Raw genomic sequence first — 57,332 nt, forward strand, 5'->3', positions numbered from 1 at the left:
AATGTTCTTTGGCATAATTAAACAAACACCTGTTTCGGCATTATAAAAAATTCTACCCCTGGAGGGGTGAAAGGGGGTTGCAACGATTGTATGGGACATATTTTTGTTGTTGTCGGATTTGCTTCATACTTGGTCTTAATACTCTTTGATATAATTAATCAAACACCTATTTCGACATTTTAAAAAAATTTAACCTCTGAAGGGGTGAAAAGGGGCTGCAACGTTTGTATGGGACATATTTTGTTCGTGGTCGGATTTACCTGATACTTGGTCTGAATGCTCATTGATACACTTATTTCGCATTAAAGTTGCCTTATTTCCGTAAATGGATCTAGAAACTTCAAATTTAACATGTAAGTACGTAATTATTATCTTATCACTAAACCGTTGCAATGGTGTAAATACGCCTAAATATCGGTATGGGTGTCGTTATGAAGGTTTTTTTGGGACGTTAATTATGAAAATGGTATCAATTTTGAAATGTAAGATGGCGATATGACATAAAATTAAAACTCTATAGAGGTGAATGGGGGCTTAAAAGGTTTTATGGAGAAACAATATCCATTTTCGAGGGAACTAAACGGTTTCCTGTGCGAGAAAAGCCGCGGGCAAAAGCTAGTAGTACTATGTAATGCGTTTAAGACATATTTGTAATCGTAATTATAACGTGAACAAAAGATTGAAGGATAAGTGTGTTTACATATTTACATTCAATTGTAGAAAATCATTGATAATGTGTTACGAAAGAAACTCGTTTACTTAATAATTTGTTATAGATTTTTAAGTACAAGGTTGTCTAGAGATCATTGTATTGTAAGTCGTTGAATTCATTTTTCATCAGCTATAAGAGTTGGGCAAATTCTTTTCTCAAATAATGAATAGAAATGAGAATTAGACTCACTTGTAAACTAGATTTTGCTCACGTCTTTGCTTGTTTGAATATTGATTTGAAAAAGTTCGTTAATGGATCCTAATTTATAAATAAATTTATGGACGAAGTGTACATAGAAGTTAGTTTATGAATTAATCTGTATTCATTATTCGCGAATAAAATTTTCTGTCAAAAAAGTCAAACACTGAGGGTCGACAGAACTAAAAAAAACAATATAGGTAAAGACCACGATCAGTTGAAGAAAAGAAACTACAGATATCGGACAGAGCAGGGTTAAATATGTAGGTGGTTGTAGGAAAGGGGAAAAAGAAGAAGGGATGTGAGTACAAAAGTGCTCTTCTTAGTCGCGGATTCAGCAACTTCCGACGAGGGTTTCTCTCGATCTTTCGAGTGAACGTTCTCCCTCGTTACGTCAGAATCGCTCTTTAAGTTCTTCCGGTGTCCATTTTACAAAATGACTATAGAAATTAATAGTTTTGAAATTTGTTGTATTCTCATATTTCTTCGAGTAACAATATCTAAATCAACGTTTAAAAAAATTGTTTCACTTTTTTGAACTTGTTTTTGAGACATTTCCATAAATTGTTTCTTAAAAATTGCAATTCATATAAATATAAAGTGAATCACCCAACTTTAATTATTTTAATAATAAACAAAGTTTTGATTCGTCCATTAGTTACAAAAATAATTGAGTTGGCCAAGTTAGGTGGTCCACCCTGTATATAAATCAAGACCAATTTCTGTGATGCGAAAGATTGAAAAGTTTATGCTTCGATACTACTAAATATTTGTTAAAATAGAACTTTAATCAACAAGGCGAGTCAAAGCGACGAAAAAAAAGTAACGATTGCTTTTTTCGCTGCTATTACGTGTATACGTTTAATGGAAACTCATAGCTCTTTAATTTCAGCTTTTCATTAACGACCTGTTTAAATACTGCCCATATTTGTAAAGCTGGCTAAATAATCGACACAGAATCCCGGTCACTGGCAGAGCTTTCACAATACATATATTCTTCGATTCGGCTTCACTTGCCAAAAATGTTTTTTACAGAAGAACTGTAATCGTAACAAAATGTGAATTACACGGCGATTATATTTGTTTTCCAATATTAAAACGAAACAAATAATTAATAATAAAAAATAGTACACAGCCTTAATAATTAAAACCTTGAATCTTGTACGACGTTCATAAATTTTCAAGCCGCTTTTCTTACTAACTTTCCTATTTATTTAACGTGTCAACAATATATTGAAATATACAATTAATTTTAATTGAAAAAGAAAAATATTCTTAAATCGTAAAAACTGAATCAAAGTTATTGAATTTTCCACTAATTTTGAAAAAATTATCCATCAATTTTCCGTCAACACTGATTAATTCTGAACTCGAAGTACATACTTTGCTAGAAATTTCATTATTATTCACGCGTATTTAAAAGTATGTATAAATTCGTATCAAAACAAAAAATTTACTTACGTAAGCATTGCGTTCAATTTTTTTGAAAGATACTTCTTGTCGACACACTAATAACTTATATCGAAAAATTGAATAAGCTTCGACCGAGTACCGGCACTTGCGAGGAAGATCTACACGCGATTCTTGTTACAGATCCTCGTGAATCTCCCACCTGGGAGCTAATCTTTTTATTGCGCAAACTCCAATAATCCTACATTCTACAACGTTCACGAAATTTTCGCATCGTTTATTCGTTTCTCTTTCCTTACTTTTCATATTAAATTCAACAATACGATTAATACTTTATTCTATGATTTATTTATTTACAATCTACACAAAATACTATTAATTTGCTATTTTCAAATAAATAAATGAGTTAAATAATCAAATAAAATTTAATTATATTATTTTTCTTCTAAGAAATTCAGGTTTTAAATTCAATCGTTTATCGAAGTAAAATTAGAGTTCATTCGGTCAGTAGCTGCATCTTTTGTATCCCTGTAGTCAACGATTGTCGTTAGTTCGTTGTTTGTTCTTGTTCGATCTAATTTTGTAATAGTTTTCGTCTCCTCAATTTGGTAGCTATCGTTAATGAATATACAGATTATAATTGGCGTGATATTCTTTGTCAATTTTAATTTAGTATTAGTTTAGTTTAATTTTTTTTTTACACACCCCGAACGAGACAAACGCAGTGCGTGTATGCTCGTGTGTGGGTGATTTTTGAGGATAAAATTGCCTATTGGAAGTGGCACTCACCCTCTCTGTTTGAAAATATCACTTCTGGATTTTCACAAGACAGATTAAATGTCATTCAATGCAATGTGTTTGCATTTCCATAAATTGAGGCAAAAACGCACTGCTATTGAGCACGTCGATAAGTACGTTCTCTACATGGTAAATTTATCGTGTATCCGCCGTCTTTGGATGCGCCACAGAAAGACCTGCTTTACACGCGCAGTTGTTCGCAAATTTCTTATTTTGGTTTGTAGAATCCCCTCAAATGAATGGCTATGAAATAATGATGAAACTATGTACAGCTAATATTTGAATATTTATAAAACATTAGATTTAAAAAGTATTAAATAAACAAAAAATACTTTCATTAATCACTGTATTTTCACGAGACCACTTCCTTCGATGTTCCTGAAAATAAAAGAATTTATTCCGAGGGTAGAATCGATGGGGGTAGGAAGTTTGTAAGGTTAACGACTCTCGATACCGGTGTGTATTTTGCAGCAACATACAAAGGGTGGCTCTAGTTCGATTTCGACATCGAAATCGAGAGACGGGGTAGTCAACTCTGTGTCACTAGGTCGTCGAAAAGCAGGGTTGCGCATGTGTGGTTCATTTTGCGCTAACCTTCGGTCCGTCTCGGAAGCCAAGGAATGGCAAGTGCAGAGAGATGCAGGCTAGTGTTATCAGTGTCCAAACAGAAGGTAAAGATAAGCAGGTGAGGGGTTAGATAGACAATGAAAAAGAGGGAGAGTTAAGAGTGCGAATGTGAAAGGGTAAGGGATGAAAAATAAGTGAAAAGGAGGGCATGACACGGGCAAATAAAGAAGAAACATTAAGTGACTAAGTGGCGAGGAATGAGTACCGAAGGAAGGAAGTGCAAGAACGATAGAACGAATCCAAGGGTTAGAGTGAAACAGAAGGGAAAAAGGTAGGAGAGTAGAGCATAAAAAGGGGAAGATAAAAGGCGAATAGAAAAGTTGTTCGCGAGGAACAGTGAGAGACGAGGAAAGATAATAGTTTCCAGGAGGAAGGATAAAACGTAACCTAAGAGTTAAAAGGAGGTTAGTAGAGAATGGCAGCCACGGATGGTGTATAGAAAGGGGAAAAGGGGTGAGTAGAGAGGGTGAGTACCGCGCAGCATCCAAAGCATCAGAAAATATCCTCGACAACGGCGTCAATGTGGGATAGTGCTCGCGAATCAACCTGTCCGTTCAGTGGTGAAAAACTGCGCCCTATTTTCACATTATTTTTATCAAAAGCTAAAATTTTGTCCTTTTCCTGCCGACTTAAATAACTTTCACGCGGCATTAGTAACCAAATTAATGATATCACGCTTCCAACACACCAGACGAAACAAAACCGATGAAATATCGACAGAAAACAATATTCGAACGGTTGGATCTATAACTATGAAACAATAGCAGAAATTAAATTTTCCTCTTTTGTTTTTGAAGTCTTAGAAATTTTTATTTTCACATTGCTTTCGCATTGTCTGTGGTTTGGCTTCCTTAGTTTTAAACTCCATCAATGAATTGTTTATTTGTAGAATTTTCCTTTCCTTCTTCGGACGTTCTTCTTTTCTATTTTTTAATGCATCCATTTTTTAAGATTGTTCTTTTCCCTTCGCTACATATATTTTGTAGTATTCTGCAGTAATAGGTACATTTACTTTAATACTGACTCGGTCCCAGAAGTTAGAACGCACACTACTGCTTTGCGCAAAAGTGACTTTGCAACATCATTATCATGTGACACATATTTCGATCTCTACCCAATATTGTTAGAGAATTATATTGTTGAGAATACAGTCAAGAGATATTAGACTGCCGTGTCAGAAAGGGAGTGCATTAACACCCGGTGACATTATCCTTGACGATGTCCGCAGATCCTGTCGACGGCCTTTCCGTCGACATCGCTCCAATCGCTGAACGCATCGAGTACATCCACCTTTAAAGCAACCCTTTACATCGAAGAATGTTCTTCGATTTTCTTTTATCTTTTATCAATGGTTTTTCTTCGTTTTCATAATGGACAAAAGAAAATACTGAAATATGAAAATAAGATCGAAGTATGCGATGTTTTGTACGCGTAGGTACGTCAGTAAGAGTATGTTTCTTTTTATTGTAATTTTAGTCAGCTATATGGTCAGTACAGATCTGAATACAGAATTGGTATTTCATAAATATTGTGGAAATTTTATTTCAAAACGTGCTTGTTATCGCTCTTCTATCGTTCTAGAATATAAATGCTCTTAGTTATAATTCAAACAAAAAATTATCTCTTTATCTCGTTTCTATCGAAAATTCTATGATTTTTACACTAATTTGGTTGCACAGACAATAGCATGCCGGACAAAAATCATTTTAAACAAATGTCTTCATTAACACTTCTGTTCGGCTATTAAATGAAATTAGTTTCTTCAATATTTATTGATTTATAATACGACTACATGTATTTAAATTAGTCATCTTCTAAATTATTGAAAACTAAAACAGAGCTGGGCAAATTTTATTCCCAAATAACAAACAAATATTTTAAACACTCAGATCGATTTTACTTACAGTTTCTGACAGCCTGATGTTGAGGTACAAGAACCTAACAAGATGACGTCTTCTTTTATTTGCTGATGTAATTGTTGGGGATGCTTCGCAGAATGAGGCTGCAGCAGATTTCCCTTCTGTTGCAGATGATCTACCTAGTAGCCTGGTAATAATTAATTAATTTTATCAGATTCAAAAGCAAGTTACATATGTAGTAGGCATTTAATATTAAATGGATCTATAACTTAATATCTCTACTATATTCTATGTGCAGACCACCAAATTTTCACCATAATTTTTTTTTATAGAGACTTTGTTGTACTATATGTCAACTGTTTTGTCATATTTGGTAAAATTTCAGGGCCAGTTTTGAAAATACAGGTCTGTCCGATAGATTGGAAAATGTGACACAAACTATATCTCGAATTCTCGATGGATACGATATTCGATTGAGACCAAATTTTGGCGGTAAGTATTGAAAAACGATCGAAATCGATTATTTTAATTCACCAGATTCATCTAAAATTGGAAATATTTGTATAGTAGCTGGAATAAAATGCATTAATCATCGGATTATCGGTATTTTCGATGTTTGGAAATAAAATTATTCATGTTTTCTGTTTACATTTTTGTAATTACTTTTTCAGGAGAACCTCTGTTGGTTGGTATGGATCTTACGATTGCAAGTTTCGATGCAATCTCTGAAGTGAATATGGTAAATACATTTGTATTATTTATCACGTAATAGATAATGGTTAAAAATGAATTTTTACCGTAATCTAAATAATCTAAATCTGTTGTGATTCTGTTTAAGAAGTAACATTGTCTTTTTTATAATAGGATTATACGATAACGATGTACTTAAATCAGTATTGGACGGACGAAAGACTAGCATTTTCCCAGGATGAGGAGGTTCTTACTCTTAGTGGGGATTTTGCGGAAAAAATTTGGGTTCCAGATACATTTTTCGCCAACGACAAAAACAGGTGAGCACGACAAATGTCTAGAAATCTGTATTGTATAAACTCTATCAAAAGAGTTTGAAAATAGACAGTTGAATCTTTCTAAAAGTTGTTGATATTGACAAATTATTAAAGTTTAAAAATTTCCAGAAATTCCAGCATCTTTTAATGTTGTACCATGCAATATACTAACTATTACACAATTAATAGATTAAAAAATAACATAATAGTAATCTACCAAATCTAGAGAGTTCAAGCGTTATTTCTCAAAGTATACGGATTAGTGATTCATGTATTGTTAATACAATAAGGATTTTAGGTAAATGGCAGTTTTAGGTGAAAACAGAAATTTTTAAATATGATATAACTAACAAATTATCCGTACGACAGTGTTGATTGAAAATTTCACTGTTCTTTACCGATCCATTTCATACGAAATATTAATTTTTAGTTACTGTTCTTTGTTTTGAAGCATTTTTTATCACAAATATAAATGAGTGCCTTGAGAATGATGATCTACATTTCTTTTTTGGTATTTACGTTACCTTTAGCATACATATCAGAAAAGTTTAATATAAAATATTTATAATAGTACATTTTTCAAATTAAACATTTTTTTTATTCAGGGTGTTCGGTCACACCTGAGAAAAATTTGAATGGAAAATTCTAGAGGTCACAATAAGACGAAAATCAAGAATAGCAATTTCTTGACTGAAGCTTCATTAAAAAGTTATTAAAAAATTTCACACCATTCTGAAAAAATTATTTTTTGTTGCGGGGCTCAATTACAATCATTTTTGGTGAATACAATACTCCTGAAATCCTACCCACTTTCTAGAAAAAATTCAAGTAGGTACTGAAATTTTTAAATGCAATTAAAAAATTTCAAATCATACTAAAATTATTATATTTAGTTACAGGGGTCAATTACAAGCACTTTTGGTGAATATACATATCCCCGAAATCCTACCCACTTTCTAGAAAAAAATTCAGTACGGACGAAACTTTAAACGTTAATAACTTCTTAACGAAGCCTCCATCAACAAATTAGTATTCATGATGTTTGTCATATTTTGGCCTCTAGGATCTCCCATTACAATTTTTCCGAGCGGTGGCCAAACACACTGTATAACTGTGAAATTACAATTGTAAGATAGAACTATAAACAAATCAAGATACAGATATTTGAGACATTCTATTCTCTAATGTTTAGAAATTAATTAAACAGAATCAAATGATTTCTACAAGTACAGATATTAAATAATTATAAAATGATGGGTCCAAAGTTATTTCAATGTCGGAAAGGACCCCACACAGAAATTATGGAAAATGGCCCCCGGTTAAATTAGCTGAACTTTTGATATAATGTAGTTCATTATGTCTTGATGAAAAGTTCCAATGTGCCCAAGCTCGTAAATTGAAGTTTCCGAAGTACGGGGGATCAAAAGCCAATAATAGTGTGCCTTATTTTAGACTACCACGTTTGAGTATATTTGAGTGTAAGAAGTACTGTTGTACACTGTCCATTTATTTGGCCCTTTAAAACTCAATAGTAGTACTGTGGTTCCTTAAATATTACTCCTTGACTCCCCTGACCCTCTGTTGCAAAAAGATGATGACGATGAATTGCAGATTGACACTACGTTGCTAGATAACAGTACCAAACATTAAGTTGTTATTTCTCACATTCCCGTAAATGAACTGGAACTAGAAGAGGAAGTAATAAATGGTTACTACTGCACCTGTCAATCTGGTGCCAAAACATTGGGTACATGCGCACATATTGCAAGTGTTGTAAGGTTTTTAGGATTTGCTCGTCATCAAAGCCATGCCAAATATTCGGATGGCAATCTTCTCAATTGTAGGACCAGAGATGCCGCTAATAGAGGGCATCAAGACAATATGAATGTTGAAATTCTTATGGCCGAATAGAGAGAACTATAAAAATGGCCCTTTTCAGGGCCGCATGGTGTGCAGAATCCAATCGAGCAATCTCTTCGTGGTGTATACTGAGTAATATTAATATCGACGGTGCTTCATGTTTGTACATTGAAAAAGAGAATCATTTTTTACCTTTTTGGCGTTTTTTTATTTTGATTCCTGAAGGGGAGTCAGAGGGTTAGGGGGTCAAGGGATAATATTTAAGAGCCCACAGTACTGCTATTGAGTTTTAAGGGGTCAAATAAATGGACAGTGTACAACAGTGCTTTTTACACTCAAATATACTCAAACGTGGTAATCTAGAATAAGGCGCACTATTATTGACTTTTAATCCCCTGTATACAAGACATAATAAACTACATCATATCAAAAATTCAGCTAATTTAACCGGGGGCCATTTTCCATAAGATCCGTGCGGGGTCCTTTCTATTGACCGTTGTATATTTCCGAAATTTCTACTAACTGGGAAAGGTGTACACGTAGACGGTAGGATGTTTTTGAGAAAGAAAATGTTGGTTTTCGGTTTGTTCGCAGTTTCTTGCACGACGTGACCGAGCGTAATAAACTCGTCCGGTTGTCCGGAGACGGATCTGTCACTTATGGCATGAGATTTACGACGACCCTGGCCTGCATGATGGATCTGCACTACTATCCGCTCGATTCGCAGAACTGCACCGTAGAGATTGAAAGCTGTACGATCGATATTACCTTTCGTAGGATCCTTCCGTTTCCCACTTTGACCCATTTTACTTCCTTCTTTCTCAGAGTATCTCATCTAAAATCTCTAACAAAGTAAGAGATCAAATTTCAGGAACTCTTTCGATTTGATTTAAATAAATTACAGTTACGGACAAAATTATGTGGCCAGGTAGGGAAAATAGGTATGAATTAAGTTTAATCAAAGCACTATAACTATTATGCACTTAAGTTTTATATATTATTTGTCTTTATGGTACATAAATTATTTAGCGAATAATTGAAATTAATGTTTACATTTGTGTTGAAATAAAATATACTTAACGGAAAAGGTTGGTTGATTGTCGAGGGACAAAAATAAGTGGACACGCAGTAGTCTCAAATGAACCATTTGGTTGATGCGTAAGCTTTGCATAGAACAGATTATTTCTAAAGAAACAGCAGAATGTCAGTAAAAAAAGAATTTTCATATCAAATTTGTAATTTGCTAAGCTGTATATTATCAACATCAACACGAGGAAACGTATAGCTTTTGCAAAAAAATATATACATATATCAGTATCACTCTAGAAAAAAATAATATGGAGCGACGAAAACAAATTTAAACTGCAGCAATAGAAAAAAGAAGCGTCATGTATGGAGAAAAAGAAATGAAGCATACAAAAAGCTGTTTTGTATTGTTACGGCAACTGTTAAATTTTGTGAAGGGTCAATAATTTTGTGTTTTTCGTGGAATGGAGTTGGCAATTTGGTACAGACTGACGGAATAACGAATGCAAACAGGTATATTTAAATAATAAACGACAATTTAAAAGAGGCAGTTGCGAAAATGGGACTCGAAGAAGAATTTATTTTGTAATAGGAACAAGCACAAGGTCCGGATTTGAATCTAATCGAAAACTAATAGAGCATACTGAATCCAAACGTATGATTAGAAAAACGGCAGTACAAGAACAATTGCTTTAAATACATATTTACGATTGGCATTTGAAAATATTGATAAATATTACATTGAAATTTTCGCTTTTAAAGCAATTAATGTAGTAAAGGGTGGTCATACTACATATTGATTTTATATTTTTATATATTTTATTACCTGTCCACTTATTTTTGTCCCTCGGCAATTAACCAACATTTTTGTTAAATATGTATTAATTAAATATTAATTTCAATTATACGTTAAATATTCCATAAACTTATATTAAATTAAATGTACCATAAAGGTATATAATATAGTGGGTGTTCGGCCACCCCTGGGAAAAATTTTAATGGGAGATTCTAGAGGTCAAAATAAGACGAAAATCAAGAATATTAATTTCTTGACTGAGGCTTCATTAAAAAGTTATTAAAAAATTTGAAATCATTCTGAAAAAATTATTTTTGGTTGCGGGGCTCAATTATAATCATTTTTTGTGAATACATATACCCTTGAAATCCTACCCACTTTCGAGAACAAAATTCGAGAAGGTGTCAAATTTTTCGATAAAATTAAAAAATTTCAAATCGTTCTAAACAAATTATTTTTGATTGCAGGGGTCAATTATAATCATTTTTTATCAATAGACATACCACCGAAATCCTACCTACTTTCGAGAAAAAAATTCCTTACCGAATATACATATGTATAATTTGAGGCCTGAAATAGTTCCCCGAAGTTTCATGTGAATCTTTGAAACATCATAACTCCTGAACGAATTGGACGATTTTAATGTTTCAAAAGGCAAACAACGCGTATTTTAATGAAGAATATGTAGAAATTCCAAAAATATCCGAAAAGTTGTTCCTTAACACTGTGAAATGAGAAAAACCTCATAAAAATGGCCCAATCTTCAAACGTCCGTAACTTCTACAATAGTAAAAACTTTTCTGTAGAGCGTCGAACAAAATTATTAAAAATGAAAAACGAATTTTTAAGTAAAATCGACAGAGGGTAGGTGCCTAAACTTTTCGGCGAAAAAAAAATTTCAAATCGTTCTGGAAAAATTATTTTCGGTTGCGGGGGTCAATTACAATCATTTTTGGTGATCAGACTTAGCCCCGAAATCCTGCGCATTTTTAAGAAAAAAATTCAATACCAGCGGAACTTTAAACGTTAATAACTTCTTAACGAAGATTCCATCAACAAATTGCTATTCTTGATTTTCGTCTTATTTTGGCCTCTAGAATCTCCGATTAAAATTTTTCCCAAGGGTGGCCGAACACCCTGTATAAAACTTAAGTGCATAATAGTTACACTACTTTGGTTAAATTTAATTTATACCTATTTCCTTGACCTGTCCACTTAATTTTATCCGCAACTGTATATCAAATAAACGTTGAGCAAATCTATTCTATTTTCTTGCGTCCATTGTTATCATCAAGTTCCTGTTTTAAGATTTCAAATAATAAATATAAAATACTTAAATACTAAATTATTGATGTATCTAGCTGCTCGGAAGAAGTCTACGTTCTAGAAATTCGGGAACTTCTTTATCGTGGTAAAATATTCCAAATTCTACGACATATGTACCTTCTCGTTACAACACACTGTGAACAAACGAAATTGTGATTGTTTAAGTATCTTTAAGGTATTTTAAAGACGGATACCAGAATAATTCGATAAAATGTCATCGAGATAGCAAACTTGAAAGGAGTTGTTTATTCTCTCAGACGGATACACGGTGCTGGACGTGGTGATGTATTGGAAAGAAACTCCAGTTCGTGGTGTCGAAGAAGCGGAACTGCCACAATTTACGATAATTGGATACGAAACAAACGACCGGAAAGAGAGGCTGGCTACCGGCATATATCAGAGACTTTCGTTGAGCTTCAAGCTTCAAAGGAACATCGGATACTTCGTTTTTCAAACGTATCTGCCTAGTATCCTCATCGTGATGTTGAGCTGGGTCAGTTTCTGGATCAATCATGAAGCAACCAGTGCCAGAGTTGCTCTCGGTAAATAAAAATTACTTTACTACTTTTACTATTAAGTTCAGGAATTCCTTCAGCAAAAAATACTCGATCGATTCTTTGTCTATTTCAAATATTCAACTTGTACTTACATAAGATAGTATTAATTTGTGAACTTTGTTTATTTTGTAGGTATAACGACAGTTCTCACAATGACTACGATATCGACAGGTGTACGTAGCTCACTGCCACGTATTAGCTACGTGAAAGCAATTGACATTTATTTAGTAATGTGTTTCGTTTTCGTATTTGCGGCTTTATTGGAGTATGCAGCGGTTAACTACACTTATTGGGGCGCCAGAGCCAAGAAAAAGACAAAAAAGAAGGAAATCGATGACAAGAAAGTCATTTCTTCCAAGTCAGGTAGCCATAATGAGTTTCGAATGTACGTTAGACATTATGTACACACACTAATAACATCAAATTAAATGAAAAGGCTCATAACTAATATTTTGTTGAGTTCAAATTCCGGTATTATTTAATTCCCCGTTTATTATGCAAAAATCATGTGTATTGTGTAAATTAAATTGATGTTTTAATTAACTAAACTAAGTGTTTAAAAGTTAAAAAATTATTATAATTCTATTTTCTAAAATATTACTGATTTTGATCGATCGTTTTGATATGTTACCAGCGCACAAGTATATTTTTGTATGTTTGGAAGTTAAGGGGGTATTGCTGTCTAGATTGTCATTTTTTCGGCCTTTTTTGTGATTTTTTTGTTAATGGTAGGTAAGCTATTTTGTACTGAGATTTTGCAGATATATTTATTCATCTTATAAGCATATACAATATTTTATTCATCAAGAAGTATTAAAAATTGTGGGAGTTATAACTTCTTGTTTAATGGCTTGTCTGAAAAAGTTGCTCCACTGGCTTCCACAATTCCAGCCAATCCACTAATCTGAAACAGAGGGGGCTAAAGTATCTTCATTGGGAAGGGTGTAGTTATAGCAAGAACTATAATGTATAAAGGAATGACGGCGTTTCAAGTTTCAAATTTCTATTTTATAACCTTTCTTTTGTCTTTAGCACATTAAAAAAAAAAAATAGTAAAAGTCAACATTTTTAAAAATCTCTAGTTCCAGCGATAAAGGCGTGTCTGCTGAATATTCTCTTCAAATTTGAAGTAAATCGGTCTGTTAAATCTTGAAATATCATGGAAGCCAGTTTAAAAAAACGCATTTAAACAAGAAATTATAACTCCCACAATTTCTAATATTTTTTTATGAAAAAAATACTGTACATTCTTATAAGAGGAATAAATCTACCTGCAAAATCTCAGTACAAAACAGCCTACCTATTATTAAAAAAAATTCACATAAGAGGCAGAAAAAATGACAGCCTCGACAGCAATAGTCCCTTGAACGCATAAATTTAAAAGGTTTAAAGAAAGATGGAAAACAGAAAATAATTTTTGCAGGAATCAAAACGAGTTCCCCATTTCCTGGTTCAACGGAAGCGGATATAATAGAACTGCAAGACCTCCGAATGTCACCTCTGCCAAGTATAAGAAATAGATCGGGCCTAATCAGCGGTAGTTCAACACCTGCAACCATAAGAGAACACGATCCTGCCAAGTTTCCCCCTAGTTTTCGCATTTCCAGAGTCGCGGCTTATAATACACATGGAAGAAACATTGGTCTCAGATACAGAGGACCCAAGCAGCACAAACCCAAGGTAAACAATTCCAGACTTTGCTATATTTTAAGTTTCAAAGATGATAAATGACCAACGTTAAAGCTAATTGTAAACTAGCTGTTTATAAAATTCTTAAATAGTCTTAAATAATAAAATTATGGTTACAGGTTTTACATGCGATACGAAGAGGAGCATCCGTACTGCGAGTGTCGATGCCGAAGATCAAGGATGTGAATATTATCGATAAATATTCAAGAATCATATTTCCAGTTAGTTTTATGCTATTCAATGCCATTTATTGGGTATTCTACTTTCTCTGAATCAAACCATCGCTACTCTCTCGCTATTTGTCGAGAGACAAAAGACAAAATGGACCAATTGATAATCAAGAATTTGCATGGATATAAATAGAGAATCGGTTCGATTACGAATTTGGACGGAGTTTCGCGGTCAAATTCGAGTTCCGTTTGGGTCTTGCGCTGGAATTGAAATCGAAATCTTCATTCTCGACCGAAGGGAGCAGGTATCGAAAGTATTGAATTGAAAGCTGCCAATATTTATCGACGAGGAGATATTTTCGAAGATAGTGACGATTTAATCTTGAAGTATAACGATATTTTAGAAAATACGTTCCTAATTGATAGCTCGTCAATTCGAATGAATAATCTGCCGCAAATTCTTTGAAAATGATTAAATCGACCGTAAGAAACAAAACTATTTAACCAGTTGTTGCTGTTCGAACGAATACAAAACAAAATATTCTTTTACAATTAACAAACCGAAATTAGCGATTATTTTGAAATTACTATTCTTTTTGTGCCAATTATTATTGTCGATATTTGATAGTATTTACAAGTATAAACGACGAAAGCTATTAAAAAAGGAGAAAACATTCGAAGAGAGCATCCAAAATTTAGAGACATATATCACAGCTAGAGTAGTTTTCGATTAAAAATTCTAATTATCGTTACCGTAGGTAATAAATAGGATTACTGTAACATTTCGATATGGATTATTCTGCAAACTGCGTCACGAATTTGTCTTTCATTGATACCTTGAACTTTGCGAACGATTAGCTGTAGATAGTGATGGGATTTCGAAGCGGTTCGTATTGTTTCGAATCTTATTGTGTATTGCGACACAGATTCAAAGCTATTCGAATAAGACTTAATGTTAAAGATGTTGGAAGTTTTGATTGATTTGGAAGTCTTGTAAATTCGGAAAATAGTGAAATTCTTGGTCCTTCTGAAAGTCTTGAGAATATCGATAAGTGTCAGTTTCGAGCGTTGAGTTAAAGAACGTTTAACATCTTGAGTACATATGTCAGGGATGGGGAATTACCGATTATCGAAATTCTTATAAATTGTAAAACTTTCAAGATGATCAAGCTTTTTAAGACCCAAGATTTTTCCGCCATTTTATAGAAACGAAGCGTTCCAAATCCCATCACTAGTTGTAGATAAAGTTCACGGAATGAATCAATTTTGTTTAAATTTAAATATTTTATATTATCTTGCGCCCCAATCGAAACGGTAAATTGTTAAATGTACATACATATATGTATAATACAGCCAAATAATCGCCAAGTGTTCGTTTATTATGCGAAAATACTTTGACTTGGTTACTTAATTTATTGTAAAGAATTCTACGAATGTTAGAGCGTCACATTATGTTTTTTTCAACGTTAATTACAAAACCATTGTCTTGATTAGTTTCCATACGTCTTGTACAATGCAGTGATATTCTCGATCATAGAACGAAACATATATCGTAGTAATAAAAACGAAAGGAAATAAAATAAAACTGTATTTTCGGTATCGTTAGACCAAACTTAACAGATGGTTCGAATATTAGAATTAACGGAAATCCAAGAGAAAGGAATGTTAAGAGAGCGAGGACGCCTGAATGAGAAAGGAAAAAATTGTCTTTTTCTAGGGAATATTTTTCTGACAAATTCAAATGCTATCCATACAGATTGCGTGTCGTAACGTTAATTATTTTAATATAAATTGTAATTGTAATTTTAAGGCAATTAAATTTAGCGATTTAAACAATTCTTGGACTTCTCTATTTCATTTTCAATATCGAAACCCTCACGAAAACGAATAAAGAAAATTTACTTTCACCGTGTATATAATTTTATTCGATATTTCGGTATGTACATTGTAAAGTTATCGTTTAAAAATGGCAGTTTCTAATACTAATAAAAAGAAATAAATAATCGATAGGCTAAGTCGATCGTCGCTCGATTTTAATCGAATTTCGGAACTTCGAACGAAGACTTTATGCACTTGCTTAAATAACAAAAATTGATTATAAGTGCTTGGCAGTTATTACATTTTTAATAATAATACAAAATATCTTGTGTATAATTGGCGATATTTGTTACTTTCATTATTTCAGTGTTTCTCTATCTGCAATCCTTGTCGAACGAGTCGTAAATGCAAATATAAATACAAAATATGTACCATCAAGGTAATTTTTAATCAAATATTTTAAAAAGTTATTAATACTATTTCAATTTTTATTTATCAAACGTTGGATTTTTTTTTTTATTTAAAATCGTATCAATGTTTCGATGAATTCTAGGAATTTGTAGCTTCTTTCCTTTTGTAGTCCGACCCTCCTCTATATAAAGGTTTCCACTGACATCCGGCCAACTGATCATTACAGGAGGTTCTCCCTTTCGATCTGTACAAAAATAACAAAAACATTTTGATCTTTGATGGCAAAGGTGTTGTCCACCACGAACACATCCCACAAGATCGCACAATAAATAAAGAATATTATTTGGAAATGCTGAAGCGACTGCGTGTCGCGCTACAGAGAAAACGGCCGCATCTTTAGAAAAATGAAAATTGGTTGTTGCGCCATAACTTTTTTGGAATCACTGTACTTATCTGCAGCGAATTATCTTGTGTGATTGTAATTTTCTAACTACTTTTATTAAGTGCAATTCTTCATATTTTTGCACACAGCTCATTCTCTCTGTCTTTCGTGCTCTGGCCAATCTATATTTTGTTTACAATTGAAGATACCGTGTTTGGGTGAGTTCATAGCAGAGATTATCATTCGCTGGCTTCTTTACTATTACGACACCATCAAAGAAATTGATTTACATGGGTTGTTCTATACAGGTTACCATCCTGTAATCTGCTCTCAATGAAGTATTTCATCTCGCTTAGTTTCAACTGGCTTGTCACACTGCACAGTGGTCTAGATCGAGTTTAGTGACGTTTAGGCAAAAAATCAACTACATCAGTGTAGTCCGGATAAAAGATTATAGAAACACATTTAGCTTGTAAAAAAAGTGCCCCTAACGAATTTAAATACCTAAATTTTTAGTTTCTTAAGTCCATTATTAGATATAATGATCAAGGACTTTATCATATGAATTTTTCTCGAATAACGCTTACGCGATATCTATAATTAATATCTCTTTACTTTCTTACTTTTTAATCGAATTGAAAATGTCTGAAATCGTTTCAAATTCACTAAATTTTCTTACCTAAGAGTTTTTGTAGGTACTGACACCTCTTTTCTGGATCACCTGAATTGATGGACGTGCCCGCAACCAGTTCCGCTAGTTCCGCCTTGACCATTAAATTCAGCCGAGACGAAATCTCTTCTAAGCCCACTGCAAGTACCAAAAGATTCTCATTTTAATCTATACAATTCAAACAATTATTTATATCACTTGATAGTTACATAATTCATGTAATAAACATTGCAGTGCAATACAAATGATTACAGTAAGATAAATCACTTGAACGACTTATACATTGTTCAGACATAAAGTCGCCAAATTTGGCACGTAGAGGGTTAATGAAATAACTGGAGCACCTTGAACACTTTTGTTATATTTTGTAATAGGAAGAAATTTCAGATGGCAAATATCACGATGATCTTTAATTTGTTAAATAATAGAATTAAGAGCTATATTAGAAATTTCAATTGCTCTAAACAAATATTTAAAAATTTGAATTACAAATTGTCCATAAATATAAAGTTAAATATAAATTTTTTGTTTTGACAATTTTTTCTAAACACGGACTTACACCACAAATTAAACAGTCCATATCATGATATGGTCGTAGGTCAAACATGCATCTCTGAATGATTAAAAATTATTTAAATGAATTTTTCGTGCGAAAATGAGTACATAATGTTTGTCATAATCGTATCGAATTGAGATATAAAAAATTTCGTAGTTTAAGAATTTCGAAGAGTAAAATTCCGAGTCTGTCGTTTATTTCTAATCGATAGTTTGGCTGAGAATCATAGGACGACGATATCGTCTACGGAGCCTGGAATGCGAGTTGTACAGCTGTGGAATGCGGTTTGCTTTCTCAAGGCTTCATGGGATGAATCTAGCGACAGCTTCGCTCCAGTCTAAAGTCAGAGTTGGGCAAAACGTGATCCCATCGATGACTGAAGATTATGATGAATATAAAAACATGCTATTAATCCTGACTACCAATTATCAAATAATCAATAATCGTTGGTCAATGAACAAGCAATGTGATCAAAGTGGTTGTAATCAAAGGTCATGATTAATTCAATAATTGTTGATCATTAAATTATTACATGTTTGCTTGTCGATCGAATCAGAAGATACATACTTATCATTCGCATTGTTTTAAAATATATTTAGTACAAATTACTTATTTACTTTCAGAAGCAAGCGTAGTCTGTTTTTAATATAACTCTCGTTTCGAAAATTTTATTTAATAATTGATGTGCCTCCGGTACTATTGTTACACACGAGGAGCTGAAGAAGGAGGCGTGTTATACAGGGTGTCCCACGCAACTAGGATAAGCCATATGTCTAAAACGATGAGATTGACAGCTTGTAAACAAAAACACATTATTTATTCCAATGAAAAAAAAAACGGTTAAAAACAATGGTGACAGATAACTACAAAGAGAACGCAGAACATAGCTTCGTAAAAAATAGAGAGACATCGAGCACCGGAACGTCATATCCGGGCGTGATAGATCGAGCCAAGGTGAGCATAGGTCGTGAGCGGCTCTCTAATGAAGAAAATCTGCCTGGCATTTTAAACGACTTCTTATCCCCCTCCACAGTTCATGTATTAATCCTTCGGAATTGAATCTAACAAAGTTCGTGGCCTTGAATTTTTCATAACAGTTATTCCTCGTATCTCCTTCCGTATTGTGGTACTGTCAATTAACCAGGGATTGAAAAGGTTTCACAAATAACTGTTTCAAACTATCATGTATCGAGACAGTTCAATAGAACCTTTATCTTCTATTACTATTATTCTCCTATCATATATTAATTTTATTTCGATTCCATTTCCGGACCTCCATTACTTTTCCTGTCCAAACCTAATCGCGCACCGTTCGTAACAACGTAATCCACTCTATACGATCAGTAAAAGTTGATAATATCATAAAGGTAAAACATAAGTTGAAAGCATTTGATGATATTAATATTAGTATTGAAGAAGTACGTAGAACATTGAAGTTAACAAATTTACCAAAAAAATACGTGAATTTCTCGGATGAAAATAAAATAAATAGGCTTGGGTCGAATGGAAGAGAATGAATCTGGAAAAGACAAATTGAAAAATTAAACCGACGACTTGCTCGCCGTACAGTAATATTTAGAAAAGTAAACATTATGGTACGAGGCTGTGAGATTTTGTAGATTTTATTACACTTAAGGTGCTTACTCGAGTACTAGACTTGTTATAGGTCAATGAATTTGTCACAGAATGATATGCTCACATAAATGAAAATATACAGATCCATTAAAAGAAATTGATTTAACTTTAAAATCTTTTCCACTACGCCGCCTACAAAAATAATATTTATGTCCCTCCTTGTCCCAATTGAAAGAAAACTCCTGTAGATCATTCGTAAATCGGGTTACAAACGTGAAAGCTACTACAAATGAGTAAGTTCGTTGATACAGGTATAACTTAAAAGTGGTGCCTCGAACAACTCGTGATGCACGAACAAAATATTTGAAGCTGATTTCTTACCTGGATCAAAGTTCCTTTTCATTCGGCGCCACTGCCTTGCGTAGATCAACGCAGAACATCCTGCGACCAAAAAGAACAGAATACACGCGCAGACTGCAAGGATCAGCGCCCCGGTTTGCCAATCCCACAAGATCCTCTCCTCCAACGTAGGCGTTTTCCTTGGATGAGGCTCGGTTGTCCTCTGAAATTTCAACGAAATTGAATATAAGGGGATCACAAAAAAAATTATCGATTGCAATCATTTGTTATACTTCAAAATATCGTATCGTCGTTTGAATCGGTAACTGTTCTTAGTAATAAAAATTATTAAAGAACAATATTAAAAAATCGTTGATTTTTTACTTTGGCTTGAAACAAAAATTTCACTCTGTATTTCTTATAAATAATATGAATTAAAATAAAAATTATAGTATACAGGGCGTTCGAACACCTCTGGGAAAAATTTTAATGAGAGATTCTAGAGACCAGAATAAGACAAAATAAAAAATACCAATTTGTTGATTGAGGCTTCGTTAAAAAGTTATCAACGTTTAAAGTTTCACCTGTAGAACGGCAATCGGCGAGCAGCTACGATAGTGGCTCTCATTCACAAAACTGTAAAGCTGTCGATACGTCAATAAGTAGAGTTTCTCATACTGAGTGAGAACCACTATCATGTGCAAGCAACTGTTCGCAGACTGCTATTCTACAGGCGAATCTTTAAACGTTAATGACTTTGGCTATTTTGGCCTCTAGAATTTCCCATTCAAATTTTCCCCAAAGATGGCCGCACACCTTATATAATAGTCATTTATATCTAAAACGATAGAAGTCGATATTTTTTAAACCATTAATTCCATTTCTATAATTTCTTATATTTTAGGATTGCTATCCTTAATTTAAATAACAATCAAATTAATGATTTTTTCCCGATATTCGAAATATTTAGAACGTTATTTTTGATCCCTAAAGAAAGGTGCAACCAACTAATGCATTAGAAGCGAAAAATTGTTTTTTGTACTTGGTACTGTAAGACTGTCGATACGTCAATAAGTAGAGTTTCTTATGCTGAGTGAGAACCACTATCATGCGCACGCAACTGTTTGCAGATTGCCATTCTACAGGCGGAACTTTAAACATTAATAACTTGTTAACGAAGCCTTAATCAACAAATTGCTATTCTTGATTTTCGTCTTATTTTTGTCTCCAGAATCTCCCATTCAAATTTCTCCCAGAAGTGGCCACGCACCCTGTATAATAGTCATTTATATCAAAAACGATAAAAGTCGATATTTTTTAAACCATTAATTCTATAACTTAAATAATGAAGTTAAGGATAGCAATCATAAAATATAAGAAATTATAGAAAGGGAATTCATCGTTTAAGAAATATCGATTTCTATCGTTTTAGATGTAAATGACTATTATAAATTTTCGTCAATGATTTTCCCCGATATTCAAAATATTTAAAATGTTATTTTTGGTCCCTAAAGGAAGGTGGAACCAGCTAACGCATTAGAAGTGAAAAATTCTTTTTTGTACCTGGTACATTGTTTGTAATTCGATATTCCTCTTGAAATTCTCTACGCGGTCGACAAAGTCCTTCGACTCATGTCTGACCTGCTGTTGCTCTAAATCTGGGAATCTCCATAGCATGTTCGAGGTAACGGCTTCCAAGCTCCTTTGACCCGTTTCCGGTCGCTTTCTCGTTGAAAGGAAAGACCAATCGAGCTCGAGGGCCGACAGTGGTCCGCAAATGGAATCCTTGTAAATCGCGCAGGGGCTCAAAGTAAATTCAGGAGTACATTTGGTGCAAGGCCAGCAGGTGGCACGCTCGACGGACCAAAATTCAAAACCCGGTTTGCAAACCGGATATTGAGGAGCGGACGTCGAGTAACCAGAGTCGAGAAGACCAACCAACAACAACAGCACGGCCAACAAATATCTCGGTTTAGGCTTCCGAGGCATCACCTAGAAAAGATTTTCTACTCATTACTGCCTTAAAGTACACTAATGTAAATTATTCGATTACACTGTGCCTCGCGCTCATTTTTCATTTGCGAATCTAAATAGGCGAGGCAGTAATGTTGTTCATTCCGGCCATTGGTTTTATTCTTCTTCCTTCTTAAATTCAATTAGTAGAAACGTTAAAGTTCTCCTGAGTTAAGAGAATACCTGAAATTCGTTACTCACAGTGCAGTTGTCTTTGTTCGTCCTTCTTGATTTCGTGCCACGGTTACTTCTGGACGTACTATAGATTCCTTAGTCTCCCGTCGAATTTTCAATTTTCCAGCTCGATAATTAAAATCGTCACTCGCGTCGCCAGAGAATTATTAATTCTATTAGTCCACACTAATTTCACCAAGTAACAAGTTCGAATATTCTATTTTTAACACCAAAAATAATGTTGCGTACCGAGAAATAAATTCTTATTCTACTAAACAAATTAAATAAATTTATTTAACGTAACTAAGACCTGTACGAGGCGAATCAAATTTTTTCTCTGAAGTCTCTCATGTTTCCCATAGATATTGGCGATATTATTTCCCGCCCTTATTGTCACATAGAGTCGGATGAATTTTATTTTTACACTAACCATTCATACCCTGGTACATACAGGGTGTTCGGCCACCCCTGGGAAAAATTCTAATGGGAGATTCTAGAGGCCAAAATAGGACGAAAATCAAGAATACGAATTTGTTGATGAAGGCTTCTATAAAAAGATATTAACGTTTAAAGTGCCGCCCGTACTGAATTTTTTCCTCGAAAATGCGCAAGATTTCGGGGGTATGTCTATTGACCAAAAATGATTGTAATTGACTCCCGCAATCGAAAATAATTTTTCCAGAACGACTTGAAATTTTTTTTTTCTCGTCGAAAAATTACCCTTTGACGATTTTTCTTAAAAATTCGTTTTTTATTTTTAATCATTTTGTTTGTCACCCAACAAAAAAGTTGTCTAGTACATTTTTGTAGGTACTCATGAGCTCTACTTCAGTAAAAAGTTTCATTGAAATATATTCACTATTGCAGGAGTTATAGCTGTTTAAAAATGGGACCATTTTTATGGTGTTTTCTTCACTTTACGGGGATAAGGAACAATTTTTCGAATATTTTTGGATTTTCCATATATTCTTCACCAAAATACGCGTTGGTTGCCTTTTGAAACATTAAAATCGTCCAATCTGTTCAGGAGTTATGATGTTTTAAAGATTCACATGAAATTTTCGGACAACTATAAATTACATTTTCGATTAGGAATTTTTTTCTCGAAAATGCGTAGGATTTCGTAGGTATGTGTAGTAACTAAAAATAATTGTAATCGATCCCTGCAACCGAAAATAATTTTTTTAGAACGATTTGAAAATTTTTTTTTCGCCGAAATTGGCGAAATTTCCCGAATTTTTTTCTCAAAAGTGGGTAGTGTTTCAGGGGTATGTCTATTGACCAAAAATGATCGCAATTGAGTCCTGCAATCGAAAATAATTTTTCTACGGTGATTTGAAATCTTTTAATTTAATTTTTTAATAACTTTTTTAACGAAGCCTCAATCAACAAATTGGTATTTTTTATTTTTGTCTTATTATGGTCTCTAGAATCTCTCATTAAAATTTTTCCCAGAGGTGTTCGAACGCCCTGTATACTATAATTTTTATTTTAATTCATATTATTTATAAGAAATACAGGGAAACCTCCCATTAAAATTTTTCCCAGGGGTGACCAAACACCCTGTATATTACATTAAAACGCTGAGTCTAGCTAATGAAGATATAAAATTCATTTATTAAATTCACAACGATTCTTATAAAATAGATCTTGCACGACACGATGTCTAATTGTGAATATTACGTCAATATTCAGACACTTAGATACATAGTGCTTCTTAGGATCTATACTGTCAATAAATACGAATGACTATTCTATATAAGTATTAGTTCTGTTTCATTATGCAATACTTCATAAATTGTAAAGATGGGACGTAAAATCAGAAAACAAAACATTCTTTCGTAAATTAGTCTTGAACGATGCAAAACAGCTTGTGGAAGGTACGCCCAGAAAAATTCAAACCATTATCGATGCCAAGGGTAGATACGCTAAAAATGTTGCCAAAAAATTATAAAAAAGAAAATTAAAATACGCGTTTTACTGTAGAGTATCCACTTTAGTCTTTATCCTAGTAATTCTGAGGGTGTCTTATAATTTTGTTCACCATCGTAGAAGCGAATGACCGAACCAAAGCGCGAAAAAGAGAGGACTATACCCGTACCCTCTCATCTGAAAGAGGCCTTACGATTGTACGTACGCATGCGCTATTAGAATGGTTTCGATGCGAACCAATTGACCGCAATTCGGTAGCAATTTCAAAATGATTTTTCGTAATCGAGATTTTTATTTTATCGAATCATTAGCTCTCGCATTAACGAAAACAATTCTCAGTAGCAACATATGCACTGTCAACAAATTAAAAATTTTAAATAATTATGTGCAAACAATTTAATAATTTTAAATAATGTTACATAAAATGTAACAAAAAATCGATATTTTCAAAGGTTTTTGGTAGAATAAATAATATAAAATATCCCCCTAAATGACAACCGATCGTTTAGAAAAAGAAAATAAAAAAATGTTTGGTAATCAGAAATTGTATTGTACAAGTAGAAAGCATTATAACGTTCTATATCTGCGCTGATTAAAATTTCCTCCTCGCACACCGTTGCTAGTAGTTTTAAATTATTGAAACACAAGTCGACTTCCATATTATAAATCTTGGCGATCGATTAATTCGAATTACTTCGAAAGATTTGCAACATTAATATTTTTTTAATTAAATCGAATACTCTTACTATGATAATACTATATCTGTTTACGAATCATTCATCGTTCGAATAATAATGTACAATACATTTTTAGAAAAAATGGCATCGATACTTCTAATACACTTAATAATTGATTATAATAATGTCATAAAAAAGATATACGATCATTGTTTCATTTTATATCTCGCGATTCTATGAAATATAAAAAATACTATTTATATTTAATAATATTAAATAGTATTATAAATAATATAAAAATACTATTTAGACAACAATTTTTAAAACAATTTTATTTCCTATTTGAAATGAAACAAGAACTGTTTTATTAATATCTTTATTAATTTGTAATTTATTAATTCAGCCATGAGTACTATCCCATACTATCCCATTCATACGTTTCATTGACATTCCACGCGCTTACTGTGTCATCGAATACTTAAAAGTCAAATGAAACTATTTCGTTACGTTTTAGATCTTATTTTAACCGTGCCTCGGATTATTTTTTACTATCATATTTCTTTGCACAGTATTTTTTGTCTCTTCATGTTAATTATTGAAAAAAATAAAAGTCATCCTGGAAATGAATATTCCTAATATAGCAATTCGGTCATAAAATGATTTACCGCGAATCATCAAACTCGAAATACATATTTAATTAATTTCTACAGTATTCTCGTTTATTTCCCATTATCTAGCGATCACAAAAGTATAAATTCACATTTTAAGCTAACTACTCTTTGATAAGTCAATTATAAAATGACACAACAAACAGTGTAGTCTACAAAAAAAAAAAACAATGACGCACAAAGCGAAAACTTTTAGACTAACGAAACACTATTTAAAGATAAACACCACAATTGGCAATGTAAATATTAATTTTTTAAAACACTGACAGTATATTTGTATGAAAAAAAGGAAACATATGTGTATGTATAAATATACGCACGCTGCACTCGATAAATTCAGACCTATCATGATGCAATTCTATCGATGTATCCAAAATCGATTAACGTGAAGGGAACCCAATAATATCTGAAACTTGCAAAAAATCGTAGAGTTTCCCATTCGAACGAAATCGTGGAAACTTAAATCGAACGAAGCCTCGACAGTTTAACGTGTTTTTAAAGTCGTAGACAAGGAACTTTCCTTTACGGCGAACGAATTAATATAAAGAACGAAAGGGCGGTATTTCAAAAAATCTTCACTCGAGACGGAACAGACGTACACCGTGCGCCGACCACAACACGACTGGCTAGACTGGTTATTCTAATTTCCGCCCACGATCCTCTCTTAAAAAGAGAAGTTTGCGAAGAAGAGAGAAGCATATAAGGAAGAGAGATACGAAAAGAAACTTGGAAATGAAAGAAGACAGAGGGAGCCACGCGGTGGAATACAAAAAAATGTAGTGATGGCTTTAAATCTCGCTACCTGCTGCGAACAATAAACCTTATATTACAGGTATCTTCCGTATAACATTGTAATTGCAGTACTGTACAAAAATATGAGACACTTTGAATACTTATGTACTTTGTATTCAGGGTTCCCCGCTACCATTAGTCATCCTTTGTGGGGGTGATTCTATAGACCAAAATAAGACGAAAATCAAGAATATAAGATATAAGAATAACGATATTTCAGTAGGGACTACGACTTAAAGTTATTAACAATTAAAGATCTGCCTGAATCACGGCAATTTGCGAACAGCCGCGCACGTAAGGAAGTAGCGCGACCAGTGGCGGCGGGCGCACTATAAATTTACCATGTAGGAAGCGTACTCACCGACATATTCGACAACATTACGTTCTTGCTTCAATTTATAGGAATGCAAACACGTTAAGTTGAATGACATTAAACCTGCCTTGTGAAAATTCAGAGGGGCATATCAAAACCCGCCCGACTAGATTTTCAAGCAGAGAGGGTGAATGCCACTTTCATTCGGTTACGTTTCTTGTGAATGTCCATCTCCACATACCGTGATTGTCCCATCGGCGAAGTTTAGTTCCACATATTATAGAATTACTAAAATAATTCGTCCCGCTACGAGGATCTGTCTTTATCGTTTCGTGGCCAGATCCTTCAAGCAGCAGCATTGTTCTTTAGCAGTGACACTTCGGGACGGCTGCCTTTTCTAAACTTTCTCATGCATTTCTTTAATCAAACCATCCTTCAACTTCCGGTAGCTAAATAATAAGAATAAATGCAATATTACCAGCACTGTATTTAGTACTTACACTTAATTGTGTAAGTAGAGGTGCAGTTTCCTTTGGACACCGATCTGTCGTCTGATATCACTGGAAGAGACCTCTGTCGGTGGACAGTGGGAACTGTTAATACGACCACGCGTTTGATCAGTTTGATGACGTAATAGCACAGACGAGATATATCTCGTCTGTGGTAATAGATTACACATTTTTGTCATTATGGTAATATAATTGATATCAAAATAAGCATAATAGTATACATAATCTTCAAATGACCTTGAATACGAAAAATTCAATAATCGAGCACCTTACATATTTCCGCATCTTGCACTAGAAAAAAACATTTACACGAGTGCACATAATCTGAGATTTCAAGGTCGTCGAAATTTTTTTAAACGAAATTACGTATTCTTATCGTTACGGTATCATAACAGACGTCAAGCAAATGCAATGTTACATAACAACGTAGCTATCATTATTTTTGTATTCAAGTTCATTTGAACATCATATTGTCAAATACCATTGTACTCTTTTTAACATCAGTTATTATCGTATTATATTATCGTATTGACAAAAACATGTAATTCTACTTTAAAAAACGATGACTGTAATCTTTTTAAAGCTCTTATTGAACCAGAGTTATCTAAGTCGATCACATTCTGTCGTCAACCCTATATATAAATAAATCTTGATTAATACATTGACTGTCTGTTTTCCATTTCTAGGAATGTCTTCATCATTTGTTCCACATTACTATAAAAAAATAGAAATATTTAATAGCTCAATGGTGCACTTGTCATTTTATAGCGCTCCTAACAACAATAATATTTAAAAATTTATAAGTATTCGGGTTCATTCATTCTAAGCACTTGAATGAAAGTTAAAAAGTCAAAGCGTCAGTTACAATGACCAACCATGACAATCAACGTGTTAAATATACCAGAATTGATACCTTCGTTTGAAATTCTCTTGAATTTGCCACCCTTCTATCATTTATGTAGCTTTAAAACGGATTTACATTACAACGCGATCAGGATTAAACCGCAAACAAGAATCTCCTGGAAAATTTGTTAAATTTAAATTAATTCTTTTTATTGATGGTTTTAACTGAAAAAATTGAGTTTAAAAGTCCTTACTAAACAATTTTTTATCTGTACTGCTGGTAGATAAAACACCTATAATACTAATATCTCAATTCCAAATTCAGTAACGATAAATTTCTCTATTTCATACAGGTACATACAAAGAATAGAAAAATTAGTAATACTTGTAATACAACACTCTTGAATAACGGATTGGGTTAGGTCTTTATACATATAATGACATTATAAATGTACGTGAAACAAAAACTTATACTAATTTTACATACACTCACACTTATTACACATTGCTGCCTGCAGTAACAAAGCAGCAATAAATCGTACACAAAATGTTATCTATATTAAATTCGCCTTCTCACGAATTATGTTCACAACTTTATCTTTTATTGTAATTTAGAATTACAATCGCAATGACTTAGCGTTACTATCAACTTACATTACAAAACTTTTCTTAAAATTACTGTTTATGGAACGACTATCTTCTCATATTGCAAATATTAAATTTTTAACAAAATAATTGGCAATTCAAATAAAATTGAAATTTGAAATTTCACATATTGACGACTAGCTTTGAAATGTTTGGAAATATTTCGAAAATTGTTGTATACCTTCAGATACTTTTAATAGTAACAAGTACAATATGAATATAATAAACATATAAAAAGTAATACTGGTATACACGATATAACGAATATTTTTGTTACATATTCTAAATGTCCTGTATTAGTAATGTGCGTTTTTAGCTAAAAAATTTTCACTGTTTTCAAGTTTTACATAATTTTAAATTCCCAACATTAAAATTACAACTTCTCTTTAAATTAAAATGTTTGTTGCTTATTAATACATTTTTATTAAACCAAATGCATTAAAATAGAGCCTAGCATCTTTAATAAAGTAATATGTAAATGCCTTGTTTAGCATTAAAAAACCTTACACTGTTAATTACTTTAAGCAAAAAAAAAATTATAAGAATATGTGCAACCACACCGCAAGAGTAATCAAATCATGATTAATATTGTGCATGATCTAAATAATTACAAAATAGTGTCTACATGATTTGGTGGCATGACATAATTTTGTGTGTGTGTGTGTATATGAGACTGTGTGTACTTATGTGTATGTATATATATATATATATACTGGCGCGAACCCGCGCAGGTCTGTATTCAATTGTTTACTTTCAAGGTTTACGATTCAGGAAAAGTATCTAAATAAATATCAACGTTATTCTTTTTCTTATTACTTAAAAAATACAGTTATGGCATCGCATTACGGCTGAATATCTATTAAAATTAGAGTCCCTTTTGGCATTTTTATTTTAATTGCGATTGTTAATAAGATTTTCCATTATGAAAGGAATCTTATTCTTTCCAGTCTTTCTTAATTTCAAACGACCACTCCCACTTCAGATGTTCATGCTTGTCATCATCGGTAAATAAGGAGCTTACACTGTAGGATCCACGTGCCATTACTCCAGCCGGTGCATCTTCTGCAGGTGTAGTATATGATTGCACTTCTGTTTTTGGTGGATAAGAGCCAACCATATGCATCATCTTATCCACTGTAATGCAATACAAATGAAAAGCTATCAATGGATAATTGATAATCAAATATTTCATTTATTACAAAAGTATTGAATTTTAAAATTACCTGTGACACCTAGCAATGATAACATTGAACAGAAACCAAATACAAAAGTTTAAGCTCATAATTTAAATTGAATAAGATTAAAAATTCGAAATTAATGACAAAGCATTTGCCATTTAATTAATAGTTAACCTTTAACAATACTCTTACCAGGTACTCCAAGACGATAGGTCTTCTGAATATACTTTAAACCATGCACAATTTCACGTTGCACAATGAAGTCAATCCTGATTCTATAACTAACACCTTCCTTTATTACAAAAGTTTGTTTTTTTAATTGAGAAAGATCATCTGTTAAATCTAATTCCATGTCTGGTCTGTCTACGACACAAAGTGCTAATTTCTTCACTATTACTTTTCTTGGATCAGTTGGATCTGAAAAAATTCACATCGCCGTTTCTTATTTAACAATTCTCTAACACACTTATTTTTAACAATTAATGTAATTCGCACCTACAACAACACCGCCAGACTTTGCTTCCCCTAGAAGTGTTTCCTTATATTTGCGTAGACTTTCATCTTCTTTGTCTGTTTCTAGAATTTGTTCTATTGTTTTCTCTGGTGGAGGCTTGTAGTTTGATTCCACTTCCAGTTCTTCTTCCACAGAGTCAATATGATCTGTGTTAAGCTCTGACATTTTCACTATGGCAGAAATGTACTGTTGCATTATTAATATTTTACATTTTTTACCTTGTACATTGGAGTTTAGTTTCCAAATTAATTTTGTCATTTATTTAAGATTAATATTTCATTAAACTAAATACAATGCAATATTAAATTACAAAAAAATTATTTATAGATTTTAATAAACGTGAATGAATTGGCATATGTGAATAGGAGTTCGTACAACGCGAAATCGAAGTATCGGAAAAGTATTGATCTTTCCGCATAATATTTAGCAATTTTGAGTCATTAATTGATTTGAAGAATACCAAACGCACACAAACTTAACGTTTACGCATGGTCATATAGATGTTTCTATAGAATATTTTTAGAAAGATAAAACGCTGGAAAAATTATAAAGTAAAACATATTTTCTGTGTCTTTCTCGTATATTTCTATAACATGAAAAGATTGAACACATATCAAGAAATTAATGAATTGTAAAATAAACGAAGAGAAATATTGAAACAGGAAAATGACAGAAAGGTAAAAAAATGTCTATACTAAATTATAAACCATTGAAAAAGTAATCGATAAGAAACAATTCAATTACCAAAAATTCTGAATATCTGAATAGTAGACTTACCGTAATTATAAAGTAATAGAACGAATATTAAAAAACGAAAACCTATACAGAACTATTACCAATCTTTTAATCTTGTTTGCTACCCTTCTGTAACTCGCTTCTCAAAGCGGAAGACATGGACAATATGGCTGACTCAAAAGGGCGGGTACTTCCTGTCCTCATAGTTATTTAAGGTTAACTTTTCCTTTTATATATTTCTTTATTATTTTGAATCCATAAACTTCCTTTGTTACATTCTTAAACTTATGGTGCCTCCTGGTGTATTTACTTTTATTTATATTATCCTTTATTCTAAAAATTAGATGTCAAATTAGGAATATATCGAATTGATAAGGATTCTGACGTGTGAGTGTCATTTCCCGCGTTTAATATATCTGTACAGATTCTTTAATGTGCATTTTTGTATTATTTTCTTAAATCAATTAATATTTTAAACGAATCAGCGTGTCATAATCATATTTCTAATTCATACACTGTATCACTTGTTAATACATAATATTATTTATTAGAAGAATACAAAGAGCTATTGTTCGTTCACCTTAAAGATATAGTATAGACACAAGCTATGATAAAAAATAGATATATATACTTATATACTAAGAGACGAAACTCTGCTTAGAGAGAGATGAAATGACGCAGTCAATTTAAATGTCTAATCGGCAATGATCGGCAAATTTTGGTAAAGTTGAAATATTGATACATTAACCAAAATTATAACATCGACGTAGTTACATTGAGGGGTATTAAATCTGCCCAGAGTTCACGATGCATATGTGATGCTGGATTTCCGATTGGTGGAATGATGTTGAAACACCTCATTCTACCAATTAGGAGCTACCAACATTATTGCATAAATCGGAAGAGTTTACGCCTTGCGACAGAGTCAATGTTTCCGTACGTATAGAGAGAAATATTAATTCTTGGTCCCTAGAGGAAGACACTAGCTCTGGTACCAATAAAGGATGCTTGTTGAAAGATGAAGCGTTTTGATTGGTATTAGAGCTGGTGACTTTCCCTTGTTTAGAGTATGAGTCATTGTGGCGACCGTACATCGATGGTATAGCTTTGACGTAAATTCGAACCGTGTAAACGCAGTCAATTGCAAATCAATAGCTTGCAAATACAAATAGTATAATATACACACATATGGGAATTAAAATAACAATAATTTAGAAAAAATAAGTTGACGCGAAAATATAGAATTATAAAAAATGCAGAACTTGAATGTTTAACTCAATTTTTGTAGTATTACTTTTAGCTCGCAAGGAAATTCTGGAAATCAACCAAAGAAAGAGGAAAGTCGCCATTTTGTGTTCGTTGAGAAGGATAAAGACTTCGTGAATGACGGTTTGTTCATGCTGAAAGCCTTCGTGTGATTATCGATTCTTTGTTTTTTTCTTTCAACATTCGTTCGGCTCAGCCGTGTTAAGCAGCGTTGATGATTGGAATTCCGCGTGACGATCGACATAAGATCACGGTTAAAATCCGCAATAATATGAAGAGAAGCTCTAGTCGAGACACTCCGCCTCCTCGTGTCAAACGAAGCAGATCCTCCATGGGACGGTAAGAATTTTACCGTCGTTTACTGAGATTTATTTATTTAAGAAAAATGTTAAAAATAAACTACACCTTTTTCGTTCAATACTTTTTTGTAATTAAGTGCATTTTATTTCATTATTTTTGTACATAAAAGACAGTGTCAAGTAATTTTGAATTATTGTAATTTTATTTCTTGACATTAAAAAGTAATGTATCTTCTATTATAAATTCTTTTATCTATTTATAGATATGATGATTCCAGTGATGAACGAATAACACCTGAGAGAATTCGTCGTCGTAGCAGGGGCGCAAGAAGTCCTAGTCCACCAACGCGTGCCTCGTCACATGCACGTTATGTAGAATCGAGTTCACACAGAGATGATTATTTAAGAGCACCCAGAGAATTACCCCCAGAGCGTCCATACAGTTATAAAGTTCTTTGTATCAGCTCGATTCATCCAAAAGCCAGCGATGAAGTGATTAAAGATACTCTTTACAGAGAGTACAAAAAGTTTGGTGATTTCTCCATTAGAATTTCTCATGAACTAGATGAGCGTGTTGCATATGTTTGCTTTAGAAGTTCAGAAGATGCTAGAGATGCAAAACATGCAAAACCAAGAATTATTATGTATGACAAAGTAGCACTTGTTGAGCCAGTTTATGAAAGACCTGATACTTATCGTCGTCCAAGATCTATCACACCACCTGATTATGAAAGATATTACACTAGAAGTCCTGGTCCAACAGATAGACATAGACCATTAGAAAGATATGAAAGAGTTTACGGACCCCCAGTTGGATTGCCTCCACCACATAGAGAAATGAGACGCGAAGCGATTCCTCCTCCTCATCATGAATTTGTTAGACCACCGATTCATCACGGTCCGCCTCATGTTCATCCTGGTCCACCTCACCATTATGGTCCACCAAGACATATGATGATACGACATCCGGTTCATGGATTTGAGCGCGTAGAAAATAAAAAAGATAAATTCCCTAATTATTTACATCATGTTTCACCAGAAGATGATCCACTAGCAACGAGAACTCTCTTTGCAGGAAACTTGGAAATCAATATCACTGAAGAAGAATTAAGAAGGATTTTCAGTAAATATGGAATTGTAGATGATATTGATATTAAAAGACCTCCACCAGGAACAGGAAATGCTTATGCTTTTGTCAGATTTCAGACTTTAGATATGGCACACAGGTGTAAAGTTGAACTTTCCGGGCAATATATAGGAAAATTTCAATGTAAAATTGGTTATGGAAAAGCTACTCCTACAACGAGAATTTGGGTTGGTGGTTTAGGACCATGGACTTCTGTTCCACAACTAGAAAGAGAATTTGATCGATTCGGAGCAATAAAGAAAATTGATTACATAAAAGGCGACAGTAATGCCTATATTCTGTATGATTCGATCGATGCGGCTCAAGCTGCTGTGAAAGAAATGAGAGGATTTCCTTTAGGTGGTCCAGACAGAAGACTGAGAGTAGACTTTGCAGATGTAACTCCAGGATTTGGATTTAAGCCAAGACCTTACTCGGAAGAAAGCGGAGAGTTTAGACCAAGACCAGTAGATTACGAGTCTTCTTATGATCCCTATGGACCAGATAGTGACTTTGGTTATGGACCAAGAGGATTTAGAGGTAGGGGATCTGCTCCATGGCACGACAGGAGAGGTGGAGGAAGAGGAGGCTATCGTGGAACTTACCCAGACAGTTACATAAGAGATGAAGCTGATTGGTCTAGCCGTAGACCACCACCAGAGCTAGAGTACGAAACCCCCAGAAGCTTACGTCGTTCTTTATCAAGAGAACCTGGTGTAGATAGATCGAGATCAAGATCTCCTCGTAGAAGACAAATTGATTCAGATTCAGATTCAGAGAATACTCGTACTGGAATGCTTTCAACCTCCCGAACGTTGCCGGAAGTTGCAAGAAAATCAATAGCAGTATGGCAAGGAGCACTAATCTTAAAAAATTCTCTATTTCCAGCCAAGTTTCATTTAACTGATGGTGATACAGAAATAATTGAAGCCTTAATGAAAGATGAAGATGGAAAACATATGCTAAGAATTACACAAAGATTACGTTTAGATCAACCTAAATTAGATGATGTATCAAAGAGAATTCAAACTTCCAGTTCGCATGCTATTTTCCTAGGACTGGCTGGTTCAAGCACAGTTATTTCTACAGACGATACGAACGTGCAGACTCGACCATTACGTAACTTAGTGTCATACTTGAAACAAAAAGAGGCAGCAGGAGTTATTTCATTACTTAACAAAGACACAGAAGGGACTGGAGTTCTTTATGCATTTCCACCCTGTGCATTTTCTACAGAACTATTGAAAAGAACCTGTCCAAGTCTCAGTGAAGAAGGACTCAAAGAGGATCATCTGGTAATCGTCGTTGTTAAGGGGGGTAGCGCTTAGATATATATGTGCGTGTGTGTGTATATATATATATATCTATATATGTATATACATATATATGCAGATACATAAATATATAGATATATAGATGTATACTGACTAAGGTGTTTAGTATCATCACTTTAAATACATTATTTGCAGCTTTCGAAAAAGTTTCATATGGATATTAAGTATTCGTCTGGCTTTAAGGAGTTTGTACATTAATATAATTTTTTATATAATAATTTTTTTTAGAGGATCATATTTTTTGTCTTGTTAAAATTTTAATCCTTGAATTACAAGAAACCAATTCCAATTCAAAGCATGTTTGTCTGATAAATCGTGCACTGCGTATAACAATCTTACAGTAATAGCGTGGAAGCCTTTTTCACGCATCAATCATGCAATTCAATGAACGTCTATAGTGAACTATAAGTGTTAAAAATTTAGGAAAAAAATGATAACCCGAAGTTTGTTAAAACTTGCAAATTTTGTGCATAATCTAATGAAATTTTTTATTTCAGAAGTATAACCAATAAGCATTAAAAACAGTAGGTACAAAAATAAACCCTATGAAAAAAAACTAATTTAATTTAAGAAATTCAAAGCGATTATAAAACAAACTCTCTTAACGATAATAAAAGGCAATAGAATTTAATTAACCCTTTTGGATCTAATATATAAATGATGTTTTAAATTCAATAATTTTGTAACATGTAGAGTATCCTACCTAATTTGAGCGTCTTAATTAAATATTTTATTTGCTTTTGATATAAGAAAATGTCATAGGAAAACACTATTTGCTTGGAACGGGCAAATATAAGCATAAAATTTGTTTCAAAATTTATATTTTTCGAGATTTCAAAATGTACTGATTATTCTGATTGTAACATCCGGAATCCAAGACTAAAAGGGTTAATAAGATATGGAAGTAAATAAAACTAAAAACAAAATTTAAAAAAATTTTTAAATCAAATCCAAATCAAAGTTATAGCCTACATTAAATATATGAAAGCTAAAGATTCTAAACATTCAATGTTACAAATTTCTCAAAATTAAATTAGTTGTGTGTGAATAATTTTGTTAAGTTGCAAATAATGGAAATATTAAAGTAGAAGATACTAGACATATAAATATTTGTATATCCATTAAAAGCATCAAATTTCTATGAGTCTGAATTGCTGAATGAAATACAAAAATCATAATAAGGACGAAAGAAGGAATTTAACACATATTTTCGTAATCTTCAATTACAAATTTTTATTACATTGTATCATATCTTTTTACATGTGTATGAAAAACGTAATAATGAAGCAATTCAGTATTCAATAAGTTATGGACACACTTAAGTAAGATCGAACTATCACAGGTAACTCATAATGATTCTAGATTTAATATTTACTGTAATTATACACTAGCGCGTGTATACACAGTTCTTTCATATTCGAATGAAATTCCTAGAGGAATCTTTTATTTCTAAATTTCATTTAATTTTTATTAAATATTTTATACTAAAATAAATCTTGCTTATGAAAAGGGTGGAATATGAAAGATCTGCTTAAACTATATTTGATACAGTAATTAAGTCTACTTAATTGTAAAGTTGCATTTTATGATTATGTAGAATTATCTGTGTGATATATACATATAATACTTATATAAGTGACTTGTGTGGATGTGTTCTGAAAAGTGAACCGAAGAAAGTGAAAGGACAAAATTCTAAAATGGCTTCCTGTGCTTTTCTCTCAGTGAAAAAGGACAAAATCGTTTTTTTTTTTGAAAGGACAGTGTTTAGTGATAAATATTTGAAAAGTATAAAAGAAAAAAACAGAATGTGTACAGTGAAATGTAAAACAAATCCAAGTGCTTGTGCTTGGCGACCAACATTGTGACGCTCTTTTAAACTATTACTTTAAAAGTGCGTTACAGTATGGCGCAAACGAAGGTGCAGTGGTTTAATCACACAATAGTGTCGGAACAACAAATAGATGACCATTATGCTGAGTCAATGCATTCATTATTTTTAGTTTACCTACCAAAGTTTCAGTGGCTTCGAATGAAAACAATAATTATTACATTAGAAATGTAATCTTTTAACAGGAGGATGCGTTGATGTTTTCAGTGTTATCAAAGGATATAACAATTTCTACAATACAAAAAGAAATCTTTTCCTGGAAAGAATATTTTGGTTAATTTCAGTGGTATTAAAGGAATAGAAAATGATCATTACGTAGAGAAGATTAGTTATATTATTACAAAATGCATGCTGTGACTTGGCAATCAGTCGCATGGGTTTTAAATGCAAATTTTCTTGTGAAGTTGACCGTGAATTTCGTGATGTGATTTTCTTTGTTTTTTTCAAGAAGATTCTTCCCGTTTCGCATTTAGATTGATTGTGCAGTTAGTGTTCTCTGTGGTCTGTGGCCATTTCTGGCTGTTTAATTCCTAAAAGGTACTGATTTAAATATGAGAAAAAGGAAAAGAAAAATAGTAGCGTTTCCAATTTTTGTCCTACAGAAACAATTGTGTCAAATTTGAAAGTGAAGAATTGCCGGTGCTGTTTCAAGTGTTTCTTTGTAATTAAAAAATTTTTTTAATTAATTGAAATTGAGAAAAAAAAAAGTTTGTTTCAGAGCCACAGCGAAGAAAGGGTTTGGATAGAAGAGATCGTCTACTGTCTACTGTATTTTATGCTTTATACGAATAAAACAAATAGATTGGCAAATATTTGGAACCTCAATTACTTAATATTGAAGAAACACTTAAGATAAAAACATACATATTAATATTTAATCCTTTATTTACCATTGAAAGAAGTAGTTAATATTGTGTAATAATGGAAGTTAAAATTAAATTGTAGTATTTTTTCTAATTCATATTTTCAATAACTTTCTGTCAGAATGTAGGTAGTAAAGAAAGTATTGCTACTTCCACTGAATACAATTACATGAATGAATAAGTTAAAGGAATATGGATTGTTTGACAATAATTCTTCATCTACACCTTAATCTTAAATAGGCGTGTACACTCATTGCGTAGTCAGTGGTTCTTAACCTTTCTTTTTCCCACAAAGCCCTTTTGGCAATTTAATGGAACTCCATATACCCTTTCTATGCAATATTTTACAGAATAATTGTTTATAATAAATGTTTTTTAAGTAGTTGAATTAATGTTGAAAATTTTGACTTGCTTAGATTTGTATAATGCATGAAACAAGATGAAAGCTTTCAGAGGTAGCTTTATAAGACTAAGATAAATTTACAAGAAATATCAGAATTTTCAGATTCTTTTAATTTCAATTCTAGCAAATTTTTTATTTTGAAATCAACGAGTTTATCCTTAGGTAGGTTTGCATCTTCGATAGAATTTATGTCAGATAGTAAATTTTAACGTCGTCAACATAAAAAAAACAATTGTTTAGTGTTTTGTGTTGTTTCCCGGTGTTTGCAAAATTCTTTCTTTTGAACAGATACTGTTACAGAATTTTGGATTTCAATTCCGTCTTAGCAAAGTACATACTCGTATTAACATTTGAAAGTTTCCAAAGACTTATAACAGCAGCTTAGCTAAGAAAGCTTGTAATTTTTTGTTAAATTCGGGACATTGATTCGAAAGATTTATTCTAGTCTAATAGCTATTATAATGTTAATTAATGTTATACCTAATGAATCTAAATATTTAATATTTCTATGTGCAAGTTCGCGGACCCCAGATATCTATCTGACCTCTTGGGATGTGCAAACCACGAATTAAGAACCACTGATATAAATATTAAACGTAAATAACCTACTTTCATGCGAGAGTCAAAGAGTTACTATGAAATAATATTGCTATCAACAATTTCACAATACTTAAAGTTGAGAATAAGATACTAATGCCAGGGTTAAACATATGTTTAATGATTTATTAAACGTTTTACCGTGTTTTAAAAGCAAATTCTAAAATGTGTAATCTAGACGTGTGTTTATGAAATGAAAATAATTCTCTGTCAACAGTACAAAAACATTGAAGATTTATGATGTTAAATATTAGTAATTTTATACTATTTAAATTAGGAATAAGTTTACACGATTTTTAATTTCAACATTGTTGATGATACGTATTAAATGAGTACAGTAATTCTTCTCACATTGTCCCTTAGCTTGGTAAGAAAAGTGGACAATTTGGAGCTCTTATCGCTCTTATCTGTCCAGAAAGGTCATAAAAGAGAACAGCCAATAAATTTAAATGCTAGCTTATCGGTGCCGTAATACAAATACACAATGGTGCTAAAGTAAGCATAATGATGCAACTTCTTTGCTTTTAATTTTTTTCACACGAACATTTTTGTAACATATTAACGAAATTTTTTGAGTTAAAATGAGGCCATACATACTTCAGACCATATTTATTTATTATTACGTAATGGGTAATTTATTTTGTTTTATTAGATAAATAAAGCTATATGTTATACAATAAAATATATATTATAAAAACAAATTCTTAACTATACATGAAATATCTAAGACAATGTTAAGGAAGATATATCACTCATAGCAAAATATCAGAGGAGGTATATTATTTGGTGGGTATTGTAAATCGACAATCCTACATTCGACGGACAATATGAGAATAAGCCTAATACTCAGTGTGACCAGATTTGAGTACATAATTGAGTGCATCGACGTCGACACTAGAAACGACAAACTTCCTTAGCGTCTAACGGAGAGGTGGGGATAGTAGATATATACTACCGCACGAGTCACGTGTACGTGAGCTCGGCGCTTTGCGCAACTTCGGGAAATCAAGAAAGAAGGCGAGTGTGAGCTTCTCTTTCATGCTCCTGTAACAGCTGAAATTCGACTTCGCGACACTTGCAAGGAACCATCGCGAACGGTCCGGCTTCGATTTTGATGAAACTTTGTACACTTATAAAGCAGCTAAAAATAATCGACACGTATTTTTTTTTAGCTGCGGTAACTCGAGTTTAAGGGGTGAAACCACCCCTTGAAGTTTTGGCTCGAAACGGCTATCTCGAAAACGGAAAGACATACAAAAAAATTGTTAATGGGCGAGGTTAATGGTTTCTTATGTACAATAACATGGCGTTAAAAAATTTAAAAAAATACAATTTGTTTATAACAAAAAAAAATGTATTAACTTAATTTTTCATTTTATTGAAATTTTCATAATGACAAAAAATGACGAGCATTTTATTCCAAATCCATTGGTATGCGATTTTTTAAAATTGCCTCCTACAGTTTTGCAGATTTTTAATGATTTACATCTTGCGCGCACATCCATTATGGTAGTAGCCGTTCTAACTTTGATTTTAATGAAGCACTGTAGGCTTGCACTAAATTATACAGTAATAAGTAGCGAGTAACAATAACAGTAACAAGTTTCTTAACAGCAACGAAAGGATTAATTATTTTTATTGCCCACCTATGACATCGTGGCAAAGGTGGAGCGATTTATAAATTATAAATATATGCAGTGTGTATACCAGGAGATAAAGATACACTTATTATTCTCATGATGTACTTGCTTTAAAATACAAATTGAATAAATAAATATTGTCATTTCTGCGGCTCGCCTATCATGCAGTTTACGCACGTTATCTAAATCTTCACTGTTGTGAAAGCATTCTGTGTAATTTGTATAATAAAAACACGTGTCAAATGAGATTAGTATGTGCATCTGTATCTCTGTTGTTATTAACATTCTTTAAAATCGAGACGGTTTTTGTAATAAACATGATAAAATGGGTATATTGAAATGGAGTTTGTATTATACCTTTTGATAACGTGACATATCGTAAAGTTAATTAAATTGATTGCCCTTGTCATGTGAAAATAATATTTGTTGGTAGATAAGTGGGAGAACTTGGATATATATATATATTGCAATTAGCTCTTTATAAGCGTGTAGAACATTGTTGGTTATCCATACAGCCGAGGTGCCGATTCTGGGCATTTAAACGTTGCACTTATCCAGCCAATCTTTTGTTGCGTATATCCAGCTTTTACTGTATTCGGAAAGATGGTAAATATTAATCCTATTAATGTAATAACTTTACTGTCTGCTGCGTTTGTTGAGTGGAACCAGGGACCCACACCAATTAATAGCGCAGAAGAAAATTTAAGGGATGTATTATTCGATTTAATTGTAAGAAGTGTCGAAGACACGGTATTCCTGGTTGAACATGAAACGTGTGTTGAAATGGACGGGACGCCTATCGACCAAGAAAATCAGGATGCTGATTTGAACTGGTTGTGGGTAGATGAAGAGGAGGAAAATAGGACACCGAATAATCCAAACATATACGAACAAGACGTTGTATGTCATTCGAATAAGGAATACATCCCATTCGAATATAAAAGGAAAGCTGTGGCGTACTGGAACAGCGGGAAGTCGAAGCGATTAAAATTAGACACCGTACGTTCCAAATTCCGTCACGTGAAATCCGAAAGAATGCTTCGTGAATGAGCTTTACAAGTTGAACAGGGTGGCACAAAAAAGGAAAAGATAAAACGTATTGCAGAGTATACATTTAATAAATTTATGGAAGCTCGGCAGTTAAGAGTAATTGTGCATGAAGTAGATCTACGGCGATGGGCTTTACAAGCGAGGGACATAGAAAATTTACAAACATTTAAAGCCGGATATACTTGGCTATATACTTTTAAAAAGATGTTTAGATTAGTGTCCAGAAAAATTACCAGATTTGTAACCACAAATATGGTAAATCGAGAAGACGATATTCATTTGCAATGCAGCGCATTCGTGAATGAAGTAAAATCATATATAGCCCGAAATGAACCACACAATGTTTACAATTCCGATCAAAGTGGTTTTAATTTGGAATTACATTCAGGGCGCACTTTGGCTGAAGAAGGTATAAAAATCGTAGAAGGAGGTGTTCAATCAGTGTCATCCACCACTCATAGTTACACCATCCAGCCAACCATTTCAGCTGATGGACAATTACTGTCACCATTATTTATTGTACTGAAAGAGAGTACAGGACATTTCGGACCGATTGTGGAACAACATTTATTTCGCCCTGACAATGTATATCTTGTAGCTTCAAAGTCAGGCAAATTAACTACGGACCATTTCAAGACCTGGTTAAGAGAGATTTACTTCGCAAATACTGGGGCCGCAACAGTTCTAATTCTTGATTCCTGGTGTGGTCACTGTAAGAAGACGGTGAACGAAGTTACTCCCGAGGGTAAAAATGTAAAACTTTTTATAATACCAAAAGGTGGAACAAAGTATGTTCAACCACTGGATGTTTACGGTTTCCGCACTTGGAAAAATTTCGTCCGCCGATTTTCCGATATAGTTCTCGTTTTAAATCACGACATGCTAGGAATAATATAATTAAACTTCAATCTCTGGTCCACAATCAATTTTCATCGCCAAGGTTCCAAAATTTTATTAAATACTCCTGGTATAAATCCGGATATATAGATGAAAAGCCAAATGCATTCCAGAATCCTGTTGAGTACTGCTATTCTGTTGAAAATGAGCCAACATGTCATAATTGCGGTGACGTGGCAATAATTAAATGCGCATGGTGTAAGAAATCTTTATGTTTCAAACATTTTTTCGACGAGTACCACTATTGTCGGAACTATATAGAATAATTGTTATACACACTGCATATATTTATAATTTATAAATCGCTCCACCTTTGCCACGATGTCATAGGTGGGCAATAAAAATAATTAATCCTTTCGTTGCTGTTAAGAAACTTGTTACTGTTATTATTACACGCTACTTATTACTGTATAATTTAGTGCAAGCCTACAGTGCTTCATTAAAATCAAAGTTAGAACGGCTACTACCATAATGGATGTGCGCGCAAGATGTAAATCATCAAAATCTGCAAAACTGTAAGAGGCAATTTTAAAATATTACATACCAATGGATTTGGAATAAAATGCTCGTCATTTTTTGTCAATATGAAAATTTCAATAAAATGAAAAATTAAGTTAATAAATTTTTTTTTGTTATAAACAAATTGTATTTTTTGTACATAAGAAACCATCAACCTCGCCCATTAACAATTTTTTTGTATGTCTTTCCGTTTTCGAGATAGCCGTTTCGAGCCAAAACTTCAAGGGGTGGTTTCACCCCTTAAACTCGAGTTACCGCAGCTAAAAAAAATACGTGTTGATTATTTTTGGCTGCTTTATAAGGGTACAAAGTTTCATCAAAATCGAAGCCAGACCGTTCGCGATGGTTCCTTGTTGGCATACGATACCAAGACTCGATTAAAAAATTATAACTTTTAAATTTCAAAAATTGACCTTGAAAAAAAAATTTTTTCTTTAAGGTTACATTTGTTTTATCAAATAGTAAAACTTTTGCCAGAAGAATTTTTTTACATATTCACAAATAGAGGCGGTATTCAGGGTGTTCGGCCATCCGTGGGAAAAATTTTAATGGGAGATTCTAGAGGCCAAAATAGGACGAAAATCAAGAATACTAATTTGTTGATGGAGGATTCGTTAAAAAGTTATTAACGTTTGAAGTTCCGCCCGTACTGAATTTTTTTTCTAAAAAGTGGGTAGAATTTCGAGTGTATGTCTAATGACCAAAAATGATTGCAATTGACCCCTGCAACCAAAAATAATTTTTCCAAAACGATTTGAAATCTTTTTTTTCGCCGAAAAATATAGGCACCTACCCCCCTGTCGATTTCTCCAAAAAATTCGTTTTTCATTTTTAATAAATTTGTTTGACGCTCTACAGAAAAGTTGTCTAATACATTTTTGTAGGTACTCATGAGCTCTACTTCAGTAAAAAGTTTCATTGAAATATATTCACTATTGCAGGAGTTATAGCTGTTTAAAAATGGGACCATTTTTATGGTGTTTTCTTCACTTTACGGAGTTAAGGAACAACTTTTCGAACATTCTTGGTATTTCTCAATATTCTCCACTAAAATACGCGTTGTTTGCATTTCGAAACATTGAAATCCTCCAATCCGTTCAGAAATTATGATGTTTTAAACGTAATTTCATCTGAGTTTTGTGAAAACTTAGTTAAATCGATTCTAAGACGAATAGGAGCTGTTGAAACTAGTCGTAGTCGTTTCAAAAAATATTGAAAGAGAGATTATGTCACCTTCTTAACTGTTCTATTAGCTATACTAATAATCTATTTTTCACGTATGTACGATTTTTAGTGACTCATGATTTCAATACGTTATTCTCAAATACATTTAATGTGTTACATTGCATATTAAATTAAGATATATTAATGTATTTATTTCCAAATTATCTTCATTCTAAATGTGTAATAACAATTTCCCAAGCATAAATCTAGGAAGCGGTAAATCTTATAGCCTGTGTATGATTGTACATGACACACTGTAAAACCAATACAAAGACAAATTCCTTTAACACTTAACTGCCACGTCACCCATATATGGGTGACAGGATTTATCACTATGATACTAGAAAAATTAATTCTCAAGTTAAGACGTTGAGGGGAATAAATTTGGATAGAATTTGTAAATTATAACAAGATTGCAAAAATAAGTACTGAAAAAAATTCTAGGTTATGTAGCTTACAATGGATTAAAATCAAAATTTTACTTTTGCAGAATATTGTATGGTATTGATCTGGCAGTGAACGTGTTAAACTGTCTAGTTTATAATTATAAAACACTTCGTCGGTAGTAATACTCTATATTGTCCATGAAACAGACTAATAGAGTGTAGACATTTGATGACGGCCATATTAGCAAGGTCTAAAGTACGCATGTAGCAGAAAGCTCGCGCCTCGCGCCCCTCTAACTTGAGTATCACTAAGCTGTTTAGGAGGTCAGTAAATCGATCAAAGCTAATGCGAACAAGGTTTGGAGAAGTAATATTGTGTTCGGTTCTTCGTTTGTTTTTATCAAGTGGTTATATATAATTAATGAGCTTACTCAAATATTAAAATACAAATGTACAATATTACAAGTGCTGTATAATACGTAAATTGACATTAATGTTTAATTTATTACAGTTACTTTATAAATTATAAGGTACTCTTCATATAAACTATCTTATTGCGTTAATTGATTATAACTGTACTTTCTTTTACACTGCACTAACAAAAGAACTTTAGCTAAGTTTTTAAACAAGAAACCATATTACTTTCAAGATAAATTACTTTTATCATTTGATTTTTCAGAAGTGACTGTAAAATGGACAAATTAGTATCGTCGGATATTGTACTCATAGCTGGTAATTCTCATCCAGAGCTGGCTAATCTTATTGCCAAGTAAGTTTTCATGAATATGCATTGTTAATATTTTATTATATTGTACGTAATATTTTCCTTTTAAAAAGCCGATTAGGTGTCAAGCATGGAGGATGTTCTGTATACCATAAATCGAATCGTGAAACTATGGTTGAGATTGGAGATTCTGTACGTAGTAAAGATCTTTATATTATTCAAACTGGAACAAAGGATGTAAACAACAACATAATGGAACTTTTGATCATGGCGTATGCATGCAAGACTTCTTCTGCAAAAAATATTGTTGGTGTCATTCCATATTTACCTTACTCTAAGCAATGCAAGATGCGTAAACGTGGTTGCATAGTTTCTAAATTATTAGCAAAAATGTTGTGTAAGAGTGGTTTAACTCATATAATTACAATGGATCTACATCAGAAAGAAATACAAGGATTTTTTGACGTTCCTGTGGACAATTTACGTGCTAGTCCTTTTCTATTGCAATATATTCAAGAATGTGTATGTAAACAATGTGACTAGTTGTACCTTTAACAAATTTAATTTTTGAACTATATATTTGTCTAATTAGATTCCAGATTATCACAATTCAGTAATAGTTGCAAGAAATCCTGGCAGTGCGAAAAAAGCAACGAGCTATGCAGAAAGATTACGTTTGGGTATAGCAGTAATTCATGGAGAGCAACGAGAAGCAGAATCAGATATGAATGACGGACGCTATTCTCCTCCTGCTTTGGCTTCACGAACAATGGAGGTTGGGGTTGGTGTCCCAATGCATCCTGCGAAAGAAAAACCACCAATTAATGTTGTAGGAGATGTGGGTGGACGTATAGCTATTATGGTGGTACGTAAGTTTAGATATACTAACTCTACACTAGAATGAATTTTAGGATATTAGATTAAAAGATAAAGAAAACTTTCCAAGGGGGATATAGGTTTGAAAAGCTACTTATTTTTAGGATGACATGATAGATGATGTTCAATCATATGTAGCTGCAGCAGAAGTTCTCAAAGAAGGAGGAGCATATAAAATTTATGTTCTAGCCACACATGGTCTTTTAAGCTCTGACGCTCCAAGATTAATAGAAGAATCTCCAATTGACGAGGTAACAACATCTAAGAGTGTTATTGGTAGACTATGGATGTCTATGCCAATGCATGTTTTTATAGAAAAATTATTTATATTCGTAATATTATGTAACTATTATTGTAGGTTGTTGTGACAAATACAGTCCCTCATGATATTCAAAAGATGCAGTGCCCAAAAATAAAGACTGTTGATATCAGTATCCTGTTGGCAGAAGCTATTAGACGTATTCACAACAAAGAATCTATGTCATATTTGTTTAAAAATGTCACTTTGGAAGATTAAAAAGTCCGATAAAACAATGTGTCTTAAATACAGTGAGTTTCTGTGTCCAGGGACCATAATCAAGACATATCCATTAAGTTTTTTTATTGTCTTAAATAGAAATGAACATACTAGTCTATTTTAAAGATAATTGAGTTGTTTAAAAATTTCTAACTAGTTTCATCTATCACATACATACATTTCCTAACCAACGAGCCTGTGTAAGATACGTTGAAAAATATTGGGTTAACTTTTAATCCAGTGTTGTAAACTATACAATTTATTTTTCATATTCAAGAAACGATAAATGTGTTTCAAGATGTGAAGATCATAAATATATTATTCTAGACTCTAGAATCTAGAGTGTAAAATAATAATGTAATTTTAAAAGAAAATAGAATAGTTCTTTTTATTCCCTCTTATTTGAAAATGTAATTATGTCGTTGATAATCATTCAAATAAAGATAAGTGGATCAATAAAAATGTTGCTATGGAAATACACAGTCCATGAAAACAGTTTCAAACCTGTAAATTCTCTAAAGTTTTTGAAAGTTACCGTAGTCTGTAGGTTCTTTCAGAATGTCTGTAGAAACAGTAAATTACGAATTTACGAGGATTTGTGTTATGTTGCAATCGAGAGAGAAGTCACGAAGAATGCAGGGTTTAACAGAAATTCTAAATATTTTAAAATTACCACACCATCAAAGTGATGAAACATTACCCTTATGGGATGCTGTAAATAAGTTTGTATTACAAATTTTGAACGATTCTGCAGAAATTTGTCGTGACCGAACGGTAGAAATTATAAAATTATTTATATTGAATTTAACACCTGACGATAAATACGTTACGTATTTGCTTCCAATTTTATCTAAGAGATTGGGTTCTCTGGAGCAAATAGAAACTTCAGAAGAAGTTAGATTGAAATGCGTTACTTTATTAAAATTACTAATATTAAAATATAACAATTTATTAGCACCATATATCGATGACTTAGTAAACATTTTAACACGTACTATAGTAGATAATTATCCACTAATTAAAAGAGAAAGCTGTATTTGTGTATCTGAATTTGCTAAAAATTTACCAAGATACTTTTATATGCAAACTGAGAAATTTGTAAAACCAATTTTGAGTAATTTTACACACCAACATTATAAAGTTAGAATTGTTTCCATTACAACAATAGGAGATCTAATCCAACATGGTAAAAGTACATTTATAGAAAACGTGTCTCTGCCTCTAGCAGAAAAATTATTTGATCAAAATGGGCTTGTTAGAACAGGTACTTTATTAGTTCTATTTATTTCAACTGTACTCACGATACATAGTTGTTTTTATTTTAAATATAATTTATAATGTCTTGTAGCTGTAATAGAGGTAGCAGGATGCTGGCTTTTAAAATTAAAGGATCGATATAGTTGGTGGCACAAGATTCTACCATTACTTTTAACAGGCCTTCATGATGAGTTCAAAGAAATTAGGGAGAAAGCTGCAAATTTTTGGGATGCTGCTGGACAATTATACATACAAGAAAATGATAATGATGAAAAATTCAAGGATAAAATGGATTTTCTTATCAAAGATCCTGATCATTATCCTAATGGTACGTTAAACGTGTTAATTATAATTAAATATTATTTAGATTATTAATAAACCTTCTACAGTTGTAAGGCCAAATTTGGGATGTCGTGTCATAGCACAGCAAACTTTTAGTAAATTAATAAACGGAATTAGTTTAGAATTAAGTGATTGGATGGCAGACATAAGAGTACGATCTGCACAATTACTTTGTGTATTCATTTTAAATATAGAAGAAGGTGTAACGCAACATATTCAAAAACTCTTACCCCCTATATATCGGTAAATGTATCATTTTTAATTGAATTGTCAAATTTTCAATTTTATGTACTTTTAATTCACAATAAATTGTCCAATAGAGCGTGCAATGATGAAGACAATAGAGTTGTAGAAAATATTGAAAGAGCAGCAGAATATTTAGGATATTTTGTACATCCAAAAACTTGTTGTCATTTAATACTTCCTACCCTCCAAGAAAATCCATCTGCAGGTCACTTAAGAGTATTTTCTGCAATTTTAAGAGGTTTTGAACGTTATACTCTTCTTCCATTGTTGAAAGACATTGGAAAATTCTTACAACAACCACATATCTGTCAAAGTACAAAAGAGACATACCAAAAACAAATACTTTCTTGCTGCCGTTCTTTAATTTTAATCTGCAAAGAGGTTTGTCTCACATTTTATAAATTTTTGTATATTTAAAATAGTACTGTTTCTTATAGTTAATATATTTAAAAATTTTTAGGATTGTAAGCTTATATCAGAAGATTTATTCATAGCAATATTCACTGTTTTATCAATGGCAAAAAATCATTATATGGAACTAGAAGCAAAAGAATTATTGAATGTCCTTGCAGATATTAATTGCTATGATAATGTTGAAAAACTTTATAGCGAATACATTGGGCAACTAATTTCATCACTTTCTGATTATAAATCATGGTCAAAACATAGTCCCGAGTCTCAAATTTTCTGTGCATGTCTAATACATGTTAAAACAATTTTCACTTTTGATATGGACATTATGTTATCAATTCTAAAAAGTGTCATGACAAATGATGCTGACCCTGAATTGAGACTACAATATTTTACTGTATTATCGCAATGTTTTAATCAAGATTCTTCAGATAAAATAATAGATTCAAAATTATCATATCAATTTCTGGAAGACTGTATACTTCCAGGATTAATTTGGACCGTTGGAAGAGTCGCTGAAACTATACGAACTGCTGCAGTATCCTGTTTATGTGCATTCTTCGAAAAATATGAAAAAGATCTGTCGATAGAAAACACTCAATATTTTATGAAACATAATATTTGTCCAGTACTTGACAAAATAATCCCAGTCTTGATTAGTCTTGCAGATGATAACTCTAAGAAAAGTAGACTATATTCTTTACGAGCTATGTATTTAGTAATATGCATCAGAAAAAGATTTGACTATCTCACTGAAGAACACATACATAAAATCTATCCTATACTTTTGAAAAGACTTGATGATGGATGTGATGATATTAGATTAGCATCATTGGAAGCTTTAATAAAAGTTTGGAATTCTATACCTAAAAATTATGATTTACATTTCAACAAAGGGCACATAGAAATGTTATATACTACAACTGTAATATATTTGGATGACCCAGACAGCGAATTTCAAAATGTTATGTTAGGTAAGTACATTTATGTTAAGGGGTAAGACTTGTAAAAACCTGAAATAAAGCGTTTTTTTTTTGGATGAATGGAAAAGTAAGAGGATAATAATATTCAAGAATGTTATTAACCATGTCGTTAAGTGATACAAAAAAAAATTTATTTATTCAAAAATAGTGCAAAATGTCGACGCTGGAGCCATTCTCGCGAAGCGTGTTTTGAATTTGAGGCGCTCTATGGCACACAGTGTAATTGATGCAAATTTCTATCTGGAAAAAAACAAAAAATTTTCTCCTAATTTACATGAGTATAGTTTGAGAAATACGTAGGGGATCTTCGATAAGTTAATTTTAACATTATTTATTGACAAATGATTGCCCCATTTTTTGTATAAAATTGAATTTTGTACTTCAAATGCTCGCCAATCACACAAAAATTAATGTTTCAATAATCCCCTACGTATTTCTCTAGCTATACTCATATACTCAAATTCAAAACATGCATACTGCAGTCGTTTTGCACTATTTTTGAATAAATATTTTTTTGTAACATTCTTGAATATTATTATCCTCTTACTTTTCTATCCATCAAAAAAAAAGAAATCGCAATAAAACGCTTTATTTCAGGTTTTTACAGTGGTCTTACCCCTTAAGATTTTATTTTAACACATTCATGCAGCAGTGTTGGGTACTATTTGAATAAAAACAGCGAATAAATAATTAATTGTTATTCGTTATTCATTATTTCTTATTCGTGTTTGTCTCTTGACAAGGGAATACTTACATTATTATCTATTTTTTAATCTTTGTCTACTATACTTAGAATGATTTCCAGTTTACATATTTACATTACACATTTGTTATTTAATTAACTACTAACATATTCTTTCTTTTTTACTATATAGTGAATTATAATTGCACATATTTTCTTTACCTTCTCTATTATTTACAGAACCATCTATTAATCTAAACATTTTTTCAGAAAATTTAAAAGAATTAGCAAGAGTGCATCCAGAACTACTCTACCAAAAACTTCAAAACTGTAAAACAAATTTTAGGAATCAAGAAGGTATAGAAACACTTTTAGAGCATTGTTCATATATTTTAAGAGGTAATTAAAATCAATGAAAGTGATGCATTTTAATTAGAATATATTCATATATCCAAAATAAATATTAATGGAAAAATTATTTTGCATATTTCCTAAAAATATTTTAATATCTGTAAATGACAAATGTCACGGTTTTATTCTAATTAAGAATATGCATTATTCTAATTAACATATAATGGATAGAAATATTGGCACATTATACAAAACCTAGTCTATTAGCGACATTTGTTCGAAAAATTCCCTATTGTTATCTGTAGTCTGCTAATTATAATGTTACGCTATCACGTGAATGTAGGTTTAATGTACATAGCGTCACAACGGGAATTAATTGAAACCCGATTACTCACCGTAGAGTGCAGAGTCCTGTAACTGCATTCTAATTAAGAGCGAAATTCAAACAGACCAGCGTATTATAATGAACAATGCAATTGTATGCTTTTCAACGTGGGCGATCAAGCTGGGGAAAGTAGAGAGAAAGGAAGGCATTTCTTTGAGATACTTAGTTTATTTTCTAAAGGCCGTGTCGAATCGGAGTTTCCGTCATTCCTTCTTTTAGTTTATTACGGATTAGCTATTTCTGTTAAGAGTTGCGATGGTCTTGAAACACAACATTCACTTCGCGTTCCGTTCAGTTCTTTCCATGAGGGTCATAAATTTTCTTAAGGGTTGCTTTAGGCCGCTAGCTTCGTTTCCTCTCTCGACTCTCACGCTTTCTTTCACATACGCCCGCTTCGAACATGGCTGCGTAGCCTCCACCTTCACTCGGCTCGGGGGTGGATCGTGGATCACCGATGGGGCAGGGTACAAACCCCGATTGGACCAGGACAACCCAGAGGGAGGATCGAGAATTTTCCAGAAAAGTGACGAACGCCTAGGACGACGAGAGAATTTTCACGGAGAAACAGAACGATTTTCAATCTCAATCGAGTTGTATCAAAAAGTCGGACACTGGGTTAACGCCAATAATTAAATCTTGCTGAAGTACTTTGAAACGAGTAGTTTTGATTTTTGCGCGCCTCGTCGAGCAGAGCGGTTCAGCGCTCCATGGGCACCAACCCATCTCCTTTTCCTCAAAACCGAGAACTCGGGACGCAACAATAGTGTTCCGTCGTGATTCCGTCACATTGGTAAAAGAGAATTTCCCTAGACTTACTTGGTTCCAGACAGAGATGCCAGAAAAGCACCGCTGGGTGCACACGCACACATGCCAGATACGCGTACGTGAGCTCGTGGAGTTTCGGAAAGGCGACAAAGGCAAACTGACGCATGCCTTCTTTCTCGATTCTCCGAAGCTGCCCGAAGTAATTTCGGACCGCTTCGTGGGAGTTGAGAGAGAAAGGCTCACATTTGCCTTCTCGCTCTTAACAACTGAAATCCGACCTCCCGTCAACGGCATACGATTTGGATTCTCGAGCCGAGATTCTCGACTGCCCAGGCATTTTTACTTTCCGACCTATGTAGGCGCACATAAGCAAAGTACCCATAATGAAAAAAAAATTTTGTAAAATTTATTTTACGGAAATACACGTTTTAAGACCTCCTGATCATATTTTAATTATTGAAAAAAAAGAAATTTTTTTTATTCCCATGTATGAGCACACATATGTATATTATTATTACGATTGAGTATAAATAGCTAAATGAATTTAAATGAAACTTTACATTTAAGTTTTATGTTCTCATTTCAAAGTCCGGTTAGACTTTGACTATAATCAGTCCATGGATAATAATGATTATACCTCTTGTTTCATAGTTGTTCCGATATATGTATAGGCATAATGTATAAAAAATCTTTTAAATGTTTCATATAAATCTTAGGGCGAATTAAATTTTATATATGTTAGACAGACGCGTAGAATGGAATTAGGAATTAAGAAATACGCAGGGTATTCGTATACATGCTTTATTCCCGTTCTTTCAGCGTCGGAAAAATAAATGAGCCCATCCTGGGCCTAGACCCTCGCTTTTGTCGTCAGCCTTCTCCCCCATCGGTAGGGGTGGGAGTGTTGACGGACGAAGGCCAGACGCGGTCCCTTGCCAGCGCCTCGGCTTGGGCCTCGCCTTTTCCCGACGCCTTACATATAAAAAAAATTATATAAACTTTTTCTCTATCTTCTCTAGAAAAGAAAAAATTAAATGAAATCTTATACATTACATGCTTACTTAAATCGCATTGAAAACGAATACCACAAATGTTTTAGAATAATGTGCAAAATGTGATTACGATTTTCGCTAAGACAAATTGAAAACTCGGTTCTAACAAGGAAAAGTTGGAATGGTACCCGATTTTGGGATAGGTTTTACTTTGAGATATTAAAGTTATTACAGGTACTTATCTTCAGAAATAGAAATACATTCAACAACCAGCGTGACGTGAATGACAAGGTATTTGCTTGCAAGTTCCGAGCTTCTTCTGCTCTGCAGGTTCAAATCCTGCCAAAACAAATCCTTTTTTTTTATTTTTTCAATCATATTTTAATCGTACACTAAATGTGACATTATATTTTTGTCTAACCTTCGAATATTTTTTTTTTAAAGTTGAATTTAACCAATTACATTTAACATATGTTATTTTCAATGTACGAAGTACATGAATCTGGATGGTACTTTTCGTAAAAACAGTGAAAACATAACAATTTCAAGCACGACCTATATCTAATGAATTTCTGTTTTCACAGAAATAACAAAATTTTGTATTTAACTCTGATGGAAAGGCCGCTTCATTTACATTGATAAAATGTGAACGATTTTCGGATAGTCGTACCTTGTAGCTCGTACTTTTTACCTTATACTTCAGGTAAAAAGGGATATAGCTGGGAAAAACAGTTTTATGACATTACCTGCTAACTTATGTTACTGTTCTACAATGAAACGCTATGTTTTGTACCTTTAAAAATATTCGACTATGTCCTTTTAAAATTTAAGATGCAACCCATACTTTGTATTAAACTGGCAAACGGGATCACTTTTCCTTTGTTTCTAGTTAGTTCTATTTAGTTCGTCATAACAAATTGATACGGTTATTTCAAAACAATCGAGGAAAATCATTATTAATTAATTTCTGCAATTATTAATTCTACTGATTTGATTATGTTATAAAAGTAAGAACTCTTCTTATTGAAAAATACCACAGCGTGCACAATACTGGTAAAGAGTGGAATCTCATTTTAATTTATTAATTTTCAATCTTAAAGTATTTTGATTTTCAAAAATCGTATTAATAATATACATATGTGTGTTCATACATGGGAATAAAAAAAAATTTCTTTTTTTTCAATAATTAAAATATGATCAGGAGATCTTAAAACGTGTATTTCCGTAAAATAAATTTTACAAAATTTTTTTTTCATTATGGGTACTTTGCTTATGTGCGCCTACATAGGTCGGAAAATAAACATGCCTGGGCAGTCGAGAATCTCGGCTCGAGAATCCAAATCGTATGCCATTGACGGGAGGTCGGATTTCAGTTGTTAAGAGCGAGAAGGCAAATGTGAGCCTTTCTCTCTCAACTCCCACGAAGCGGTCCGAAATTACTTCGGGCAGCTTCGGAGAATCGAGAAAGAGGGCATGCGTCAGTTTGCCTTTGTCGTCTTTCCGAAACTCCACGAGCTCACGTACGCGTATCTAGCATGTGTGAGTGTGCACCCGACGGTGCTTTTCTGGCATCACTGCATTCAGGAGTTAAAGTTCACTCGTAAAATAACGTAAAATTATGCTACACTACAACTTTTAAAATTACGATCAAAATTATTGAATAATGTCATCATAAAAATGACTTACCTTACATGAATATTTTCTATTTCGTTTAATAATTCGTCGAAATATTAAATCTTCACCCACTCCACTTATAATAATTAAATACTTGAATAATTAAAAACACGCGTTCACACTATTTATTTTGTCAATAAATTGGATTTTTGTATCGATACGAACAATTTACATATGTAAGTAATTTAAAAAAGTCCATGATTTAAAGAGGGCTGATATTAATGCTTCTCCACACATGGAAATATTCCAGTGATGCTCTCTGATCCAATTTAAATGTTGTGTGGTGTCTACTAGCGCTACCATGTGAGTGCTACCTAAAACATGGTTCCAATTCTGTACATCTAAGTATGTTGGACTCTTTGATATAAAGAGTTCTCTAGCCTCTAGCAGTAAATGTGCAATGTTGAAGGAACTGAAATATCTGCTTCCCTGAAACTTTACAATAGATCAGATAAGGACAATTTACTAATATTGAGACATGTTCGTACATCTATGGAAATTTAAATGTAAACTAAAATGAATAAACTAAGGGTACTTTAAAAGCTTGAAGGTATATTTCTTTTTGCAAAATAAAAATAAACATTTATGGAACACTGTATAAGATATTATATATATATATGAATTGATATTTACACAAAATAAAAAATAAGAGAATATGATTGCAATTTTTTTTTGCAGTTTATCTCGATGCACAACCGCATGTTAAAAAATATATAAAGAAAGTAATTTATTTGTTTGTCGTTTAAATAATTGAATGCACGCGGTATTGTGTGAAAATTAGTTTTTTGATTTCACTAGGTAGGATATCCTAAAAGAAATTTGTTTTACGCGATGTAATCAGAATTTATTTTTAGCAGAAATCTGCTGTCTTAAATTTGTGTTTTTCCAGTCTATGTTCATTGCGAATGTTTTCTTGTTAACAGTATGTTCTAAATGCAATTACGAACCATCCCTTTGAAACAGATGTACGATTTTACAGAAAAGAACCTGTATACTTTGTTATCATGTAGCATGAAAAATGTACAGAGATGTGCAAATTATTAGACTCAAATTAAAAAATAAATAAGTAATGAAAGCTCCTTTTATAAGTAATGTTTTATAATGTATATTCAAACTTTACATTGACAAGTTTCTTTAGAAAGACATTTTATTACAACTACAATGTTTTCTTTATTTTCTTCATAACCACAACTTAGTAAAGCAAAATAACTTCTTTGTATTAATATGAAAATAGAACAAACAAGTAAAGTTTAAAAATATATTAAAATACAGCAAATATTGTTTAAGTTTGTAACAGTAAAAGAAACGCTCCGTAGAAAGAAAAAAGCAATTAAATGTGTCAAATGCCAAAGATAATTGACTTGCAAAACACTTTGGCTAGAAGAAAACCTCTTCTAATGAATCTATTATTGCAAAATTCCCAAATTATGAATTAAGAAACAAGAACAGTACCTTTAACCACATTTTTCTCATTTTTCTACAGAAAACTAATAAAAATGTGAAAGTATCATGTCGAGTCTAATACTTTGCACGTCCCTGTACAGTATAGTACAAGTAGAATAGACAAATGAAATAGACAAAGGTAAATCATAACCTGTTAACATAAGTTACGCAGAGAATATGTATATCGCATAATAAGTTTTGCCCTGACAAACTATCTTTTTCTTCATATATGTATATATATGTACAATAATCGGATTGTTTATAGTTTTGTCACTTTGTCAGAGTTACATAATTAGAATACATTTAATAGTCAAATTGCAACCCGTAGATTGATATATATACATTCAATTAGTTACATTACCTAATAGATTCAAATGTTAATCACATTAATTACGGATATTAATACTAAACAATAGTTGAGTTTAGATTTCTATACGTAATTTGTAGGAAACAGCTCATCTACCTGATAACATCTCTACTTCTCTATCGATATGGAACTGTAAACGAATATCATAAGCAGTTTCGATTGCGTTTAAAATGTTTTGCAGTTGGAAAGAGTTTTCAAGCTCGTTACTGTTAATTATAAAAAGCACATATCAGGAAGTTATAAGCACTAGTCAAAAAAGCGAAAAAATATAGGAATGTAAATTTATATATCAGATTTTGACGGTTTGTAAATAATAAATATAGTTCACGTTTTAATGTATATCTGATATTTTATTTAGACCAAATTAAATTTGATACATGTATTTAGCGAAAGGTGTTATCAGGGGACGAGAGAGTAGATGATGTTTGCATCGAAGAATAAATTAAAAGGTTGTCTAAATCAAACATTCTACATACATAGAACTTGATATTTTTCCCTTTGCGTTCTCCGATTATACAATCTCAAGAAAAATTCTCTATACTCTCGCCAAACTTTCATTCGAATCGGAGCTTTGGTTGGAGCGTTTTCCAATTAAATCTTCCTGTCGCACAGCGACATAGAAGTACTACTGTATTCACAGAATAAAATACACGTATAGTAGATACACCGCATTTCGACGTTTGTCGATATTATCGTAGAAGTTTTTAACACTCAGAACTTTTTAAGGGCCTCACGTTAATCATTACATCAGTAAGCTCATTCTTTCTTTGAATAATTTTTTTTCCACACGAAACGATATAATAGGTGTTGTTCGATCGCTCTAAACAGTTGCATTGATCCGGCTTATTTCTACTTACAAGATACAGTATTGTTTTCCGCGAATGCAACGAATTAGGTAAACACGAAGTCTCACAATCCAATTCGACCGAATTATATTTTTTTGCCCTTTATATCTCGTCGATTAACTACAGAAATTATTAAAATTTCCACAAATAATCAAGCTTTCTATAAATATTGTTACGTAATACGCCGACTACAGTTAGTTC

General features: G+C 32.7%; 6 protein-coding genes across 15 annotated transcripts; 4 read left to right on the forward strand and 2 right to left on the reverse strand.

Annotated features, from left to right (window-relative positions):
* Positions 1-5,328: 5,328 nt before the first annotated feature.
* LOC122400082 (gamma-aminobutyric acid receptor subunit beta-like) lies at positions 5,329-15,704 on the forward strand. Its single transcript, XM_043401305.1, has 9 exons — positions 5,329-5,794; positions 5,990-6,096; positions 6,276-6,343; positions 6,469-6,614; positions 9,066-9,223; positions 11,877-12,161; positions 12,309-12,539; positions 13,600-13,856; positions 13,985-15,704. The coding sequence occupies exons 1-9, from the start codon at positions 5,730-5,732 to the stop codon at positions 14,135-14,137; spliced, it is 1,470 nt and encodes a 489-aa protein (XP_043257240.1). The 5' UTR covers positions 5,329-5,729; the 3' UTR covers positions 14,138-15,704.
* Positions 15,705-15,948: 244 nt separating this feature from the next.
* On the reverse strand, positions 15,949-25,854 carry LOC122400150 (tumor necrosis factor receptor superfamily member wengen-like). Of its 5 annotated transcripts, none has more exons than XM_043401443.1 (6): positions 25,571-25,854; positions 22,001-22,190; positions 21,350-21,778; positions 19,829-20,009; positions 17,326-17,454; positions 15,949-16,508 (listed from the first exon to the last, which is right to left on the reverse strand). In XM_043401443.1, the coding sequence occupies exons 3-6, from the start codon at positions 21,773-21,775 to the stop codon at positions 16,342-16,344; spliced, it is 903 nt and encodes a 300-aa protein (XP_043257378.1). In that variant the 5' UTR covers positions 21,776-21,778; positions 22,001-22,190; positions 25,571-25,854; the 3' UTR covers positions 15,949-16,341. The 5 variants fall into 5 exon arrangements, with proteins under 5 accessions (XP_043257378.1, XP_043257376.1, XP_043257379.1 ...); XM_043401441.1 differs by having other exon boundaries at positions 21,997-22,190; XM_043401444.1 differs by lacking the exon at positions 22,001-22,190.
* Positions 25,855-28,646: 2,792 nt separating this feature from the next.
* On the reverse strand, positions 28,647-31,355 carry LOC122400100 (rho GDP-dissociation inhibitor 2-like). Of its 3 annotated transcripts, none has more exons than XM_043401341.1 (5): positions 30,822-31,355; positions 30,026-30,230; positions 29,723-29,947; positions 29,576-29,584; positions 28,647-29,486 (listed from the first exon to the last, which is right to left on the reverse strand). In XM_043401341.1, the coding sequence occupies exons 2-5, from the start codon at positions 30,207-30,209 to the stop codon at positions 29,287-29,289; spliced, it is 618 nt and encodes a 205-aa protein (XP_043257276.1). In that variant the 5' UTR covers positions 30,210-30,230; positions 30,822-31,355; the 3' UTR covers positions 28,647-29,286. The 3 variants fall into 3 exon arrangements, with proteins under 3 accessions (XP_043257276.1, XP_043257275.1, XP_043257277.1); XM_043401340.1 differs by having other exon boundaries at positions 30,026-30,214; positions 30,822-31,351; XM_043401342.1 differs by lacking the exon at positions 29,576-29,584 and having other exon boundaries at positions 30,026-30,214; positions 30,822-31,345.
* A 573-nt stretch (positions 31,356-31,928) lies between these two features.
* LOC122400065 (RNA-binding protein spenito-like) lies at positions 31,929-37,477 on the forward strand. The gene is made up of 2 exons (XM_043401271.1): positions 31,929-32,384; positions 32,608-37,477. Exons 1-2 carry the CDS (start codon positions 32,260-32,262, stop codon positions 34,796-34,798), a joined length of 2,316 nt encoding a protein of 771 aa, XP_043257206.1. The 5' UTR covers positions 31,929-32,259; the 3' UTR covers positions 34,799-37,477.
* Positions 37,478-44,399: 6,922 nt separating this feature from the next.
* LOC122400117 (phosphoribosyl pyrophosphate synthase-associated protein 2-like) lies at positions 44,400-46,579 on the forward strand. Of its 4 annotated transcripts, none has more exons than XM_043401372.1 (6): positions 44,400-44,595; positions 44,951-45,040; positions 45,109-45,517; positions 45,588-45,860; positions 45,976-46,122; positions 46,230-46,579. In XM_043401372.1, exons 2-6 carry the CDS (start codon positions 44,964-44,966, stop codon positions 46,386-46,388), a joined length of 1,065 nt encoding a protein of 354 aa, XP_043257307.1. In that variant the 5' UTR covers positions 44,400-44,595; positions 44,951-44,963; the 3' UTR covers positions 46,389-46,579. The 4 variants fall into 4 exon arrangements, with proteins under 4 accessions (XP_043257307.1, XP_043257306.1, XP_043257309.1 ...); XM_043401371.1 differs by lacking the exon at positions 44,400-44,595 and adding an exon at positions 44,603-44,801; XM_043401374.1 differs by lacking the exon at positions 44,400-44,595 and adding an exon at positions 44,603-44,801 and having other exon boundaries at positions 45,117-45,517.
* A 367-nt stretch (positions 46,580-46,946) lies between these two features.
* On the forward strand, positions 46,947-51,077 carry LOC122400174 (dynein axonemal assembly factor 5-like). Its single transcript, XM_043401487.1, has 7 exons — positions 46,947-47,652; positions 47,737-47,973; positions 48,035-48,230; positions 48,308-48,614; positions 48,694-49,618; positions 50,580-50,708; positions 51,004-51,077. The coding sequence occupies exons 1-7, from the start codon at positions 46,947-46,949 to the stop codon at positions 51,075-51,077; spliced, it is 2,574 nt and encodes an 857-aa protein (XP_043257422.1).
* The last annotated feature ends 6,255 nt before the right edge of the window (positions 51,078-57,332 follow it).

This window comes from Colletes gigas, unplaced genomic scaffold (genome assembly GCF_013123115.1).
Source record: "Colletes gigas isolate AHSC1104 unplaced genomic scaffold, ASM1312311v1 Colletes_gigas_Sc00016, whole genome shotgun sequence".
Classification (NCBI taxonomy): Eukaryota; Metazoa; Arthropoda; class Insecta; order Hymenoptera; family Colletidae; genus Colletes; species Colletes gigas.

Excerpts from the sequence above, each read along its gene's own strand:
- LOC122400082 (XM_043401305.1), top strand. The coding sequence starts at position 5,730 with ATGCTTCGCAGAATGAGGCTGCAGCAGATTTCCCTTCTGTTGCAGATG. Across the intron at positions 12,162-12,308 it reads CAGTGCCAGAGTTGCTCTCG|GTATAACGACAGTTCTCACA; the intron begins GTAAATAAAAAT and ends TTTATTTTGTAG. Across the intron at positions 13,857-13,984 it reads CCAAGCAGCACAAACCCAAG|GTTTTACATGCGATACGAAG; the intron begins GTAAACAATTCC and ends TTATGGTTACAG.
- LOC122400150 (XM_043401444.1), bottom strand. The coding sequence starts at position 21,775 with ATGCCTCGGAAGCCTAAACCGAGATATTTGTTGGCCGTGCTGTTGTTG. Across the intron at positions 17,455-19,828 it reads GAAAAGGAACTTTGATCCAG|TGGGCTTAGAAGAGATTTCG; the intron begins GTAAGAAATCAG and ends TGGTACTTGCAG. Across the intron at positions 16,509-17,325 it reads GTACCTACAAAAACTCTTAG|ATCGAAAGGGAGAACCTCCT; the intron begins GTAAGAAAATTT and ends ATTTTTGTACAG.
- LOC122400100 (XM_043401341.1), bottom strand. The coding sequence starts at position 30,209 with ATGTCAGAGCTTAACACAGATCATATTGACTCTGTGGAAGAAGAACTG. Across the intron at positions 29,948-30,025 it reads GTCTGGCGGTGTTGTTGTAG|ATCCAACTGATCCAAGAAAA; the intron begins GTGCGAATTACA and ends GAATTTTTTCAG.
- LOC122400065 (XM_043401271.1), top strand. The coding sequence starts at position 32,260 with ATGATTGGAATTCCGCGTGACGATCGACATAAGATCACGGTTAAAATC. Across the intron at positions 32,385-32,607 it reads AGCAGATCCTCCATGGGACG|ATATGATGATTCCAGTGATG; the intron begins GTAAGAATTTTA and ends ATCTATTTATAG.
- LOC122400117 (XM_043401372.1), top strand. The coding sequence starts at position 44,964 with ATGGACAAATTAGTATCGTCGGATATTGTACTCATAGCTGGTAATTCT. Across the intron at positions 45,041-45,108 it reads CTGGCTAATCTTATTGCCAA|CCGATTAGGTGTCAAGCATG; the intron begins GTAAGTTTTCAT and ends CCTTTTAAAAAG. Across the intron at positions 45,861-45,975 it reads GACGTATAGCTATTATGGTG|GATGACATGATAGATGATGT; the intron begins GTACGTAAGTTT and ends ACTTATTTTTAG.
- LOC122400174 (XM_043401487.1), top strand. The coding sequence starts at position 46,947 with ATGTCTGTAGAAACAGTAAATTACGAATTTACGAGGATTTGTGTTATG. Across the intron at positions 47,974-48,034 it reads TCCTGATCATTATCCTAATG|TTGTAAGGCCAAATTTGGGA; the intron begins GTACGTTAAACG and ends AACCTTCTACAG. Across the intron at positions 48,231-48,307 it reads CTCTTACCCCCTATATATCG|AGCGTGCAATGATGAAGACA; the intron begins GTAAATGTATCA and ends ATTGTCCAATAG.